This window comes from Carassius carassius, chromosome 4, assembly GCF_963082965.1.
Source record: "Carassius carassius chromosome 4, fCarCar2.1, whole genome shotgun sequence".
Taxonomy (NCBI): Eukaryota; Metazoa; Chordata; class Actinopteri; order Cypriniformes; family Cyprinidae; genus Carassius; species Carassius carassius.
The window spans coordinates 41,033,284-41,094,231 of NC_081758.1; the positions used below are offsets into that span (position 1 = coordinate 41,033,284).

At 38.4% G+C, this 60,948-nt stretch overlaps 1 pseudogene; it reads left to right on the top strand.

The window, feature by feature from the left end:
• The first annotated feature begins 6,994 nt into the window (after positions 1–6,994).
• Positions 6,995–58,782, top strand: LOC132140050 (tenascin-like; annotated as a pseudogene).
• The last annotated feature ends 2,166 nt before the right edge of the window (positions 58,783–60,948 follow it).

The window sequence follows — 60,948 nt, forward strand, 5'->3', positions numbered from 1 at the left end:
TTAAAAAGTAGTTGCCTGATTTTGGAAAGAAGCCTTTCTTATTGATAAAACACATGCTTTTATATGAAGAAAATGTGCAGTATTTTTGGCAAGTGGAAAGTAAAGAATTTGTTGATGACACATAAATGACAGCACATGGTGTTTTGACTTCTGCTGCACTATTAAAAGCAAGTGTGGCCTTTTTGTGGTTTAGAAATCATCACTTGAATCAACAAACAGAACTAACAATTATTGCTACATGTGTGACTGCATCCTATAATTACTATTAATTAATAATATTGATAGTTCATCATCTAGCTGACTACGTCTTGTATTATTATTATTTTTATTTTTCTAAAATCCTATCAAACGTGCACAAACTACTAGCTACTACTAAATATTGTAGAAACATAATTTTCTGTAAAGTTGCTTTGTAACGATTTGTATTGTAAAAAGCGCTATACAAATAAACTTGAATTGAATTGAATTGAAACTCTGTATGACAATGCAGAATGTATTACGTATGGATTATTGTAATTCATCTGGATGTTCTAAAGCTCATGCTAAAAACCAGATGGTCTTTTTTCACCCTGACAGTTTTATCTGCAGCTTTATGGAAGTGCATCAGGTGAGCACAGTTAGGCGTTTGAGGTGAGCGTTTGAGGTTTAAGACCTGAGGAAAGAGTCAAGCCCCCTTCTCCATCCAGCTGAAATGAAAGGGCCTAAATTGTCAGAGGTCAGCGGCAAACGGGGGTTTATGATACCTCTGCTATGTGCGGTTCCTCCTGTGATGCTGTGGAAGGAATTATGGGAATGGAGAGAAAGAGAGAGTGGAAGGTGTCTGAAGTGTATAAAGGGGGAAGTCTACATTAAAAACATTACATTTTGATTTAACTATTGTTTTATATAGAATTGTTCTATTTAATGTAATTACCTCAGAAGTAGCTAATTACAGAAAATGTAAGATAAATTCCTTCCTTTACTTTCCGTGGGAAAGCTAATTAAATTACAGTAATTAATTGCATAGTCATGCAGTGTAAGTGTAAGTTTTTCATCTATTGTTTATATTTTATTTCAATTACTGAAAATGTTTTTACTAGTTTTAGTTATATAACAAAACTGTGATATGCTCATGGCAGCGTTTTTTATAATTAATTAAAACAAAAATGAAAACATAAAATATACATATATTTTGTTGCTTAAAATGTTAACTGCATTTTTTTTTCACTAGTGGTCAAGGCAACATTTCTCTTTTTCATTTAGTTTAACTTCATGTACTAAAATAACAAACTAAAACTGAGATGAAAATAAATAAATAAAAAACTGTATACATTTAAAAAAAATTACAAACTTTAACTAAAATGAAAATGGAAAATATAAAATACAAATTATTCTAAATATGAATAAAAAAATATTTCAGTGATGCTAAAATAACACTGGTTCATGGCAAAAAAAATTTAATTCTGTAAGAAAACTGAATCTTAAAGATCAATACTACAGGATGTTCAGAATTCATACTGAATGTATTAACAGTTTGATCAAATAATGAGTCAAGATAGAAGCATTAAAAAATTTTCTGGTTCATCAGTTAAACATTGCATTTAGCTATACAGTATTCTGCACAGTGTGCTCTGGGCATATATTGCACATTTTACTCTATATCATACATTAGGGTTATTCAAATCTTGCCCTGGAGTGCCAGAGCACTGCAGAGTTTAGCTCCAACCCTGATCAAACCCACCTGTGATTTTCTAATGATCCCAAAGACATTGATTAACAGACTCAGGTGTGTTGGATCAGGGTTGGAGCAGTGCTCTGGCCCTCCAGAGGACACTTTCCACAGTACATGTGCTGCATACTGCTCAAACAATGTGAGAAGCAAACTGTTCTGAACATTTAAGATGTCGTCAAGTCTCTCTGTTTGATGCTAGCATGAAAACTAAAGAAATCTAAAGCATGTCCAAGTTCAGCTGTACAGTACATTCAGGTGTTCAGGTGCTGAATAAAATGGATGTCAACAGTGATGCGGACAGAACAGCTGCACTGCAAACCAGTTATACGCCGTGTCCTAGAGTCTGTGTTCCCATGAGTAAGCATTGATATAAGCGCCTACTTCCCATAGATCTCTGTGAGTCTAGACATACAGGTCTGGGTTGAATATGGACCAGTAGTGCAGATGGCCTGCTGCTGATGGATCACTTCCAGGCTCTTTTTTATTATTATTATTATTATTATGAGAATCACTCTTTCACTTTGGTAAGCGGCGACTGAAGATGAGAGAATCCATGTCTGGTGTATCCGTTTTACTACTTTTAAGGGCAAGTGTGACAATACTTGCAACAATATCACAGTTTCAGTTCTTTATCAAGCTATATTATTATTAGTATTATTGATTTTAAATTATTGGTTTAGAATGAAGTGCTTTTTCATTGATGAAATGCATTTGCCGTTTGGGATTATGGCTTCGAACAGCTTTTCTGTGTGCAAAATGCAATAAAGTGTAACTGTATTTTGTCATGCATTTCATCTCACATAATTCATTCAGTTCATGAAATTGGTTACACTTGGTGGCCCATACAGAACAGCTCTAACCTCTCACTCCCATGGATCAATGCAAATGCCCTATTATATATACGATTATATATACAACTTATATAGTTATATATGTCTAAACTTTAATATTTTGCCTGTACATTTAATTAGTGACTACAAGAAATTATTAATTTTGGTTGTGGTTTATGGCTTAGAATCATCCATCCATCCCCGAGTTCATTACTGAAATCTGCTTATGGAACTAAAGAAGGTCAGTAAATATATTAAGAAATAGGCTGTCTTTCTAATGCACTATTCGGAAACTGATATTATCTCATGAATATTCAGAAGCTACCAGATGGATCTGGTTGCACAATCCTCTACTCTAATGATTTAAATATATTTATTAAGATTTTAAGATGTTTTATTGCCGCTATAATAAAACCATGATCCTTTTTCTAGAGAAAGTTTTTATTACCCAGAAAAATACAAAATCTATTTCCCCTCAGCAAGGAAAACAGCACATGGCGGTGTGCTCGTTGTAGACATCAATCAAAGTATTGTAATCGCCCACTGGCAGTGGACTAAACATGTTAGAGTGTTCACATATACAGCATACCGTTTGCTCTATACATCATCTGGAGTGTAGATTGATACTTCCTGCCATTGGCTTGCAGTGGATAGTTTATCTTTAAGGTATAGATTTTGTATGCCATTTAATTTGATATTTGTTAGCATTGGAATCTGCTGAACGTTAAACGTTTGATGGCTAGAGCTCTTCTAGTCTGAACGCGTAAGACACACACATGCACACACACACACACATGAGTCTTTGCTATGGACCAAGCAAAACAGATGGTCGAAAACAGAGGCCAACATTCCTAGTTCCTGCTTCCAGGTGGGAAAGATTCCTTTCTGTTGCCAGTAAAGGGAAAACTAATCAAGATACAGTAATTCTGGACTATAACTTAAAGAAAGTACAGATTTATATCCCAGGAGGAGGATTTCCCTTTATAATATTCTTAAATACATATCTTATTTATTCCTCAATCTTTTTACAAATAAATAAGATTGTACTATAATAATCCTTATCCGTCATTTTGACTGAATGGGCTGTACATTTCTATTCATGTTTCTATTCAAGTCAGGAGAGTAACATGTATTTTGTATAAAATCACTATTTTCAGATAAGTCATAATTATAAGTTAAAAGTAAAAAAATTATGACATTCAAAATTCTGATATAGACATAATTATGAGATAAAAGTCTAAATAATCACACAAGTCTAAATAATGTGATAGAAATGCATAATTGACAAGTCTAAATATGATTATGAATAAATTGAGATAAAATTCATAATGATCTGTCAACATTGAGATAGTAAGTAATAATTATGATATATTATTCCATAATTATGACACTGAATTTGACTTCATTCATGGTATTGCAGATCATCTATAGCTTAACAGGTTTTCGTTTTGCGGTGTTCACAAATAACAAGGCAAATGTGTTGCGAATTGTAGCCAGATTAGCATTAGCCACCCAAAGTATTCTCCAGAAACTTTCTCCAGGTGTAGGAGGGAAGCCTGTGAAATTCGATCTGAGGTTTATATGTTCACATCCTGGTGTTTTAAAAGAACATTGGAGGAACTGTAATAGATCTACACTGAATTCATACCTTTTACTCTTAAAAAAGAAAGGTGCTTTAAAGGTTATTCACAGAGATGCCATAGAAAAGCGATTCTGAACTGCAGTCCTCGCGCCCCCAGCTCTTCATTTTTAGCCTGTCTCTCTTTGTTAACACAACTGATTCAGATAACCAGCTTTTTAGAAGGGACCTCCGTGCATGAACTGTGTTCCCATTGACATGATCCCTACACAGTGTTCATTGCTCCCTACTTCCTAAACAGGGGAAATCTGTTGATGTTTACCTCACTTCGGAACATTTTTTTGTGCTGTGCAACGTCTTCACACACGGATAAGTGTCACATCATATACCTGAACTGTAAATAAATACAATTTAAATTCACATCTCGCACCTTTTGTGAAACAGAAAGGCTCTTCAGATGTTAAAGGTTCTTTATGGAACCATTTAGACAGAAAAAGGTTCTTCTATGGCATCGTGAAGCACCTTTATTTTTAGGAGTGTTGTTCCTGAACCTGCCGGCCTGTATTTCAACTTTATTGTGTACATGCTGAGAATACGATCACATGAACTTATCTGTTGAGGTGTAGATGCTTTGCCTTAGTCTCAGGCGTCAATTTAACTGACCTTTAAGGGCTGTAGGATGACAGGGTCGACCCTTGTTAGGGTTTGAAGGAATGGAAAAAACCTGGGAGTGCAGAGTAGACACTTAAAAGTGTGAGGATGAGATGTTGTGGTTAAAGGTCTTGACAGGGAACCGAAAGGTCAGAAGACCCATAAACTGGACAGTTCCCATGTCAGCATAGTAACCTGATTCAAAGCACTTAACACCAGGCCGCTGACCATGCAGTTAGTAGTTTATAATCTTTTTTTAAAGAAAAGAAAAGAAAAGAAAATCCCAAACTGTTCCATTTTTCATTGCACATTTTACAGCTACTGCTTGTGCTCATTTAACCAGCAGCCGTGTAAATGAGAATATCATGCACAATGGACGTGTGACAACACAACAAGATCCCATGGAGATCTGCTAGGTGCGATTTAGTCCACTGCCTTGTTAACTAGTGATATGTTGCCTTCGTTACTGACTGCGTTCAATATAATCTCAAAGGGAAATGTATTTCGAGGAATAAAAGTGAAAAAATAGACCATTGGGCTGAATTCCTAGTCTGACTCACTTAACAATTAGACGTAATCATTGCAGGGTTTTAATAAACCATCCAACCAGCAGTTTTCAAAATATATGTCTTTTACAAGAAGCATTTACATGGACACCTATAAAATAGAGATTTGTCCTTTAATATGAACCTTTGGCCATTACAGGGTGATATAGCTAATTAATATCTAAATATATTATTGGATAATGGGATATTCTATATCTCTAATAAGTTTTTTTAGTATCTTTCATTCAGAAGTTTGCTGTCAGTAAGATTTTTATTTGTTTATTTTTAAAGAAATGAATAGATTGTAATATATTTATTTCTATTTAAAAATACTTTAACACTTTTGAGAGATGGCACAAACAAATCAATGTTTTAAATTCTTTGAAACAGATTGTTTGATCTGATTCTCAGAAATAAATCAAACTTATTAACTCCAGTCAAACACCTGTAGTATTTCACTGATATCTGACAGGTGGTATGTGTGCTATTCCAAAACATGTCACTTGCACCACATTCCTGTTCTATTCTATTCTATTCTATTCTATTCTATTCTATTCTATTCTATTCTATTCTATTCTGTTATGTTCTTGTGAATTTTCAATATTTTAGCAACAGGAAAGTGTGTCCATCATTGAAATGAGCAGGTCTTGTCTGGTTACTCTTATTAACATAATTACAGTCCCTTGACGACCTGTGACTGTCACTAACCTATCGGTATAGTTTTTAGCGGTTATTTTTTTTCTGCACAATGCAGTTCATGTTTTCAAGCCCCAATTTGTGGCATAAAGCTTATAATTGAATGGCTGGGTGAAAATAAATGGCCTTTGCAATCAGTTTCTTCCGTGTTTACAAGTGCCGCTCATGCACACAGCAGAGACAGGAAGTCCTTGTGGTCGAGTAGGTGGTGAAATCTCTTTTGAATCGCTCTGAGGTCCTGCAGTCGAGTTTTCCTCTTCAGCATCGCACACGCTCAGACATCTGAGACATGTGGAGGCTGCACGGACATCCAGAACGAGTTTCAGATGAGCGTTCCCATGCTGTGGAGGAGACAGAGACTCTGGCCCCCATCCACCATCCACAAATTATACAGCTCCATGTCCAGATATGAAGACATCCCAGCTCAAGTGTGCAGACGGGAAAGGCAGATTTTATTAATATATGCTCAAAGACAAAAACTGACTATATATTTAGGAATCTGGCAGAGTGTCTCGTAAAGAATAGAATAACTTGATGATTCAACAATACGGATAATGATAGAGATTTGCGATGGTCCTCATAGTCCTATGAGATATAGTGGTAATAGATTTAGTTCAATAACTGGTGCAGACTTTAATCTGGTTTATGTTCAGTGCATGCATTGAATATATTTCCTATCAATATTTTTTGATGGATAGATCACTTTACCCACTTTACCCTACACTTTACCCCTTGCATAATCAATTTGTTAAAAAACAGATGAAAATCCATCCATGGATGTCATGATCATATATATATATATATATATATATATATATATATATACCTTTGGTCTGTACTGTATATCAAAAGTGAAATTAATCTAGAATATTACTAATGAACAAAATTGTTTCTGAAATTATGGTGCTTTGAAAGGGTTTACCTTATATATGTATATTATATTAAATTTTGTGTTTGCTTTTTCAGAGACGACAGCACTTTTTCCAGACCCACCAGGCAGGCCTTCTTGCCAAGATAAGCATCCATTAGTGCAGAAACATGGGTTCAGGAGGCCTGACAATCAGCTGTTTGGTTTTGGCAACCCTGATGACTCTAAATCACGCCGGCCTGGTAAAGAAGATGATCAGACACCGGTGGGAAGCTCTGACGATTCCCGGCATACACAACGTAACTCTTCCAAGCTCTTTTCAACCGGTCGTTTTTAACCATGTCTACAACATCAAAGTTCCCAGTAGCTCCCTGTGCTCGGTGGATCTGGACTCTTCTGTCGGTTCGGATCTTGAGCAGAAGGATGCGCCATCTGGCTCAGAAGAAACAGACCACACGTTAGATGGTGGTAATCAGATCATCTTTACCCATCGCATCAACGTCCCCAAGCAGGCGTGTGGCTGTACGGAGGGACTGTCGCACCTGAAAGAGCTCCTGAATCGGCTGGAGATGTTGGAGGGCGAGGTGTTGACACTCAGAGAGCAATGCGCCACCTGCTGCAGCATTCAGGCCACAGGTACACGTTCAGATACATTTCCAGACACTCCGAGATTCTCTTATTGAGGGGTGAAGTTCACAGTATTCATCAAATACTTTCTCCTATTCAGGTTTAATATGCATAAACAAAGATATATACAAGATATTCATATGTTGATTCCTTCACAAAGTGCAAACGCTGTTCTTTTTGAGCATTATGATTACAATATAGCCCAACCAGTGGTGTAAATTTAAGGACGGGCTGACCAGTGTAAAAGATGGGAATATATTTAATATATTTTGGTAATGATAATAGAGCAGAAATTACACTCTTCAATCATTAACCTTTTGATTCCCCGCCCTCTTTTTGGGCAAATGTCTACAAATGAATTGCTCGAAATAAAATGATTGCAGCTCATGAACCTTCAGTAGGTCTACTATTGACATAATACTAGTCACACTTATTCATTTGTTTTATTTAACCTAAGTAACAGAATTTAAATCATAAAGAAAAAAACTTTTGTTTGTTTGTTAAATTTCAGAGACAGAATTTAATTGTTTGTTTGTTTATCCTCAGAGTCATTAATTCAAATCATAAATAAAAATATGTGTTTGTTTGTGTAACATCAGAGACAGAATTAAAATCATGAAGAGAATGCTTTTTTTATTATTATTATTTGTTTAACCTCAAAGACAGAAGTACCATAAAGATATTTATTTATTGAATTTTTTGTCCTTCCATCCTTAGAGAAACATTATTTATTGTGTGTTATTTATTTACTTATTCATTCATTCAAATTTAGAGACATAATTAATAAATCATAAATAAAAGTGTTTTATTTGATTTATTTTAATTTTTTTCAGAAATATAATTTATTTAAACGATGAATAAAAATAAGAAGTGCTTAAACTCGATACTGTATGTCTAATATTAATGCGACTTTACATTATGTAATCGTGTAACACCTTGTACAGCTGGGAGGTCATGACCCTTTTAAAGTCTAATAATGTTTTCATCCCTCTTCATTGGCAAATGCAATTCATCTAGCTTGGTAACTGTGACTTTTCAATTATTTTAAATTGCACCTTTTCAGGAAAGAGCATGTTAAACTTCTTACATGTCCTGATTCTGTAGGTGCTTTAGGAACGAAGCCCTACTGCAGCGGCCGTGGAAACTACAGCACGGAGACCTGCGGCTGTATATGTGAGCCCGGATGGAAGGGCCCCAACTGCACCATTCCCGACTGTCCCAGAGATTGCAATGACCAGGGCCGCTGCATTAACGGAAAGTGTGAGTGTTTCGCTGGCTTCGCGGGTGAGGACTGTAGCGAGGAGACCTGTCTGGTTGACTGCGGTGAGAACGGACGTTGCATTAATGGAGCATGTGTTTGCAATGAAGGCTTCTCTGGGGACGATTGCACGGAGACGGATTGTCTCAACAACTGTTTGGGACGCGGCCGCTGTGTTGAAAGCGAGTGTGTTTGTGACGAGCCCTGGACTGGATTCGATTGCTCTGAGCTAATCTGTCCGCATGACTGCTACGACCGTGGACGATGTGACAACGGGACTTGTTATTGTGATAAAGGCTACACCAGAGAGGACTGCGGGGCACTCACTTGTTCAAACGACTGCTCGGGACGAGGTTTTTGTATTGACGGCCGCTGTGTATGCGACGCCGGCTACTCCGGCGAGGATTGTTCCAGCTTGACCTGTCCAAATGACTGCAACCAAAGAGGGCGATGTTTCAACGGCGTGTGCATTTGTGAAACAGGTTATTTTGGAGAGGACTGCGGGAAGCTCTCCTGCCCGGATAGCTGCAACGGTAGAGGGCGCTGCATTGATGGTCGTTGCGAATGTGACGTCGGATTCCAAGGTCATGATTGTTCAGAGTTTAGCTGCCCCAATGATTGTAACAAACGAGGGCGCTGCGTTAACGGCCAGTGCGTTTGTGAAGAGGGATTTGGTGGCGAGGACTGCAGCGTCAAAACTTGCCCATCAGACTGCTATGGCCAAGGCCAGTGTGTGGATGGGAAATGCATTTGCTTTGCGAACTTTGCCGGCGAAGACTGCAGTGAATTGAGCTGCCCGAGCAACTGCCTGAACCGTGGACGTTGCGTCACAGGGCAATGCGTTTGCGACGAAGGCTTCACCGGAGAGCACTGCGGTCAGAGGAAGTGTCCAAACGACTGTCTCAGCCGCGGACGATGCGTGGAGGGACAGTGCATTTGCCAGGATGGTTTTGAGGGCCTGGATTGCTCCGTTCCCACCTGTCCTGGAAACTGCAATAACCGTGGGCGCTGTTTCAATGGGAAATGTTTGTGTGATGAGGGATTTGTTGGTGATGTCTGTGGAGAGAGAAGCTGTCCAAATGATTGCAATGGTGTGGGGCAATATTTGGACGGCCGCTGTGTATGCAATGAAGGCTACATTGGCAAGGATTGCTCAGAAGGTAAGTGTCAAAAGCAGAGTCAATTATATTCTATATACAAAACTATATAAACTATCATTTATATACTTGTAACAATATACAAACTTCATAATCACGGGAAGAAGGAGGAGGGAACCGGCGGACATTTAAATCAAAACTTTAATGATAAAATAGACACACAACAGCACGACAGCCCCTCACGGGCTACTGCCGCGCACAAACAAAAACTAAACACAAACTAAAACCCAGGCCTGGTTCTCTCTCATCCTTCACTGTCGTCGCTCCTCTTTTGTATCCTTCCGATCTCCTGCGTGGGACTCGAGACCGGTGAGTGGAGCAGGTGCCACGCTCTTTTCCCACGGCTCTCGGCCCCGCCCCACTCGTCACAATACTATATGTTAATATTTTGAACTTGTTTAAATTTTAATTTTTTCCATTTCATTTTAGTTAAAGTTTAAGTAATTTGTGTTTTTTTGGGGGGTTTTTTGGCATGACTTTTTATGATTTTTTATTCATTTTTAAGTAATAGTTGTTATTTTCTCAGATTTTAAAGTGCTTTTTTTTTAACTTGTTGTGAGGTAAAATAGATGTTCATTGAAATAAAGTAACAAAGTTGTTGTTTTTTTGATTTACAGATAATATTTATTTTATTTAAGGTAACATTATTTTTATTGATTGAGTTAACAGTAATAACCCTGCAAAGCTTTTATGCAGAATGTTTACATACTTTACTTTACAACTCAGTGTTTTTGAATATCAAAAGAGACAGATAATCACCATAAATGCAGCCCATATATAAGACTCAAAAATAACTTACTGATGATATACACTACCACTCAAAAAGCTTGAAATGTAATGAAATGAATGAAATGAATATGTTTACTCAGCAAAAGTGACAGTGATGTCACAAAAGATTTCTATTTCAAACAAATAGTGTTCTTTTGAACTTTCTATTCATCAAAATTTGTCATGGTTTTCACAAAAACATGAAGCAGCACAACTGTTTTCAACACTGATAATAATAATACATGTTTCTTTAGCACCAAATCAGCATATCAGAATGATTTCTGAAGATCATGTGACACTGAAGACTGGAGGAATGATTTTCCTACTATTTGCCACAAAAGATCATTCACTCTCTCAACATCTGAGATGTAAATGACCCTTAATATTTTTCCCAGTCTCACCACCGGAGGACCTGACCATTACAGATGTGACCACAGAGAAGGTGAACCTCTCCTGGAAGAATGAGATGCTGGTGACGGAGTATTTGGTTACACACGTCCCAACGTCACCAGGCGGCCTGCAGTTGGACTTCCATGTGCCAGGAGATCGTACGTCTGCTATCATCTCTGAGCTGGAGCCGGGAATCGAGTATCTCATCAGCGTTTATGCCATCCTCAACAACAAGAAGAGCATTGCTGTCAGCGCCAGAGTGGCCACCTGTATGTTCACACGCCCTGATAAACATTACACAAATGCAACCACTATACAAAAATGTCAAGCGTATATTTATATACATATATGGAACTTATTTTTTTGTCTAACACTGGAGATGTGGTCTTTTGCAGTTGTGCCGTTCTCGTAATTAGAAAAAACTATCATCAAGCCAATAATACTATTATTTGCATTACAAAAATCTAATTCTTAATGTGTTTTTCAATAAAATAAAAAAAAACTAAATCCCTAAAACAAAATAAATTCACCTGAGAGGCAAAATTGCATAAAATAAAAAAAATCATAAGAAAAAGTGTATCTCATATTTTGTTTTTGTTAGATTTTTCATGTTTTTCATGTATTTAAGGGAAACTCTTATGAATCATTATAAGAAAATGGTCCAGTCATAATTCACTCTAAAATTAAAAGAGAAAAAAAATGTATATTGAGGAAATTAGCCATTTTTATTTTTTATTAAATTCATTATTTTTTATTAATTTTGTAATTTTATATATATATATATATATATATATGACAGTTCCCAACCAGTTCCCATCACAATAATATCAAAATAGTCTCATTCTTATATTGTCATTACTATGTAATTATTCATTTTTAGATCATACATTATACATCATGATAGTATTGATTGTAGTTTGTATTTTCTGTACCCTTAACATCACCAAGCAGGTTTCCTAAACACACCTTGCTCTCATCATAAGTTTAGAACAATCTTGCTTGAACTACTTCCATATGCAAAACTGTCCAAACAGCATTAGGAAATAATCCACTGAGCCACTACACATTTGCTCAAGTAGAGTTTAAATATTCAGCTACTGAATAGTGCTAATAAACTTGAATGAATACCATGATATACTGCTAAGAAACCAGTGCTCTTTTCCTTCAGATCTAAAGCAGCCCGAGGGCCTGAAGTTCAAATCTGTCAGTGATACGTCTGTGGAGGTTTTGTGGGACCAGCTGGACTTTCCATTTGACGCCTGGGAGCTCATCTTTCGTAACAAGGTTAGTTTCATGGGATATATATATATATAAAGAGAGAGAGAGAGAGAGAGAGAATACAGTAATCACATTCTCAATGTTTTTCCTTCGTGTTCATTTGTTAAATGTGTGAAGTGTTTAAATATGAACTTTATTGAAGAAAACATTTAATAAATAAACATTTGAAATTCTGAAAATTTTGAAAATTATGTTTCCATATATAAAAAAAAACAATTTTTTAGACAGTTAATTTATTATAATTGTTATTATTAATATTATTAATAGGTTGTTGTAATTCTATTTAAAAAATGTCTATTTTTTATTAATTATTTTAATAATTACGTATGTATTTAGTTATTTAGCTCTTCAGACTGCCAAGAATTTGAGACCGCAAATACGACAAAAATCTATTTTTTGATGCCTCACTAGGCAAAGGAATTTATGTCAGTTTCATTACAAAAACATCTTCCCAGGACATGGAAGCAATTCAGAGCCATATTTATGAAGTGCTATAAAGCAAAGTGCAAGAAAAGTGATGAAATACCCTAGATGATACTTCCTTGAAACACTCTCATCAGTTTAATAACTGACAGTAAAACTAAGAGTAAAAATTTATCAGCTGCTCAACCTTTAGGTCGACAGGTTTACTGCGGTAAAATGTTCAAACGGTGGTTTATTCCTAAAGCATGTCCTAGGTACCTGGTTTATACAGTCATGCTGCTTGTTTCATATAGTTTCTCTCTCATATTTAAAACAGAGCAATGGATAATTTCATCACTGTTCATAATGATATGAGGGGGCATTTTCTCCATTTGAGTCAGAGCTGCAGGCGGCCATGAGCTCATACACTCATTTAAGGAGCCATTAAAAAGAACCATCCTTGAACCATAGAGTCTCCATTAAGACTCACTTTAATGGTCCTCCAGAAATCCCAGATGTTTGAACTTATTGCTCACTTTCAGTGCTGCTGTTGTTTCATGCCAGCAGCATTTAGGAAACTAATAACATTTAAATGGATGACACGTTTTCCCTGTCATATCATGACTCTTAGTAAAGGGGATATAAATATAGACACTGAGAAATATATATATATATATATATATATATATATATATATATATATTATTAACTTGGCATAAAAAAGCGCATTCATTATAAGTGTCCCCATGTTTTTGTTTTTGTTTATATATATATATAGATTTTATAGATTTTTCATCAATATTAGTATTATTATTTTTATTTCATTCAAGTTTATTTATTTATTTGTTTATGATGATGCCTTTAGGTCAGTTTAATTAACTTATAAAGTGTCTATTAGTTAGCTTTGAGGTCATCTCAGTGGTTCTCAACTTTTTTGAAAATAACAGTTTGATAATATTTTAGATATATTGATATATGAATATTTTAGAACTTGGCATAATTACACAAATGTATACTCATTTTAAAAATGCCCATGCAGTTTAAAAAATTTTTTTCAATTTGTATGCCTTTAAATGTCTAAAAATCATGTTTTTAAAATTAGACTACCTCTTATATCCAGTTTGAATTAAAACAAGACATATCTAGATTTATAGTTGTTTTGTCTTATTTTAAATCATCTTAAGTTTCCAAGTAACCAAGGCTAAATCAAGGTAAATGCATTTTTTTTGGTCTCCCTAATAACAGAAAGAAGAAAACGGGAAGATTGTGAACAATCTGACACCTTCCCAGACCAACTTTGAGCAGCTGGGACTCGGCCCCGGCCAGGAATATGAAGTCACTTTGTCCGTCATTAAGAACAACACCAGAGGACCCGAAACCAGCTCCACTGTAGTAACAAGTAATGCACCTTCTCTAAAGTAAACCTTCCCTCTTATTAATTGTTTGTGTCATGAGATCATTAAAATGTCTCGGTAAATGTTGAAGGATTAATCTACATCTGCTTAACTGCTCTAAAGTGTCGGAGGTTGAAGGTAAAACCAGCTTAGCAGTAAAGAATGTTAAGGCTTGCTGTTTGGAAAGGCCAAGAAAAATAGGGGCCATCTTTAACCTCATGAAATCCAGTATCCAGCGTGGGCTGGCCAACAGGGCTTTAAAATCCCAATTCAGTGTTTAACCGTGAGAAATTTAGACGATCACTGTGTCTGGCTTGACATTTATAGCCTTTGCACCAATGACATCCATGATAACAACCAATAAGGCATTTTTAGTTTCAAAAGGCCCTTGATTTCTGACAGGGTTTTTCCCTATTTTGCTGCCTGTAAATGTGCTCAGATGTCTAGATTTGGAAACATCCCTCACAAATTTGTGCTTCCTGGTGCATTAAATCGTATTTACTGCATGAAAGAATTTTGTAGACATTGACTGACTTTAAAAGACCTAATCAAGTTCAGAAGTGGTGTTTGCCAAGTCAAGCATCACTGTGATTTTTGCTCAGACTGAGAGTTATTAATTTAAATAAACCCTTAACTAGGGGTGGCCGGATCGATCTAAATATCGATAGTATCGATGCCAACACTGGTATTGGTATCGGATCGATACAATTGTAATTTAATCGATATTTTAATTTAAATATCTCTCATCTACATTCATTATACTTTGCTCGTGTCTTCTACCTCTACAATCCTGACTGTGCTGTGCTGCTTCATATTTATGTGGAAACCATGATGCATGTGTTGTTCAGGATTCTCTGGTGAATAAAAAAGTTCAAAAGAGCAGCATTTATTTGAAATAGAAATCTTTTGCTACATTATCTTTAGTCTCACTTTTGATCAGTTTAATGCATCCTTGCTGAATAAACGTATTACCCCCCCCCCCTCCAAAAAAAAAAACATTTGAATGATAGTGTATCACAGTTTCCACAAAAATATTAAGCAGCAAGAAACATTTACATCATTGATAATAAGAAATTTGTCTTGAGCAGCAAATCTCAATATTAAGCCCGATTCGGATGGTAATTGTTTCTCATGCGGACGTCTGTAAAAATTAATTTACATATTACCTCAGTGATAAAACTCATGGATTCGAGTGAGTTCTGTGATCCTACGAACCCGAGAATGCGCTGCTCACGTGACCAGTCACATAATTGTCTGGTGTAGCTACATAAAATTAATTATATTTACAAAATGTATTCTTATTGTGTAAACTGCATTTAAAAATACCTATTATGTAAAATGTATTCTTATTATTCCAAACATATTTTATAAAATATAATCCTATTTATTATTTGATTTTTTAAATCTCCTGTTTAAAAAGACACATTATAGTTATAATTATACATATAGTTATGTAGCTTGTATATCCATTTATAATACACTTTTTAAAACTGTATTGCATACCTGCTGCTGCCATAATAAAGACTATTCTAATGTTTAAGTGCTTTTCTTCTCTTTCTGCTCCCAGTCGCTGTGAGCAATTATGAAGTCTTGTTCTTTAAAATACTTTCCAGCATTTCAGAAATAAATATGTATGCAAATTACACCGAAGTACAAAGTTACGTAACATTACCTTACGGTGTTAAGTTACCTTACTTGTGCTCAAAAAGGGGTTAAGCACTGAATTTTGAAAAAATTTAGAGATGTGGATTCGGACCAGGGGCGTGTCTAGGGAGAGATGTTTTTTTGAAAGTCAGAGAATTCTGCCAATTGCGACTGCGACTTTGAGGTCCAACGCTAAAGTGCCCTCGCGGTCCGGTCTGCCCCGTCCTCGATTTCTGCCGAGGGTAGTAGCTATATCAGTATTTTTGGTTGTGGACGATAAAAATGTCTCCACGATCTGCTTTTGAAGAAATATTGTTGTATTGTGCTGTAGTTCACATTGTATCAGCTGCAGTTCTGACGCCACGGAATTAATATACTGTGACATACATTAACATCAGTGTTAACTCGGCAGTAGGTTACTCTCAAGGGACACTGCACTTATTCTCAAAATATGTATTTTTTTGCATCTGTTTTAAATCCTTACTGGCTATTTAAACCAGTTTCATTCGTGTGCTTTTCTGACGTGCCGTTTGTTCTGAGCACAGTCAAAGCACAGCACGAAAACGAAAAAGCCCTTCAAACTGTACCTGATTACTAAGTTATGTTTTGTGCTAATACTGTCAAAGCACACAAGGTTTATGTATAGACTCAGTTGGATATGTCTGTAACGAATTAAACCTTCATAATCATCGGGAAGAAGGAGGCGGGAACCGGTGGTGAATTAAATAAAAACTTTTATAACAAAATAAACACAAAACAGCGCAACAGTCCCTCGCGGACGACTGTCGCGTACAAATAAAAAGCAAACACAAACTAAAACCCAGGCCTGGTTCTCTCTCGTCCTTCACTGTCGTCGCTCCTGTTTTATATCCTTCCATCTCCTCCGTGGGACTCGAGACTGTTGGGGCGAGCAGGTGTCGCTCATTTCCAATCACTCCACCGGCCTCGCTCCTGTTCCCACGTCTGTCTGCCCCGCCCCACTCGTCACAATGTCTAAGTAAACAACTGAAAGAGGATGCATGTCTGTATATTAGATGCGCCTAGGTCTTAAAGTGACAGTAGGCTACATGCTGCCGTATGAATTAAAGGGATAGTTCACCCTAAAATTAAATTTCTGTCAGTTTATACACTAACATGTTGTCCAAAATAACTTCTTTCTTGTACTGAACACAAAAGAAGATATTTTGAAGAATCTGTGTAACCAAACAGTTGCTGGTCCACACTGACTTTGGTTCTAGCATAACATACTATGAAACTTTGGCCTAAATATCCGCCATACTTTTTTATATTTTGTTACCTTAAAAGGCTTTATAATAGGGAAATTAGTTTGGCTGTGAAGATCAAACAGCTTGCAAAATAGAAAAACCAACATGACAAAGAATCAGGATAAAATCATGATTTCTAAAAAAAAAAAAAAAAAAAAAAGATTTGTTAGATTCTTATCATATCGCCCACCCCTAGCTGAGGCAGAACAAACCGATACAGAATCCAAATCCCAGTAAAATAATAATAATATTTGCCTATGACAAGCACCACAAAAAAAAAAACTTTTTTTTAAATACAACTATATTTAAAAAAAAAGTTATGTTGCCTTATGTTGCTAATGATTTCATAAATTCAATTATAGTTATAGTTTCACAAAAATAGCTTTTATTTTAACTCTCTAAGTCTCCTGACCCCCTGTAGCCTTATATGTTTCCTTTTAATCTAGGCCTACGTGTTTTCATTTACATTTATTCATTTAGCAGACACTTTTATCCAAAACCACTTACAACCAGAGAAACCATTCAAATACTGTTCTCATACTGTTCAAATGAGCATATCATTTTTTTTTTACCTAGGGCCACATTCACAAAGAATCTTATAAGAGAGTAGCTACTAACTGGTGAATTTAAGAGAAACTGCTTAAAATAATGGGCGTGTTACTCATATCTTTAGACTCCTAATCAGTTTTACTAAGAGTAATTCATGAAGCATTTTAGCCCTAAAAGTAGCAGCTACGTCTGGAACAGTTTAGAAGAAGAAACAAATTAATTTACCTCTTGTCTATACAAACATGACTTCAGATTAATTTAAAAAACTCTCTCGTCCTACTTGTGTAGCACATCTTCTCACAAGCAAACACCTGTATACATCACTCATCATCAGGCAATCACCATGATCTGTTATATATATGAATCTGTCAATAATAATAATAATATCATCATCATATCATTAATGTTGACCTGGTTTAACTAACTTTAATGTGATAGCCCTATAGTCTAATAGGGGCCCTGTGCCTATGTCTGGGTTCCAGGCTTAGAAAAAGATATGCACTAAAACAGATTGTGTGTAGTATAGCTTAATTTTGCGCCGATTTTTTCAGTTGTTTATGTTGCCCCCCCAAACATGACATCCTGGTAACACCATGGGGGTGGTGAGAGAAAAACACCGACATCCTGGATTCGGACGGCAATTAAATCACTGACTACTCCCAGTAAATGGTGAAAATCACTTACGTCCCCTTGAGAAACAATTACCGTCCAAATAGGGCTTTAGAATGGTATGTGTGTTTATGTGTGTGTGTGTGTGTATATTATAACACAAAAAAATATTTAAGATTTTTTAACCGACATATATATATATATATATATATATATATATATATATATATATATATATATAGTTCATGACAGTTTGTCCTTTAAAAGCTCTTTTTCTCTTGTAGGTTTTTACATTATTTTCAATGATCAGATTTTAGTTTCAGACACTTTCACATGCAATGGATATACAGTATTACAGACGGCTTGTGCTCAGGTGCAGTTTCAGTCTGCAACTTAACTTGGCTTGCTTAAGGAAAAGAAAGTGGTAACTCATTTTTGCATCAGCCTGAGCACATGTTGTCTAATTAGATGAACACAGATGGATGATAAGATTGGTTCCTTGCAGGTTTTTGTCATTGCTTATGCATGCACTTGTATTGCACCCTCTAAGTGCTCTATTATTTTACATGGAGAAACCAAGAATAGAAAGCTCATACAATCATAGCTTAATACTGACAAATTTAAAAGCATCATTTGACAAATAACAAGCTATTTTACCTTGGACCTCACCCTGTGTTGTCCCCTTCTATAACAATGCAAATATGGGACCTAAATGAAACCTGTATATACTAAGACAACATTATTTGAACTGACTGTGATCACAAGTATTATCATGTATCCGTCCTCTTGCTGTAGGAATCGATTCTCCGGGGCAGATTGATGTTGGCGATGTGACAGACCGGTCTGCAGTGATCTCCTGGTCCAGGCCCGTGGCTCAGGTGAACGGGTTCAGGGTGTCGTACGGGCCAAGCACTGACCCATTAGTCCATCGAGATGTCGACCTCCTGGCCACAGACACGCAGTACAGCCTGGAAGACCTGGAACCAGACACTGAATACAGAGTGTCTCTCAGTTCAAAGAGGGGATACGTGACCAGCGAGCCCATCTTTGAGAACTTCACCACGGGTACGAACGCTCTACTGACTTCTCACAAAGATGAACTCAAACCAGTGTTTTAATGAGGTGTGATGGTTTTCTGTATGTCCCAGGTCTGGATGCCCCCACTGACCTCAAAGCTGTTAATCAGACTGACAACAGCATCACACTGAAATGGAAAAACAGCCGTTCATCCATCGACGGATACCGTATCAAGTACGGTCCGATCAAAGGAGGTGCTCATGGTGAAGACATGTTCTCTAAAAGAGCAGGAGACACAACATGGGCTACAATTACAGGTAAAGTGATGCTCCTGTAATGAGACATTTTTTAAGAATTGCACGCTATTTGCTATTTGCACTGCAAAAAATGATTTCTTCCTCAGTATTTTTGTTTTGTTTTCCAGTACAAATACCTAAACATTCTTAAATTAAGGTACATTTACTTGAAGCTAAATGACTTGAGACATCAAGTCTTGTTTTCTAATAAATAAAATTATGTGACTTTATGCTTGACAAAAAAAAAATCTGTCAGTGAGATCAGAAAAATAATCTTAATTCAAAGGGGGGGAAGATCACATCGCTTACTCCATCAAATACAGATTTTTTTTCTGGACAAAAATATTTGTGTAATTGAAAACATATTTAGCTTTCAACCTTTATACACGAAAATATATTTCAAAATGTATTTCAGGGGCAAGAAATATAACGATCTTAATTTAGTGTTATATTTAATACATCAAAAATAATAGAACATTTTTATATATATTGTATTATTGTATTTGTCAACATGGTAAAGTACAGTATGATCCTTTCTGATTTGTATTTAATATGTATTCATTTTTATGTTCACATGTTTTTTATGTAAACAAGTTTTTTTTCAAATGTGATTCTTGGACTGATATATGGAGGACAAATATATTTGCTTTTTAAAAATATATTCACATATATATATGTTTATCTTGTTTTAAGCACTTTTGAGATCAATCAATCAAATTGTGGTCAATCTTTTCAGACTTAAGTAATTTTCCTTTTCAAATAAATGAATCTTAATACTACTTAATGGAAAACAAGACACAAATACTAAATAAGAAAATTATTTTTAGCACTGTGTTGGTTGTGATTTAATTTAGACTGAAAATGCATGATATGAAAGTATCACCACAAGTCAATATGTGACTACTGTAGTATATCCCTATAAAAGGATAATTGCACATTTCTGTTGTCGTCAGAAATCCATGTAGATATGCATTATAGGTCCATTAGTGTAAACATGATTTTTGTTTGCCACTGATAAAGGAGTAAAAGTATTCACATAGAGATGTCATAATACAGAAATGTTCCCCTCATTCTCTGCTTGAAAATGCATCAGTATAGTGTTTCATCTGCTGGATTAATGGATTTGGTGTGCCGTAGGCCTGAAGCCTGGAACGGAGTACGGTATTGGAGTCACAGCCGTTCAGAACGAAAGAGAGAGTGAGCCAGCGACCACCAACACACTGACCGGTGAGACCAGCTCTCTTTATATCAGCTACAGACATCACTGTGCAAAAGCTTGGGATTACTATGGTCTTTGTTTTGTTTTGTTTGTTTTGAATAAATTAAGAATTTTATTCAGCAAGGATGCATTAAATTGATCAAAAATGACAGGAAATGTATTTATAATATTACAAAAGATTTCAAAGAAATGTTGTTCTTTTGAATTTTCTATAAATACAACTGTTTTCATGACAATATCAGAAATGTTTCTTGAGCAGCAAATCAGAATATTATTCTGACCATGATTTCTGAGGGGTGGCGTTGGCGCAGTGCATAAGACACATGTCTTTGGTGTGAGAGACCCAGGTCCGAATCCACTGTGAGACACCAATGTGTTCCTGAGCAAGACACTTAACCCCTAGTTGCTCCAGAGGTGTGTGACCTCTGACATATATAGCAATTGTAAGTCGCTTTGGATAAAAGCGTCAGCTAAATGAATAAATGTAAATGACCATTCTGACCAAATTATATTTTACAGTATATTCAAATAGTAATAAAATTTCACAAATATTGACTATATTTTTGATCAGTAAATGCATCCTTGGTGAAGACACTGCTATATATATATATATATATATATATAGGGGCTGGGCAAGTTAACGCATTATTAACTCGTTAACGCATTAATTGATTAACGCATTATTAACTCGTTAATGCATTAATTGATTAATGCTGATAATTAATATTGCGCATTAACACATTTTTTTTATTATTATGAAAGTCCGTTGCTCACTGGCTCTCGATCAAATTATTTAGGCTAAGCATCAGCATATTCAAACCACTGTTCACTGTTATTTTTAACAGTAAAGAATGCGACGAGCTCATGATCACGACTTCATAAATGGGAAATAGGAAGTTTCCGATAGCACATGAAGACAGCAGAGAAGCCCTTGCTCAGCACAGTGGAGTCCATTGTTTTGTCAACTTTGTGGTTTATTATTTTGAGTCGTATGGGATACGGTTACACACGGCCCTCTCACTATATATTGCTTTACACATCTATCATTTTTGCCACTCAGAAATATTCACGTAATCATGCAGCAGGTATCAGAAGATCTGTGCTCCGCAGTTAGCGCTCACACTCACTGATCTATATTTAACTGAACCCATCGAGTGTGGTCCTGCGCCACACTCTGCTGCGATGGGTCCCGCGATCATGCAGTCTCTAATAGGAAGATATAATGCCTGATATAATGTTATGATCGAGGCTCTCGACTCTGAGCATAACTGGTTTTTCTATAACAAACTGTAAAATATTTTCTATAAAAACGTTAATGTCCTGGCAGTGACTAATAGCTTGTTTTATATTTAATTGAATTACATTAATGTTATAAGTTAAGATTTACAATAAATATTTTAGCTGCTATTATGTAAAATGAATACTGCTGTAAAAAAAACACCTTTTTTAACATTTGCAAAGCAAATGTTATTGCACTTTTGTTCATATAGCAGTACTTTTAAAGGCGCAATATGTAATTTTTCTGCTTTAAAAAAATAGCAGATATCACTATATCTATGTTATATATATTTTTTAGTTGTGTACTTACATTATCCCGAAAGTTTCCACGAACTTTCAAATCCAGAGAAAATTATAGTTTAATTAGAAGACACGGCACGTTTCTTTATTTCCGTTTTGTCGCCCGTCTATGGCATCATATAAACTTTGACCCCTCTAGTTTATCTAACTTCCTGCGGAACCGCCAAATACAAAGGTGAACAGAAGCAAAGACGAGACGAAGAAGAAAAAGTAGTAGCTAGCCTTGATCGAGACTATTATATTTTTTATTTATATTGTTTATATTCGTATTTATACCTCAATCAATAACTTAGTTATGGATCATGATTATGCTTTGCCTGCACGTTCTGTGAAGCGCAGTCAAACGTACGGGTGAAATAAATGACCTGAGAAGGAACAAGATACGGGTAAATATTGGAGTTGCATTTCCAAGATAGAGAGAGCTTCGTGACAAGCTGAAACTACAGAGAGATGCGTGCATTCTAATAAACAGGTATGCATCCATTCAGCTAACTGTATCTATCCGTATATTTTGTGAAACGATGATGTCTTGTGTAAAACGCAGACGGACTAGCTCTCATGTAGAGTATAATAATGTAAATCTACATGCGTTCTATATCTAGCTAGATAAAGTAGCTTCAAATGCAGTTCACTATCTTGTTCGATATCATAGTATAAACGTAATTATAATTATTAACGAAAGGCAACCGTGTTTTTTTAACATATATTACTACTAGCTAGATGGAATATTGATTTGATAGGGGTCTGATAATTCATATATCTCTCCGTTCGAAAAGACGTGATTGTCAAAATACTAGGCTGGTGCTGCTGTAGGTTAAGGGAGACCGCTGACAGACCAGGCTCTTGTCTTCATGACAACAATATCTATACTTCATGTTGAACATAAATATAAAGCCTACTGATAAAGGACACCGTCAACAGTATTGACGGCAAAATAGACTATGTTTGACAGGTGCAATATTTGAAAATCGATAATTATTTATTTATTTTTTTAATTACATTTATATCTGAATTTATGTCAACCTATAGACTTTCAAACATCAAAATGTCATGAATTAATATGTATTTGTGTACAAAATTACATATAAACATATTTTCCTATTATATTTTGCCTGGAAACGCTTCCAACACGCGCGCGTCACGTGAAAAATAGGCGTCGGTTCTATTTCTAGCATGCACGCGGGCAGTCTGCAAGCTCTAACCTATTAACATGGGAGCCGAATTAAAAACTGACACGCCACGCAGCTGAGACGCTTGCGCCACGCATCCAGTGTGTCGCCGGCCTCAGTTAAAATGAGTGAGGAATGTGGGGAGCGACAGAGCGCGTGTTCCAATGAACAACAACTCCCATGAGCCTACGCTCTTTCCCGACGTCATCAAAGTACGTCTTATGTTACTATTTCGATTGAGTGTCCCCTGGTGGCCAAAAATTCCATAGTGTACGTTTAAATGAAAAAAGTGCACAATACACTACTTTTGAATGTATTATTAGTTTTGTGCATAACAATGCGATTAATTGCGATTAAGAAGTTACACTAAGAACAATAACATGAAAAGAACTCTTAAACCATTTGAAGAGATTTTAAAGAGAATTTACCCAGATATTTGAATTCTGTCCTCATTTATCCACTCTCATGTCTTCTTGAATTTCTTCAATTGCTCATGTTCATGCTGCTCTTTTTTGAAGTGAACGCAGTGACCAAAAGTACCATCAAAACATCATCCAAGCCGACTTATTTTATGGTGTTTTCTGACTCACATTCATTATATGAAGCACCACAAAAATTATCCTAAATCCTCCTAAAAAAGACACATAGGTTTGGAACAACATAAAAGTGAATAGATGATAACAAATTAGTCTGTATCTCTTCAGTCTTTTTCTTGGCATGAATGTGTCACAAGGTGACGATCTTTAGGGGCGGAACCAAAATTCGGGAAGTTTGGTTCCGCCCGGAAGTGTTTCCGCCCGGACCGGAAAAACAGAACACCGGAACTTCCGGTAGCGCCGTAAGAAGGAAAATCAGGGAATTCGATGCACCTGTGCCTAGTTAGGGACAGCGGTTGGTGATTGGAGGATACGCTGGACAAGGCAGTACTTAAGGCCAAGTTATTTCACAGTCTAGGAAGCTCTCTTTGGTGTGTGTGAAGCACTGGGTTGTGCCCGTCTTGGTACGCTGCTGGTAGCTGTCTAACTCTCTCTCTCCCTCAGGCTGGAATTGTATGATTGTGAAGACATCGCGAACCTTAAAGGTTGAGAAGTGAACAGATTATACGGCGAACTGAGACGACGTGAAAAAGGGGATTGGAAGTGGCATTGATGTGAGTACTAAGAGCCAGTCGAAAGTGCCCTGTATATTGACCTGGCGTTGTGTAGATCTCTCCAGGAGGAGGAGGGTGGCCCTACCCCTAATATAGTGTGGTGGGAGAGCCGAAGGAATACTTATTGAAGTAGTCGCAACGACGACATCACTAGCTAGGCCGCATATTCCATCGCCAGATCCGAACCAAGCGAAGTGAAGGAAGACGGGTGTCCTTTCCGTACACTGAGTGTGGTGGGTGAGTCTTCGTGCTGTGAAAACCTATAATTTTGACGTGGTGTTGTATATTGCTGTGGGCTGCTGTGTATTGCCGTGTGTCCTGTCAGATAAACCCCCGCCTTCACGCACTTCGGCGTGGGAGGACAAGGAGATTGCTGGTCCTGGCCTAGTTCAGTACAGTATATGTTGGGAGCGTGCTTCAGATCTCCGGAGATAGCACGGTACGCTGTGTCCAGCCCAGAGGTGAAAGCCATCCAAAGCAGAGTAACTGTGTTTTGTGTCTAAGTTGATACCTGTGGAGAGGAAAGGAAAGAGAGTGAGTAACACAAGGAGAAACAGAGGAAACCTGTACTTACAGTGCGCTGTGTTCAGCCCAGAGGTGAGAGCCATTCAAAGCAAACTAACGGTGCTATTGTGCCCAAGTTGATATCTGTGGAGAGAAAAGGAGAGAGAGGGAATAACACGAGGAGGAATAGAGCGAACCCTGTACTTACAGTACGCTGTGTCCAGCCCAGAGGTGAGAGCCATTCCAAGCAAACTAACTGTGCTATTGTGCCCAAGTTGATACCTGTGGAGAGAAAAGGAGAGAGAGTGAATAACACGAGGAGGAATAGAGCGAACCCTGTACTTACAGTACGCTGTGTCCAGCCCAGAGGTGAGAGCCATTCAAAGCAAACTAACTGTGCTATTGTGCCCAAGTTGATACCTGTGGAGAGGAAAGGAGAGAGAGAGTGAATAACACGAGGAGGAATAGAGCGAACCCTGTACTTACAGTACGCTGTGTCCAGCCCAGAGGTGAGAGCCATTCAAAGCAAACTAACTGTGCTATTGTGCCCAAGTTGATACCTGTGGAGAGAAAAGGAGAGAGAGTGGGTAACACGAGGAGAGACTGAGGGAACCTGTACTTACGCCGCTGCCTGTGGAGAAAGAGAAAGCGAGTGAGCACCCAAGGAACGAACTGTGTGAACCAGTACTTACTGTGAGCTGTAATCAGCGAAGAGGTGAGAGCAAAACCAAGCTGAACTAACTGTGCCTGTGTGTCCCAGCCGCTGCCTGTGGAGAAAGAGAAAGCGAGTGAGCACCCAAGGAACGAACTGTGTGAACCAGTACTTACTGTGAGCTGTAATCAGCGAAGAGGTGAGAGCAAAACCAAGCTGAACTAACTGTGCCTGTGTGTCCCAGCCGTTGCCTGTGGAGAAAGAGAAAGAGCGTGAGCACCCAAGGAACGAACTGGGTGAATCAGTACTTACTGTGAGCTGTAATCAGCGAAGAGCTGTTGCCTGTGGAGGAAGAGAAAGAGAGTGGGCACCTCGAGAACGAACTGAGTGAACCAGTACTTACCGTGAGCTGTATTCAGCGAAGAGGAGGAAGAAGGAGGGCGCTACGGATACCTAAGACTCAGGCCGGGGCCCGAGCCCCACGCCCCGGATCCCCGTGGCCCCCTTGCTCCCTGACCTCTTCCCGGCCATAGCCCATCTGGAGGGCCGAGTCAGAGTTTAGTTTTAATTGCCCTTTCCCTATTCCCTAAGCTATTTTTAAATATTTAAATAAAGATTGTTTTATCACTTACTTGTTCTCGTGTTGCTTGGCCATTGGGTCGGGTTTGGGGACCTCCTCGAGGTGGAAGTTGAGAAGGGGTGTGGCTTAGTTAAAGCATAGCCAGCCCCTGGGTGTGACAGATTTGGCGTAGTCGGCAGGGTTTCCACCTCGAGTTGAGTAACCAAGGTCGTCCAATGACCGACAACGCGGGGCTTTCAGCCCAACCCCGTGCCATGCCCGTTTTTATGGGGAGCCCCTGGATTCAAAAATATGGGGGGACAGAATCCGAGGTACGATTGTCTGAATGGAAGGCTCAACTAGAGTACTTGGCCGACCTACAGGGCCTTAGTGCAGCCCAGCGGCTTCAATTTGTGTTAAACTCCCTGGATGGAGAAGCGCGGCGAGAGGTGCATGCCGCCCCCGAAGCCGTTAGAGCCAACGCCCAAACCGTGTTCCAGTTCCTCACTGAACAGTATGGTGACCACACCCCCGTAGCTGTCCTTCGCTCCCAGTTCTTCAATTGTAAGCAGGGCCCCCGCCAACCGATTAGAGCTTTCGCCCTGAGGTTGCGAGAGCAATTCGCCCGACTACAGACCCGTCGGGACCACGGGTTGGGAGATGGAGAGACTCTATTGCGGGACCAGTTTCTTCTGGGGTTGAAGGAGGGTCCGGTGAGACAGAGCCTACGTATCCAGTTTCGAAGGGACCCGGGTCTTGCGTTCGAAGATCTGAAGAAAGAGGCACTGGCCCTGGAAGGTGATGAGACTGAGGTGAGTGGTTCCCCAGTGTGTGCGGTTGTCAGTGAAGTAGCACCAGCACAACCCGGAGGCCCTGACTGGAAGCAAGCACTGAAGGCTGAACTTTTGAAAGATGTCCGCGATCAGATGTCTGAACTGTCTAAAGCCCTCGTAGGAGAATTGCGCCAAGGACGGGCGCGGGAGGAACCACGGCCGGCGCCCCGAGACCGAGTGTACTCAGAGGGAGGCCGAGAGCCGTTCAGGCGCCCGAACCACTTTAACCGGCCCCGTTTCGAATGGGACGAGCAAGGGCGACCCATCTGCAACCGCTGTGGCAAACCAGGTCACTATAGCCGCCAGTGTGGGCCCCGCAGGGCGTCAGAAGGGGGTTTTTAGGTCGGCCGGCCACTGTGGGTCGTGTGGCCGGGACCCCTCGAGAAGACCCTGGAAGAGGATATGGCTCTAGGAGCCAGATGATTGGGCGTAGCCCCGTGGCGAAGGTGAGAGTGTGCGGCAAGGAGATTCAATGCCTGGTAGACACAGGCTCCCAAGTGACGTTGTTTGCTGAGAGTTTATCCGAAGAAGTGTTTGGGAAACAAGGGGCACCAGGGGCGGAGGCCCCCTGGCTTACTCTGAAGGGCGCAAACGGCCTCGACATCCCATATATTGGCTACCGATTGACGGACCTAGAGGTTCACGGAGTGATGGTCCCCCAGAAAGGTGTGATTATCGTGCAAGACCATTGTCTGGGTGCACATCGAGCCCTGTTGGGCATGAATGTCCTCGCTGATTGCTGGGAAGAGCTATTTCGGGCTAGGCCCGTATCGAAGATACCACCTGCAGAGAGGCCCAAGTGGGAGTGTGTGGTAGCTGACTGTCGAAGGGTGCAAATGAGCCAAGTCCGCAGGGAACAGGAAGAGGTAGGAAGAGTGATGTGTCGTTTTGCTTTGTCTGTCCCCGCAAAAAGTGAGGCTGTTGTGTGGGCGCGAGTACCGCCCCGAAGAGCGGGCCCAGAAGAGTGGGTGCTGGTGGAGCCCCATGTGGATTGTCCACAAGTGGAAGTGGCACGAGGACTATCGACGGTCCGGCGGGGGAGAGTCCCCGTGAGGATACGGAATGTACATCCATACGCGGTGCAACTACATCGGCACCAACGATTAGCCCGTCTGACAACGGTTACATCCCACCAAGTAAGGGAAGAGAGGGATATTAGTTTTCGTCAGGTGTGCCCCACTGTCATCGAGGTGGCCCTGACACAAGTAGACACCCCATGGGGTGGTATGGAGAGGAGTGTGCCGAGCCACCTGGCGGGTGAGTCGTTACAAGGGGAGGATTTAGAGCAGGCACAGACACAGAAGTTACAGGCCCTCCTTCGGAGATGGCAGCATGTGTTCGCCACCCACGATGAAGACTACGGATGCACCCAGGTGGTACAACATCATATACCTACCGGGGATGCAGGGCCCAGCCGGGAGAGGTATCGCCCAATTCCGCCCACTTTGTATACCGAGGTACGTACACTCCTGCAAGGCATGCTGAAGCAAGGAGTTGTTAGGGAAAGCAGCAGCCCGTGGGCGGCCCCCATAGTGCTGGTGCAAAAGAAGACGGGGGCTTGGAGATTCTGCGTGGACTACCGTAAGCTGAACCTCGTGACTAAGAAAGACGCTTTCCCTTTGCCACGGATCGAAGATTCGCTTGCCAGCCTCACGCAGTCGGCATGGTACTCTACCCTAGATTTGGCCAGTGGCTACTGGCAGGTGCAGGTGGCCGAAGCAGACCGGGAGAAGACTGCCTTTACAACCCCGTTTGGACTATTTGAATGGGACCGGATGCCTTTCGGGCTCTGTAACGCTCCGGCCACCTTCCAGCGGCTGATGCAGCGGTGCTTGGGAGGTCAGTTAATGGAGTCAGTATTAGTTTACCTGGATGATGTGATTGTCTACTCCCCAGATTTTGATTCACACCTGAGGCACCTCGAGGAAGTCTTTCGGGCCATGGAGAAGTACGGATTGAAACTACAGCCCAATAAGTGTCACTTACTACGGAGAGAAGTCAACTTTCTGGGCCACGTGGTCAGTGCGGCTGGAGTGTCCGTAGATCCTGGAAAGGTATCGGCCGTGAAGGACTGGAAGGCCCCGAGGACAGTGAGGCAAGTGCGATCCTTTTTAGGATTTGTGGGATACTATAGGCGTTTCATAAAGGACTTTTCAAAAATTGCTAAACCCCTTAATCAGTTGCTGGTTGGCACAGGTCGTAACCGGGGCCGGGGGTCGCCCAACGTAGACTGGGATGCAAATTGTGAGTCGGCGTTCCAGACATTGAAGCAGGAGCTGCTACAGGCCCCTATCTTGGCATACGCAGATTTCACAAAACCATTCCTTTTGTATACAGATGCCAGCAATCTCGGGCTGGGAGCGGTGTTGGCTCAACGGCAGGACGGAGTTGAGAGGGTCATCGCGTACGCCAGCCGGAGCCTCCACCCAGCCGAGAGGAACGATGCGAACTATAGTTCTTTCAAATTGGAGCTGCTGGCGTTGAAGTGGGCCCTAAGTGAGAAATTTAAAGACTACCTCTGGGGTGCCAAGGTGACGATCATTACAGACAATAACCCATTAGTACACTTACAGACGGCGAAGCTGGGAGCCGTGGAGCAGCGGTGGGTGGCCCAACTGGCCAACTTTGACTATCAACTACAGTACCGACCAGGGCGTGAACACATGAACGCGGACGTCCTCTCAAGGCTGCCCGAAGCGGAAAGCCCCGGAGGGGCCAGCCCGGAGGAGGGCTATATGGTAGGAGCAGTAGAGGCACCAGGCAGCAGACAAGAGGCCGTGCCTGAGAACTGGGGATGGGATCCCCGTCGGTGGAGGGAGAGACAGGCCAGGGATCAAGATGTGCGGCTGGTAAGAGAATGGCTGGAACAGGGCCGACGGCTGACGCCAGCGGAGAGGTTAGCCCAGACGGATACTGGGAGGAGGCTGCTGGGGCAATGGGACAGGCTGGAGCTGAGAGATGGCGTTTTGTGCAGAAGGGTCAGTGACCCGAAGTTGGGCGAAGAAGTACGCCAGATCGTGGTACCCGCAGATGAGGTAACGGCTTTAGTTTCGGCGTACCACAACCAGTTGGGGCATCAGGGACAGGAGAGGACCGTGTCCCTGCTTAGGAGATTCTTCTTTTGGCCCGGGCTAGAGGCATCGGTGCACGCCCTAATTCAAGCTTGCCCGAGATGCATATTGTTTAAGTCCAGACGGGAGGTCCGAGCGCCAATGGTACCCATCCATGCGAAGGCCCCCCTTCATATCATGGCTATGGACTTCTTGACACTGGGCCGACCACGAGATCGCTACCAGAACATCTTGGTAATAACGGATTTGTTCACAAAGTACGCTTGGGCTATCCCCACCCTCGACCAGACTGCAACCACCACCGCTACAGTTTTATGGCGGGCCGTCTTCCAGACGTTCGGATGCCCGGAGTTTCTGCACTCCGATCAAGGAGCCAACTTTGAGTCCAGGGTAATTAGAGAACTATGCCAGTTGTACGGTTGCACGAAAACTCACACCACTTCGTATCATCCTCAGGGGAACGGCGGCTGTGAGAGATTCAATCAGACCCTATTGGGGCTGCTGGGGACCTTGGACCAACAACGGCAGGACGATTGGGTGAGTGCCTTGCCAAACCTCCTACAGGCCTATAACAACAGTATACATAGTACTACGGGTTACGCTCCCACTTACCTGATGTTTGGCAGACACATACGAATGCCTACTGACCTGGTCCTAGGAGTGATAGCCGACCAAGAGGAAGCAAGTGTAACGGAGTGGGTGGGGCGCCATCACCAGCGCTTGCATTTCGCCTACGAGCAGGTGTCGAAAAGGATACAGACGGCAGGAGAGAAAAGTAAGCGGTTGTATGATCGGACTGCTAGAGAAGCCCCTCTACTGCCAGGAGAGAGGGTGTTGGTGAGAGATAATCGGCGGCAGGGGAAGGGGAAACTGAGTGACCGTTGGGAGGCCACCCCTTATGTAGTCTGCCGGCAGCAGAGGCCGGGGCAGCCGGTCTATACCATCCGGCCAGAAGGGAAGTCAGGCCCCGACCGTGTGGTGCACCGGAACATGATTCGCCCATGCCCTAACTACCCTGAAGCCGTGGAAGAAGTCCCCACGGAACCTGTACCAGCGGCCCCCTGGATTGAAGGTTGGGCTGTGGTACCAGGGAGACCCGTGGTGGCACCACCCCCGATCGCCCCGAGAGAACCAGAAGCAGCCCCTGAACAAGCTGAGCCCGATTCACCAGTGAGACGATCCCAGCGAGAGAACCGAGGCCGACCCCCTGCCCGCTATGGGGAGTGGACAGCCCGAGGACGTTCTAGGGACTAGAACGGATTGGCGGGGGAGGATGTCACAAGGTGACGATCTTTAGGGGCGGAACCAAAATTCGGGAAGTTTGGTTCCGCCCGGAAGTGTTTCCGCCCGGACCGGAAAAACAGAACACCGGAACTTCCGGTAGCGCCGTAAGAAGGAAAATCAGGGAATTCGATGCACCTGTGCCTAGTTAGGGACAGCGGTTGGTGATTGGAGGATACGCTGGACAAGGCAGTACTTAAGGCCAAGTTATTTCACAGTCTAGGAAGCTCTCTTTGGTGTGTGTGAAGCACTGGGTTGTGCCCGTCTTGGTACGCTGCTGGTAGCTGTCTAACTCTCTCTCTCCCTCAGGCTGGAATTGTATGATTGTGAAGACATCGCGAACCTTAAAGGTTGAGAAGTGAACAGATTATACGGCGAACTGAGACGACGTGAAAAAGGGGATTGGAAGTGGCATTGATGTGAGTACTAAGAGCCAGTCGAAAGTGCCCTGTATATTGACCTGGCGTTGTGTAGATCTCTCCAGGAGGAGGAGGGTGGCCCTACCCCTAATATAGTGTGGTGGGAGAGCCGAAGGAATACTTATTGAAGTAGTCGCAACGACGACATCACTAGCTAGGCCGCATATTCCATCGCCAGATCCGAACCAAGCGAAGTGAAGGAAGACGGGTGTCCTTTCCGTACACTGAGTGTGGTGGGTGAGTCTTCGTGCTGTGAAAACCTATAATTTTGACGTGGTGTTGTATATTGCTGTGGGCTGCTGTGTATTGCCGTGTGTCCTGTCAGATAAACCCCCGCCTTCACGCACTTCGGCGTGGGAGGACAAGGAGATTGCTGGTCCTGGCCTAGTTCAGTACAGTATATGTTGGGAGCGTGCTTCAGATCTCCGGAGATAGCACGGTACGCTGTGTCCAGCCCAGAGGTGAAAGCCATCCAAAGCAGAGTAACTGTGTTTTGTGTCTAAGTTGATACCTGTGGAGAGGAAAGGAAAGAGAGTGAGTAACACAAGGAGAAACAGAGGAAACCTGTACTTACAGTGCGCTGTGTTCAGCCCAGAGGTGAGAGCCATTCAAAGCAAACTAACGGTGCTATTGTGCCCAAGTTGATATCTGTGGAGAGAAAAGGAGAGAGAGGGAATAACACGAGGAGGAATAGAGCGAACCCTGTACTTACAGTACGCTGTGTCCAGCCCAGAGGTGAGAGCCATTCCAAGCAAACTAACTGTGCTATTGTGCCCAAGTTGATACCTGTGGAGAGAAAAGGAGAGAGAGTGAATAACACGAGGAGGAATAGAGCGAACCCTGTACTTACAGTACGCTGTGTCCAGCCCAGAGGTGAGAGCCATTCAAAGCAAACTAACTGTGCTATTGTGCCCAAGTTGATACCTGTGGAGAGGAAAGGAGAGAGAGAGTGAATAACACGAGGAGGAATAGAGCGAACCCTGTACTTACAGTACGCTGTGTCCAGCCCAGAGGTGAGAGCCATTCAAAGCAAACTAACTGTGCTATTGTGCCCAAGTTGATACCTGTGGAGAGAAAAGGAGAGAGAGTGGGTAACACGAGGAGAGACTGAGGGAACCTGTACTTACGCCGCTGCCTGTGGAGAAAGAGAAAGCGAGTGAGCACCCAAGGAACGAACTGTGTGAACCAGTACTTACTGTGAGCTGTAATCAGCGAAGAGGTGAGAGCAAAACCAAGCTGAACTAACTGTGCCTGTGTGTCCCAGCCGCTGCCTGTGGAGAAAGAGAAAGCGAGTGAGCACCCAAGGAACGAACTGTGTGAACCAGTACTTACTGTGAGCTGTAATCAGCGAAGAGGTGAGAGCAAAACCAAGCTGAACTAACTGTGCCTGTGTGTCCCAGCCGTTGCCTGTGGAGAAAGAGAAAGAGCGTGAGCACCCAAGGAACGAACTGGGTGAATCAGTACTTACTGTGAGCTGTAATCAGCGAAGAGCTGTTGCCTGTGGAGGAAGAGAAAGAGAGTGGGCACCTCGAGAACGAACTGAGTGAACCAGTACTTACCGTGAGCTGTATTCAGCGAAGAGGAGGAAGAAGGAGGGCGCTACGGATACCTAAGACTCAGGCCGGGGCCCGAGCCCCACGCCCCGGATCCCCGTGGCCCCCTTGCTCCCTGACCTCTTCCCGGCCATAGCCCATCTGGAGGGCCGAGTCAGAGTTTAGTTTTAATTGCCCTTTCCCTATTCCCTAAGCTATTTTTAAATATTTAAATAAAGATTGTTTTATCACTTACTTGTTCTCGTGTTGCTTGGCCATTGGGTCGGGTTTGGGGACCTCCTCGAGGTGGAAGTTGAGAAGGGGTGTGGCTTAGTTAAAGCATAGCCAGCCCCTGGGTGTGACAAATGTGTCTTTAGTTCTGTCATTTTGAACCTCCACCCACACAGATCTGGATCGTCCACGAGACTTGGAAGTGCGAGACTCCACCGAAACCACCCTGGAATTGGTCTGGAAGAGGCCCAGGGCCAAGATCTCCACCTACAGGCTAGCGTTTGTCTCTGCCGATGGCCGACAAGAAGTCGTCGAGCTGCCTGCTACCACAATCGCCTACACCCTGAGCAGCTTGAGCCCTGGCATGCACTACACCATCACCCTCGTGGCAGAACGCGGACGGAGGAGAAGTGCTCCTGCCACCATCACCGCATCCACGGGTGAGCGATTCCTATTGAAAAAGTGGATTTTGTTTGCTGTAGTCTTACATGATAATGTCATTGTTCTGTTTTCAGGTGTGAACAACAAAGACTGTGTCGTGAAAATGATCGTGACTAACTTTTATATTCATTGGCTAACTTTTATATGCATTTTTCCCAAATATTTATTGAAAATAATCAGTTTTGGATCTGAAACATACTCTATGCAGGAATGTGAATACAAACACTTCTAGCTGCGTTTGATTTGTATGGCGTTATATTTGTAAATGTGTCAGAATGCAATTCATATTGCACTGTAATGCTTGAATGAATTGCACATTGCAAAAAAAATAATAATAATAATTTGTCAGTTTTCTCTAATTGGTGAGCAAATTGTCTTAAGTCAGCATGTTTATCCATCTTATTTTTAATGTAAGAGTGCAAGGCTTTCAGGGTTTCAGCTACTTCCAGTTATTTTGGCTGTGCAGAAAACAGTCCATTCACTGGAAAATGCTTGTAGCATTGAAAATAAGGTGGATAAAATTATAAAACACAAGGAAACTTTATTATCTTTGCCAGTACAATGCAACAGTGCATGTTAAATGAAAATGTACTCCCATCCCAAATTTAGATGAGCCCAAGCATTACATCTCTTGCTCACTAATGGATCCTCAGCAGTGAATGGGTGCCGTCAGAATGAGAGTCCAAACAGCTGATAAAAACATCCCAATAATCCACACCACTCCAGTCCATCATGTCTTGTGACGCGTAAGCAGCATGTTTATAATAAACAGATGCATCGTTAAGACATTTATAACTTCAAACCATTGTTTCTAAAAAAAAAAAAAGAGTCCTCTAGCATTGATTTATCCCAAAAAAGTCATCTCATCTGAATCAGGAGAGAAATAAGCACAGATCAAGCACTGTTTGCCAGCAGAAACAGTGGAGATTGTGGAGGTGACATTTAATTTTACTTCTTAATACTGTTTCTTAGAAACACGCAGCTTTTCACTTCTCAAGACATTAACTGATAGACTGGAGTGGTGTGGATTACTTGCGGATTATTGTGATGTTTTTATTAGATGTTTGGACTCTCATTCTGACAGCACCCATTCACTGCAGAGGATCCATTGGTGAGCAAGTGTTGCAATGCTACATTTCTCCAAATCTCTTCTGATGAACAAATAAACTCATCTACATCTTTTGGGTGAACTATTAGTAGATTCTGCAGTTCTGCATACTTGTAGTGCATTGGCCAAGTATTTACGTCTGCCTTTGTGTACTTCAATAAAGTATGTTTCTGGTCATAATTTAAGACATTGTGTCCAAACCAGCTGCAACACCATAAAACCAACAAAAAAAGAGTTTCCGGAAAGCCTCGCCCACAATGCAATCTCATTGGTCAAAATTGACAAAATTGCATATTAAACATCAGATATGTTCCAATTAATGGTGTGGATTTACACTTTTAGGAAACGTATTTTGTTGCACCTGGTAAAGAAACAGTGTGAGGAATTTTGCTGATAAACCAAGCAAGGTATATCATGCCGTGTCATCTGTTGTTCCCAAGTGTCATGTGTTTTTGTCTTTTTCTTGTAGCATCTTTCACCTTTTATCTAGTGAACACACTTCCTGAGCTCAGTTCAGCCAAAGGTGCTGACGACAATGTCATTAGCTTTGTGTCTCTCGACAACTCAGAGATCCCGTTCTCTGGGAGCGGATACAAGGATCCCACTGGCACCTTGACCGTGTCTAATGTCACATCCGAAGGATTTGATCTTGCTTGGGAGTCAAATAAGCATATTGGCTATGATAGTTACACTGTAGAACTTAAAGATTCCTCAGGGAAATGGAAGGAGGAGGTTCATCTCCATGGGGAGGTGAATGACACTACAATCCGTGGCCTAAAGGCTTCCACAGAGTACCAAGTAAGGCTTTATGGAATATCCAATAACCAAAGATCTTCAGTACTTGAAGCAGTTGCAGTTACAGGAATAAATCATTTTTGGGTTTCAAATCATCTGTTTCATTTAATGCCATTGCAACTTTACATTTTTAAAACATTTTTATTTCATAGGTTAAAGTAAGGAATGACACACATTTTGCATGACATAAGATATGCAACTTCTCCCATATGTCATGGTAGAGCACAAACATGCATGATAATACATAAGTGTATGGATGTGTATTTGGGCTGGGTGATTATAAGTATAGATATATCTGACTTTTTACGCTATTCAGTATTTATCTTGATTTTTTCAGTTAGAGGAACCGTCATTTTAACAATCATTTGTCAAGTAATCTTTTAACGGTCATTTAAAGCAAGATATGCAAGTCAATTTTTTATTATTATTAATTAATTTAATTTAAAATAATTTATATTGAAATAATATTTATTAAAATATACATTTTTAAACAATTACATTAACACATAAAAATGACATAAATAGATTTAATGCAGCAACTTCCATGAATTCGACTCTAATGCTGTTTTTGCTACTGAGATATTTTATAGTTTTTGTTTCATTTTTAAAATATACTGTACGTTTTTGTTCAATTCACCTGAAGAATCATGAAAAATATATTGTGAATATTCAGTATTCATCCATCCCTTTTCTGTATATGGCTACTTATTGGCTCAGAAAAGAAGATCCACAATATTTTTACAGGAGAAAATTTTTAATTTGCTTGATTTTATAATATTTATTATTTTAAATTTTTTTATTATATATATTTTTTATATATATATTTAGTATATCACCCAGCCCTACTGTGCATATGGCTGCTCGTTGGCTCAGACAAGGAAATCCACAAAGGTTTTTGCAGTGGAAATTATTAACCCTCATAACAAACTAAACTATGTGGTGAAAATGCCTGAAAGGCAGATGAAAACAGAATACTGTTTGTGGATGGTTAAATCTCTCAGAATCGTCTTCATCCATGTCCTTTCCTCAGAACATCGTGAGGTCTGCATGGATTATCCATCAGCCTGAAGCATCCCATGTACTTCCACTCTAGTGGACTACTTGGAAACTTCAGCAATTAATGGCTCATGGTCATTAATGTCAGATGTTTTCAGATACATGCATGTAGACTGAAATGATTCAAGAAGAATGGTAACATCATATGCATGTGAATTGACTTATTGCATGCATTGTAACTCAAACCTCAGCTTACATTGAGAAACTGAGGGGTGAATTTACTAAGAAATTATATGTAGCATTGTTTCTGTAAATACTCACATCACAGTGCTATTTCTATGCATTTTGTATGTGCCTTAAAATCATAAAATATCACAATGCATAAAATATTTGTGGTCCTGAAATTGGCTTAGTTTTTTTTTTTTTTTTTTTTTTTTTTTATATGACATATGCCAGTGTTATTTTAATATCAGTTAGAGACTATAAGCCTGGCTTTTACTTTATATTTCGAGGTAGTTTACTGTTGAATGTTCCATTTTCGTTAAAGTTAGAAATTCTGTTGTATGTGTTTGTCATTTTTATTAGTTTTATATATATATATATATATATATATATATATATATATATATATATATATATATGATAGGTAAAATTTGATAGCCTGAATGCACTGTTAGTCTGCTAAATGCATAAATTTCATTTAATTCCATTGAATATATATATATATATATATATATATATATATATATATATATACTGTATATATATATATATATATATATATATATTGTATATATATATATATATACTGTATATATATATATATATATATATATATATATATATATATATATATATATATATATATATATATACTGTATATAGTTTTAGTAATAATCCTGACAGACACGATGAAATACAATCCTGCAGTTGATGTTTAGTCAATTAGTCCCTCGAGGTACTTAAGTCAAAATATTATTAATTTAAAATTAATTTGCAGGTATTTATTGTGCAAATCAGAAAGCCACTTCCCAGGATAAGCAGGAGATTAATAGTAGATTCAAATGTATATATTCATATTTTAATTGTGCATTTTTTTACTTCTTGTTTTTACAGGTAAAGCATCTCAAATTCTGTCGTCTTTAATCTCTGACCTTAAACCCACTGAATGTACTTTCCTCAATAGCACCAAAGTCTACCTCTCCTGATGTTGTTGCATGGACCTTCAAAAGTGTTTCAACAACGCTACCAAGCCTCCATAAGGAGGTTCAGCCATCAGTCTCTACCTACGACATGAGCTTCAGAAACCTCAGTCATCTGTCATCCACCATAACTATAACATTCATAATACTACAAAATATCATTCATTTGTTCATTCATTTAAAGTAATTCTTAAAATGTAAAAGTAAGTCCATCATCTTGAGAGCAATTCTGCAGGCGCAATACGGTTTGTGGGAAAATTGTGTTTTTACACTACAGTGTTTAATGCAAACCCAAGACCTTTTGATGTCAGAGTTTGGTTTATTTGGTTAGTTTAAAAGATTTTTGGGTCAACACCAATAAACCACACCTAGTTTGCTTGAACAATGGCTGTGGGCTTTGGTTTATGTAGACTTCCATGACTATAATGAAAGCAGTCCAGTGTAATTAAAACTCTTTTGTTAATTCTAGCTTGTCAGTTGTTGCATCGTTAAGCAATATTTTGTGCATGTTGAGTATTTAGTTTATACACTACAGTTAATTTATATATATATGTATATATATATATATATATATATATATATATATATATGCACTCACCGGCCACTTTATTAGGTACACCTGTTCAATTGTTTGGTAATACAAATTGCTAATCAGCCAATCACATGACAGCAACTCATTGCATTTAGGCATTTAGACATGGAGAAGATGACTTTCTGTAGTTCAAACTGAGTGGGCAATGGGGAAGAAAGGGTGAAGAGTGACTTTGAAGAAGTGGAATGGTTGTTGGTGCCAGACGGGCTGGTCTTTCAAAAACTGCTGATCTACTGGGATTTTCACACACTGCCATTTTACATACTGGGTTTACAGAGGATGGTCCGTAAAAGGATAAAACATCCAGTGAGCGGCAGTTGTGTGGATGAAAATTCCTTGTTGATGTCAGAGGTCAGAGGAGAATGGGCAGACTGGTTAGAGATGATAGAAAGGCAACATTAACTCAAATAACCACTAATTACAATCAAGGGATGAAGAATACCATCTCTGAACCCACGCTTCGAACCCTGAAACAGATGAGGTACAGAAGCAGAAGACCACACCAGGTGCAGCTCCTTTCAGCTAAGAACAGGAAACGGAGGCTAACATTTGTACAGGCTCACCAAAATTGTACAAAAAAAGATTGTGAAAACGTTGCTTGGTCTGATGAGTCTCGATTTCTGCTGCAACATTCAGATGCTAGGGTCAGAATTTGGTGTAAAGAACATGAAAGCATGGATCCATCCTGCCTTGTCTCAACGGTTCAGGCTGGTGGTGGTGGTGTATCTGTGTGGGAGATATATCTTGGCACACTTTGGGCCCCTTAGTACCAATTGAGCATCATTTAAACGCCACAGCCTACCTGAGTATTGTTTCTGACAATGTCCATCCCTTTATGACTACAGTGTATCCATCTTCTGATGGCTACTTCCAGCAGGATAATGCACCATGTCACAAAGCTCAAATCATCTCAGAATGATTTCTTGAACTTTAATCAAATGGTCTCCACAGTCACCAGATCTTAATCCAATAGATCAGCTTTGGGATGTGGTGGAACGGGAAATTCACATCATGGATGTGCATCTGACAAATCTGCAGCAACTGTGTGATGCTATCATGTCAATATGGACCAAAATCTCAGAGGAATGTTTCCAACACCTTGTTGAATCTAAGCCACGAAGAATTAAAGCAGTCCTGAAGGCAAAGGGGGGTCCATCCCAACACTAGCAAGGTGTACCTAATAAAGTGGCCAGTAACTGTGTGTGTGTGTGTGTGTGTGTATATATATATATACTGTACTTAAACATCAAATATCATTCAGAATTTGCTTCTCCAATCAAGCTCATATTCACATAACATTTTAACTATTACCCAAGATGTAATCTCAGTACCTCTAATGCCATGAAAACTAGCAGAATTGTTTCATGAGAAACCTCCACTTTAATGTTTTTTTTGATCACTCTGACCATTGTTTCTCAACATCAATGAACACCATCTCTCTGTGCCTCATGTCTTTATCCATATCATTTCATTATATCTATTAACTGTTTCTTCTGTATCTGTCATTATGTTAAGCCAGTGGCACTTCCAAGTTCAGCTCATTTTATTATGCAAATGTAATTAATTTCAGTGACAATAACTCATGTCTGATTTCTTTGACCGTCAGAGGAGCAGAGACCCCAGACTGGCAGTCTGAGTGTGTCTGATGTATCTTGGGATATCTTCAATGTGTCCTGGACCATTGAGGATGGCTTTGTCTTTTAGAGTTTTGTGATTGAAGTGGCAAATTCAGCAGGTCAAGAAAGACAGAACCTTTCAGTATCTGGCGATGCACATAGTTTATGGATGTCTGGGCTCAGTCCTGACACATCCTATATAATTACGTTATACGGAGTGCATCAAGGCTCGATCCTGGGGTCGATCTACACTCAAACAGCTACAGGTACACATGCTTACCTGGATGTCCTTGCTGAAAAAGAAGTGCACTTTAGCAGACCTTTAAAAACAGTGCTTATTATGAAAATAATATACTTAAGATTTAATGTTTTCGGAGCCCTAATTGCATTTACAATTAAATGAAAATATATTATAGTTTAAATTTTATTAAATTCAATTAGTTGAACTTAAGAGTGCTTTTTTAACGACTTCATTTGACACACTGAAGTGTCCCTTTATTATTAATATTTCATGTGATATATTAATATTTCAGAATATATATTTCATTAATGTAATACATCAATATTAACCATATATTTTGTATTATTTTACATATTAAATATACTCTTACACATATTCTATGTATATTTCATTAATTTAATACCTCATACACACACACATAAAAAAATAATAATAATAATAATATATATCAAGCTTTCAAGTTTTGAAACACAATTCAGCACACTTCTTTTTCACAAGGGCTGGGACATCTTTAATCTATTACGCCTCTTTCTCTTTTTTGTACATTTTTATTTCTAGTTGGGAGCTGTGGTGTCAAGCAGGTGCTTCTGCTTTAACATTTCCTTTTATTTTTTCATGAAACCTAAACGTCTTTGTTGCATGGGGTCATTGAGAATGATGAGCAAACACTTAATGGTGTCCATTATAATTAGTTGATTGTTAAATTACTTTGTTTAAGCTAACTGATTGTCCCCTCTACTGTTCCAGCCACTGTGTCGGTCTTGCCTCACAATTGATTGCGCTGGGGCACAGAAAATTCTGTGTTTCCATTCAATTCCTTCCACTGAAATCAAAGCTTTGTGTTCAACAGTGTCGACCATTACACTATCATCTGCCATTTCATCCATCTGCCCACATGCATGCCACTAGTACCCATCTCACACATTTACCGCATTGTGGTGAGTTTTGAGGAGCTGCAGTGATTGCAACATATTTCATCCTCTTAATTTTATTCACTTTATTGTGATCTCATCACCTACTTGAATTGATAAGCAATGTGCACTGAATAAGTAAGGTCGATATTTATTTATTTTTATTTTATTTTATTTTTTTTGAGGACTTTCTATGTCAGCTGTTCCAAAATATGTTTTGTCAGTCAAACCTTTTACTAAATATATTTTATAAAAAGTTCACATTTCAACAATTTAGCCTCACATTTGCTGGTTGTCGGTTCTCTGATGCTGGTTAATCATCATATTTTTTAAATAATTTCATTTAAGTCAAAAACGTTTCTTTTTTTTAAGAAAACAAAATTTAAACGAAGATTGTTTTAATGTAAAAACCTTATTTAAAAATATTCAGCTATTATTAGCTGTTTTATTTTCAAGTAGAAATAATTAGAAAATGTAAAAAAATATATATTAATTGGCTTTTAATTCTGTTGATAGCTATTTTTTATATTATAACATTATAAATATTTTTTTAAAAATGTTTTAATTATCAATGTTTTGATGTAATAAAAGTAACAATATCATTTAGCGAACAATGTTAAAATAAAAAATAGAAATTCAATATAATAATATTTTGAATAATAGATCAAATAATAACTTACAATTAATTATAATAATTCAATTTAATAATTATTTTAAAATGTAATTAAATATTCAGACACTGCTTTCTGGGCATCACCAACCATCATACTGCACTGAGCAAAGAGTATAACCGTATGGTATTGTTTGAATGGCAATAATAAAACCTAGGCATCTTGATGCATCTTTTGTGTGGATTGCTTCTTATGCACTAACGCAATATTCTTGTTAACCTGTTTTGACACTACAATGAACAAAAACAATAAAATAGCCTTTATTAAATTTGTGTTTTCCTATCCTTTTTAAAATTTGTTATGCTTTTTTGTCTGTTTGCAGCCAACTGTCTATATACAGAAAATTAAATGATTTCTGTGTTACTAAACTGAGTATTTCTTTAATATTAAACTAATTATAATTAATTGCCTTATTTATTTTTTATTATCATTATTACAAACATCATCATCATGAAACCTAATTTACATGAAAAAGCATAATATGCATGCATGCACAAATAAATATGCATTGTGCATGCTCCAGCTGTTGGCTGTGGAAAACAGGCCAAATCCAGCAAGCACACTTGATGCGCATTTTAAAACTTAAACCATAATACTTGTCAGTATTCATAGCAATTCTTACAAAAGAAAAGCAAATCTTTCCTAGAATTAATCTGTCAGACGTTTCTCAGTTAAACAAAGTATGCATATTGTACAGTAAGTGCAACTGCGCTATTCCAATAATCGTTTCTCCTTTTAGATAGCGCTCCAGTGGTTGGCAATGTGTATGTTTCTAATATTACATCAGAGAGCTTCTCCATTTCATGGAATGACACGAGAGGAGATATTGAGAGGTTTATTCTGGAGATTATAGACTCTACCTGGTGGCGAGAGCCAGTTGAATATAATCTGTCACAAAGCACACAGTCGTATGAAATCACTGGGCTACGGCCGACTACTGACTATATAGCTTACCTCACTGGAGTCGTGAAGGGAAGGAGAACAGACTCTGTCAGTGCTGTCGCCTCCACAGGTAACTGCAATTCTCTCATTTCCTTGCTGTTTTCCCCCATTTGTTTAAATTTGAAATCATAAATCAGGCCTTAAAGGAGTAGTTCAACTAAAAAGATCACATTTACTCATGTCATGTCAATGTCAAGCTTAAATGTTGTTTTTCTTCTTCTTGTTTATATGTTAAAAATCTCTCTAAAATGGGTCCATGTAACTCGAGCAATATATGTCTTCTGAAGTCATATTGTAGCTTTTTGTGAGGAACATGCAAAAGTGAAGATGTAAATCACTGAAAACCCTCTGCTATGCATATTGAAATCTGGTGCCTCAAGATGAGTTGCATCAGACTTAAATTTAAAACTGTATGCAAGCACATAAGAGGCTAAATTAAGCCTATTACTCAAAGAAAGACCCAGCTAACAGCGATCATTCTGAGAACTAAAGTAACTTTCAAAATCTTAGCAAAAAAGCATTATTTATAAATAATTTACGTTGTTTTTTTCTTTTTTTTTTTGTATTTAAGTTGAACAATTATCTAGCCAATTTTTTAAATGCTGCTTCTTGTTTAAGAACTTTTTGCAGAAACATTCAGACGTTCTCATAATCTTCGCAAAATTATAAAAAAAAATAATGTTCCCTTAACATTTGCATTACCAAGAAAAATGTTTTTAAACATTATTAAAATCATAACTTAATGGGAACATTTGCATATGTTTACTTTGTTAGCGAGGGACATGGAATACATGAAGTATGTTTATAGTACTCTTTTGTCAGTAATGTTAATAGAACATTCAATGAAAGTGTCTGGTCTTCAATAATGTTTTCAAAATGTTAGCATTAAAACATTATTTATAAATCTTTTTTTATATATATTTTAGTTGAATATTCATCTAACGTTTTTTAAACGTTCAGAGAACATTCAACAGAAATGCTCCCATTATGTTTGAAAAATGATCAAATGGAATTTTTCGTTGATGTTTAAAATTCCAAGAAAAACATTTTTAAAACGTAAAGAAATTTCAGATAACATTCAGAAATAATGTTAATAGAATGCTCATTCAATGTTTTATACTGTTTTTAAAATGTTAGCACAAACATTTTACATTTATTTAAAAAAATGTTATAGTTGGATGTTTGTCTAACATTTTTAAATGTTACTTTTTTCTGAGAACATTCAAAAGTAATGTTCCCATAAGGCAAAATGAGAAAATGGAACGTTCACATAACCAAGAAACATTTCTAAAACTTTAAGACGGAACGTTTTGAATGTTCAGAGAACATTCCGAAATAACATTTTCAAAACTCAATTGGAATGTTAGCAAAACGTTCTTACAACATATTTTTGTTAGGTGGGGACGTATAATGCACGGAATTTTTGTTTCAGTTTCAGCAAGCAAAGTTTCACCAGGTAACGTTGAACATACGTTTTACTTATATAACTGAAAGAGCATTTGTTCATAACTTTGAGAGAACCTGACCAGAACATTAGCTTAAGTTAGAGAGTGTTCTCTGAGAATGTTCCCTGTTAGCTGGGTTAGGTGAGTAAATTATTTTTGGGTGAGCTATTCCTTTAACCAAGGCTTTTTTGTCAGTAAGGCATCAAGTAAGCATGGACATATCTCTAAACGAAAGAGAAAGAGACACTAAACGAATCGTCATGGCTGGCTTTTTTCCCCCCCTGTAGTGGCCGAGCCTGACTTGTCTGGGCTAGTTGTTTCAAACATTACCTCAGACACAGTGTCGCTCTCCTGGCGGACAGGAGAGAAGGCGTTTGATCATTTTATAGTCGAGGTGAGAGAGTCTGCTTCGCCCACGCAGGCGACGGGGCGCACCTTGCCCGCAGGTGTTCACTCCACAGTGCTGACCGGCCTCAGAGGGGACACACAATATCAGATCAAGCTGTATGCCTCCTTTGGTGGCTCAAACACAGCTGCCCTGACCACTGTAGTAACCACAGGTACAGCAGCGCATGCTTTTGACTACTGGAAACAGAACTGCTCAGATTTGCTTCCTAACAATGTGTTTGCGCAAAATTAGCTTGCTATCTGTTAGTCTCTTGGATATAACCAGTGTTTAATGTTATTAATATGTTATTTATATTATTTATTAATATTTTGTATTCGATTTTATTTGTAGCCTATATTTTCAGTTTTCATTCTAATTTCAGATTGTTTTAATAATTTTTTTTGGATGGTTTTTATCATTTTTACTTGTTTAATATATATGTGTACATACAGATTTATTTAAAATTTAATTAAAAGCTTAATATTATAACTTTTATTTTTCTTTCTTTTTAAGTTTATTTTAGTAATTTAGTAGCCTACTTTATTTTTCATCTAATATTTATATTTTATTTTCTTTCAGCTAATAAAAATAATAATATATTTTTAATAGTTAGTTTAAGTAAACAACAAAGATTTTGACTATATGGTCCATACTCAACATTTATAAATATAAACTGATATAATTTTTTTTTTTTATTATTACTCCAATATGGCTTAGAGTTTTTTTACAGTATATATATATATATATATATATATATATATATATATATATATAATAAACACACCGATATATGTCTGTGTATGTGTATTATTAGAATTAAACATCTTATTATATAATTAAATGTATAATTTATTTTATTTTAAAGTATTATGTAAATGCTTCTTTTTTTTCTTTTCTTTTCTTTTTTTTTTTTTTTTTTACAAACCTGAGTCCTGATTTTAAATTATTTTCTGATGCAACTGACTGCAAACCACAGATGCTTTCCTAGACGTTAAAGCAATTAACCCAGAATATTCTTACTGTATTAAACCTCCAGTGTTCATTTGTTTCAGCTGGCATTAAATTTCGTAACAATACCTAGTACTTTCTTTCATTCATCCAGAGCCTAAGCCTAAACTGGGCCCCATTGTGGTGTCTGAAACATGGCCGAATAGCTTGACGCTGTCCTGGAGCACACTGTCAGGCCACTTTGATGGCTTTGCTGCACGTGTCACTGACCGTGAGCAGCTGTATGATGTTGTAGAGCTCAGGCTGTCAGGTGCAGAGAGGAACGTTACCGTCACAGGTCTTATGGACTCTGCGGTCTATGACATAGTGTTTTATGGTCTGTCCCGTGGCCGTCAAACTTCAGCAGTTTCCTTCAATACCAGTACAGGTACTGTGCAAGCTTTTCATGCCTCTATCACAACAAATCAGAACTTTGACAGAACTAACAATTTTGCATCCAGTTGGAAGATGTTGCAACCAAATTACTGAAACTGCCTGTGGCTTTTTATTGTGTAGTATTTATTTATTTATTTGTTTTGCACACTTGCATGCATGTAGTAATTTACAATACTCTAATTAAATGACTCTGAAGGCCATTTTACACCAAGTAAAACATCAGTTTTTGACAATTTGTGTATGTGTTTGTATATATAATATACAATATATATATTTATATTATACGCACACACACATGCATACAGTATACATAAAATGATACTTTTTTGTAAATTCTTTTTACAATTTGTCACATTAAATACTGATATGAAAATATTTATATGTATTTTTCTTTCTTACTGGTTTGTGACAATTTCTCATGTTGGTCTTGGTGTAAAGCACTTTTTTCTTTCTTGCAGTTTTGCGTTATATTCAGTGGTCTGAGATGTGCAGTTTCAGTTTGCAACTTGCCTTGCTTAAGAAAAATAAAGTGGTATTTGCAGGTTGGAAACTCATTCTTGCATCGGCCTGAACTCATGTTGTCTAATGACATTAACACAGACTAATGATTTCAGGTTTTTTTACTATTGCGTATGCATGCAGTTCTATTGCACCATTGAATACTCTTTTATTTTGCATGGGGAAGCCAAGAATAGAAAGCTCATACAATAAAAATTGATAAGCATCCTTTGACAAATAACAGGCTATTTTGACCTTGCAATCATTGCAGAATCAATTATACATCCTCACCCTGTATTGTCCCCTCCTTTAACACTGCAACTCACGGGACCCAAATGAATGCTGTACCACGTAACCCAGCATCATTGCCTAGAGTGGAAAACCTCACGGTTTCGGATATTACCCCGTACGGATTTCGGGTGTCCTGGGTGGCCGATTCCTCCGAGGGCTTCAGCTATTTTCAGGTAAAGGTGTCGGACTCTGGTCAGCTGCTGGAGCCGCAAGAGTTCATAGTGCCGGGGAACCAGACCGTACTGGATGTTTTGGGCCTGATCACTGGCATTGGCCATGAGGTCAGTGTGACCGGGGTGTCAGGGAATGGGTTACAGTCTCATCCAGTCACCACAGTGGTTGTTACAGGTACCGCTCTCTGCTTTTCAACTGCACGTCACTCCATCATATCAAAGGTTTCACTGCCCAAGCTTGGTAGTTTAAACTTTTTGTTGAGTAGTAAAAAGTTTTTCATATCTTATAAATGAATTGCAATTTTTTTCAGGGGTTGTATAGATGATGCGTGTAAGTTGCTTACCATGTGTCCAGGGTTTAACTAACACAGGAAGTCATATTTGATGCATGTCGAATGGGTGGAGACCGGGAGGTAGTTGTCTCAGACTTGTTAAAACAAGAAAAAGCCACATTTCTCCTTGTCAATCAGAGGCAGAGCCAGAGATCCAGCAGCTTTTCGTGTCGGACGTCACCCCTGAGAGTTTCCGGCTGGCCTGGACGGCAGAAGACGATCTCTTTAATCGATTCGTGCTCAAAGTTAGAGATTCAAGCAAGCTCTCCCACCCTCGAGAGTTTGTTGTTCCGGGCGATAAAAGAACCAAAGTTTTAACGCAGCTTTTTGGGGAAACTGAGTATGAAATTGAGCTTTACGGTGTCACGCTGGAACATCGCTCCCAACCCATTACTGCTGTTGCCAGAACAGGTATTGTATTTGTCAAACATGTTCATTTCTGGATTCAAGGGGCTTTCTTGGCTGCAATGTGATGGAAGTAGGATCTGAATAACACTCTTCAACCTAAACAGGCACTGATCTTGATGCATTGTGATTTGAAATGTATCTGTCATGATATACAGTATATTACAATCCAAGGTTAAAGTCTGCAGCAAATACTGTTTGCATGCAATGCATTTAAACTGGATATCAACAAGAAAAAGACTTTTTGGTGCTTGACTTCATCTATTGGGTGAAAAGTGGGTTTTTAGACACTATAATCAGAAGTTTTGACAAAACAGATGGTTGGTTTTCAGGTGACGTTGACTTTAACCTTGCATGCTCTTATGAAGGAACGTAATGTGTGTACATGCATCCAGAGGAAAGTCTCCCGATGTTCATTTCTCCACTAAACCATCACGTCTCATCGTTGCTGGGAAACGTGATGTTAATTTGTCTGCATGCACTAAGAACTAATGTCTGTTCATGATCAAAATAACATGCCTTCTTTTTGTCATCGTCTCGCTCCAGGTTAAATTTGTGGAATGCAATTGGAATGATTTTGGCATGATTGATCATGTTAAAAATGGTTTCTTGCACTATTATGACTAATGAATCTATCTTTTAGGCCTTTTTTCATTCCACCAGGGAAAGGCCTGTTTCTCCTGCAGTTCAGTGGCCTTCTCCATTTTCCATTTTCCAGTGGCTGTTTGAGTTAACTTCATAACTTAACATAAGGACACTGGGTGGATCATTTTCCCAATTTCTTCAACATTTTCTCCTGCTATTGCTAAATATGTATGTGCATTGCTGTCTGGCAGGCCTTGGAGCTCTACGGGACCTTCGTTTCTCCGACATCACGGACACAACGGCTGTACTTTCCTGGACTCGACCTCGATCCCAACCGGACTCCTACAGAATCACTTACATCTCCATCCAAGGAGGCGAGTGCCGGAGCTGAAAATAATTGAAAACATGTATTAGATATATGCAAACAACACATTTTACATTTACATTTACATTTATTCATTTAGCAGACGCTTTTATCCAAAGCGACTTACAGATGAGGACAGTGGAAGCAATCAAAAACAACAAAAAGAGCAATGATATATAAGTGCTATAACAAGTCTCAGTTAGGTTAACACAGTACACCTAGCATGGGATTTTAAATAATATAATATAAAGAAAACAGATAGAATAAAAATAGAATAGAGAGGTCATTCCACCAGGAGGGAACATTTAAATTAAAAGTCCGTAAAAGTGACTTTGTGCTTCTTTGGGATGAACAATCAAGCGACGTTCACTTGCAGAACGCAAGCTTCTAGAGGGCACATAAGTCTGAAGTAACAAATTTAGGTAAATGGGAGCAGAGCCAGTGGTGATTTTTTGTAGGCAAACATCAATGCCTTGAATTTTATACGAGCAGCTATTGGAAGCCAGTGCAAATTGATAAACAGCGGTGTGACATGTATTCTTTTTGGCTCATTAAAAATTAATCTTGCTGCCACGTTCTGAATTAATTGTAAAGGTTTGATAGAAATGGCTGGAAGACCTGCCAAGAAGGCATTGCAATAGTCCAGCCTGGACAGAACAAGAGCTTGAACAAGGAGTTGTGCAGCATGTTCCGAAAGAAAGGGCTTGATCTTCTTAATGTTGAATAAAGCAAATCTGCAGGATCGGACAGTTTTAGCAATATGGTCTAAGAAAGTCAGCTGATCATCAATCATAACTCCAAGGTTTCTGGCTGTTTTTGAAGGAGTTATGGTTGATGTGCCTAACTTGATGGTGAAATTGTGATGAAACAATGGGTTTGCTGGAACCACAAGCAGTTCTGTCTCGGCAAGGTTGAGTTGAAAGTGATGGTCCTTCATCCAGCAAGAAATGTCTGTTAGACAAGCTGAGATGCGAATAGCTACTGTCGGATCTTCAGGATGGAATGAGAGGTAGAGTTGAGTGTCATCAGCATAGCAGTGGTATGAAAAGCCATGTTTCTGAATGACAGAACCTAATGATGCCATGTAGACAGAGAAGAGAAGTGGTCCAAGAACTGAGCCCTGAGGCACCCCAGTAGTAAGATGTTGTGACTTGGACACCTCACCTCTCCAAGATACTTTGAAGGACCTATCTGATAGGTAAGACTCAAACCATTGAAGTGTGGTTCCTGAGAACACAGTTGAAGATGAAGACTATAAAAACTCAGTTGGTTTCAAGGCATTGAGCAACTTTTGAGACACTCTGATGAAGTTCATGCATTAAGTCTGGCTTCTCTTCTGTGTTTTATCAGGTACTCCTATGATGTTGACGGGTCACAGTCTCAGGTTTTGCTGATTAATCTGATTCCTGGAAAGACATATCAGGTGTCAGTTGTTGCAGTGAAAGTTCTGCAGGAGAGCGAACCAGTGTCCAACACTTTCACTACAGGTCGGTTAAGTCACTTGTTTTTTAAGATAAGCATCCCTCTCAGTATTGCTCAAACTATGTGTAAATTATCTAAAAATATAATATAATATAATATAATATAATATAATATAATATAATATAATATAATATAATATAATATAATATAATATAATATAATATAATATAAAAATATTTATAATATGAAAGATCAGTAATTCATGTATATTAAAATGTAAAGACGTGAAAATGTTAAGTGCATTAAAAATAAATTATATAAATATATTATTGAATAAATTATATAAATTTTTATATACAGTATTACAAAATAAATACATTTTATTTATTTTGATTTTATATGGAATGTTTGTTTGTTTGTTTTGCATATAACCAATTGATATAATAAAATACATATTTTTTTTCTATTTTATTTTGTATAAGTCTGTATTTTAACAAGTAATTTATTATAATATTGTTTACTTTAAAAGATCAGTAATTATGTACATTCAAATGTAAAGACATGAAAATATCTCAAATGTAGTAATATAAATGATATAAATGTTATATTATTGTATAAATTTATGTTTTATATAAATATATATATATATGTGTGTGTGTGTGTGTGTGTGTGTGTGTGTGTGTGTGTGTTTTGTTATGATATTAATTTGTTAGATGTAAAACAAACAAACAAAAATAAATATTACATATGAAATAAAATAAAATAAAAACTATTATTTTACATTATTTATATATAAATATATAAAACATAAATGTATACTAGTTTAAGTTTAATAATGCAATAATGTAAAATTTAATAATGTAAAATAATATAATAATATATTTTATGTGTGTGTGTGTTTTATGATAGTAATTTGTTTAAATATTTTTATTATTTATATAATATATATTTAAACAAATTATAATATAATATACTATACAACAGATCAGTATTTCATGTACATTTAAATGTAAAACCATAAAAAATTAAATATATAATATAAATTAAATAATTACTATATTAACATAGACATATATATTTAATTTATTTTATATGACATTTATAAATAACCAATAATATAATTATATAATAACAGATAATAACAGATCAGTAATGCATATATATTATACATAAATAGGTGTGTGTGTGTGTGTGTGTGTGTGTATGTATATATATATATATATATATATATATATATATATATATATATATATATATATATATATATATATTCAGATAACACAATACCAAAATAATGTTTTTATTGACCTTCAGCCCTGGATGCACCACGCAGCCTGATTGCTGTAAATGTCACCGACACAAAGGCACTGTTGCTGTGGCAACCTGCCGTGGCGACCGTGGATGGATATGTGATCACATACAGCGCAGACACTGGTGAGGAAACTCCTGCTCTCTCTGTTGTGCTCTGTTTTGGGTTTCTTTAATTCATGCTTGACTTGTTTGCATCGTCTCTGCTGCTGCATGCCCTGCTCCAGTAGAACAAAAATCGTTTGAGATTTGTGAATATCACGAGTCTCAATGCAGGACACCGAAATTAACCCACAGCTGTTATTAAGTTATTGTATTTTCATTTCTCGGGCTGTTTTTTTTTTTTTCAGTTTTATAGAATAATTTCTGTTTCATGTGTTTTCTGCACAGTGCCACAGATATCAGAGCAGGTTTCTGGGAATACGGTGGAGTTTGAGATGAGTTCACTGGCTCCAGCAACTCAGTACACTGTCAATGTGTATGCCATCAGAAACAGAGAGAAAAGTGCTCCAGCGACCACAGACTTCACCACAGGTGTGTGAGCTCCAGCATTACTAGTACTCTAGCGCCCCCTATAGACCTGCTCCAATACAGCAGCACTTCTCCATTGAGCAGTTCGTGTGGGAAACGGAGGAATTTGATTTAAAATTATTGTGAAATTCTGTAATGCATTTACATTTTTTTGAATATGATTTAATATTTAAATTTATTAACATTAATAAAAATATATTTATTTTGTGTATTGTTTTACGTCCACTTCATTTTAATTATATTATTATTAAATAATTTTCTATTTCATTACACTCATTATATTCTATTCATTCTATTCATTTTCATAATTATTTTAATTATTATTTTATGTCATATTATTTCATATGTCGTTACTGAAAATTAAAACCATTTAATTTATCACAAAAAAATATATATTTTCAAAATAAAAATAATTAGCAGTAGTATTAGGAATAAAAAAAGCATTTCATTCTTAAATAAAACAAAACATTAAAAGTGGTGTTAAATGTCCTATTATTCTATCATATGTGCCCTAACTGAGAAAAAAAATTAATGAATCAATAGTTATAATAATAATAATAATAATAATAACAACAACAAATGTGCAATATTAAAATCAGCATTTACACAGATTTACATTTTTGTATTTTATTAAAGCTAATTACTGTTAGCTAGTTAGTTTCTCATGTGTCCTGGTTGAAAAAGAAACATTTAATGTGCCAAAAATTACTTATAATAATAATAATAATAATAATAATAATAATAATAATAATAATAATAATAATAATAATAATAATAATAATTAAAATATATTATTATAATAACAATAATACTATTATTATTATTATTTATTTTAATACAATTTCAAAAGTATTTCAAATATTGTATGCCCTGCATCTGATAATTAATTAAAAAAAATAAATTTTTCCAAATGTAACTACCTGCATAATAATTAAAAACTGCTGTTAAAAATAATAATAATAATAATTAAAAATATATTCTCCCATAATGCATCAGTGAGAGAACCTGAGTTTAGGATTCTTTTTAAGTTTCTTCTCCTGACTCTTAAAATAATGGACTGTCATTAACACAACTAATGCTGAATTTATGAAACTTCAACGATCAATTCTAACAAATGAATGCATTTTTTAATCTGGTTGTCTGAATAAATGTCAGTGTAATCTGGTTTGTCTGGTGTAATGTAGATGTGGACGCTCCGCGTGATCTGGTTGCCAGTAATATTCAGACAGACAGCGCCGTTCTCAGCTGGACGCCGCCGCGGGCCGCCATCACCGCATACATCCTGACCTTTGAACCATCTGACGGGGATGTCAGGGTCAGACATCTCTCACATACTCATTTTTTATTTCATTTTAAGAATTTTAACCTTTTAGTGTAATTATAGGCTATATAAAAGGGATCGTTCAACAAAAAAATCACCTTGTGTTGTTTACAAACTTTCGTACAAACTTTCGTTCTTCTGTGGAACACAAAAGCTGTTTTTGAGGTTGAAATATCTATTTAAAAACTATACTGTATACAATTAATGCAGATTTAAATTGTGTTAGTCGTCATATATAACTAATATGACCTATATGCATTAGTGGTTTATATGGCTCAAGGCACAGTTTGAGCATTTGGAGAATATTGTATAAATATATTATATCATAAAGTTTATAATGCATATTATTTCATGCATAAAAATACTATAACAAAATGTATTTATTTATTAATTTATTAATTTAAACAGTTTAATGTTGTATTTTATTGAATTAATTAATTTTAGGCAATTTGAACATCTAAAGAGTTTTGTTAATTTTGCAAATTCTAGAATTATGATTTTTGGATACGAATAGACCACAACAACAGTAATCATTCTCATAATAATAATCAGAATAATAATATAGTTTCACTTCACTTTATTTATAGATAACAATATATGATGCATAACAAAAATGATTAAATAAATGGAATTTGTTTTTTTTTTTTACTGATGTTCAGATCAGAATTGACGTATGTTCACACAGGAGCTGAATCTGGAGCCGTCTGTGACCTCACACGGTCTGTCTGATCTGAGGAGCAGCACTGAACACACAGTCCGACTGCAGGCCGTCGCTGAGGACAAGAGGAGCACACAGATCAGCTCCGTCTTCACCACAGGTCTGTCTGTTCACTACACACAACTACAGCTATATTACTCTTCATCAAACTTCCAATCGATGTTGGGGGGTAACGCATTACAAGAAATGCAAGTTGCGTAATCAGATTTTTTTTTCTTTCAAGTAACTAAAGTAACACATTACTTTTTTTAATTCTGAAGAGTGTTGAACTTTCTTCTTCTGTGTTCTACTGTACAGACATGGATTTACATTTCCTTCAGCCCGAGGCTTTTGGTGTGAAGGGCTTGTACATTTGCCAAAAATATAACTTTTTATATTAAAAGCAAACAAGCAAACCCAGCTCACATTTGAAAAGTAAGGCAAATGTAACCTAATGCATTGCTTTCAATAAAAAAGTAATTAACGTAATAAGTTCCTTTTTCAGGAAGTAACGCAATATTGTAATGCATTACTTTTAAAAGTAACGTTCCCAAATGCTGCTTCCAAACACCCTTAAAGTCACCATGAAATCAAAACTGACAATTCCATAAAAAACTAATAAAAAAAATAAAGTTTCCAAGGAAGCGTTTTTAATTTTTGCTCATTTTAAGCTGAATTATTAAAATAACTAAAACTAAATAAACTAAAAATAAAAATTTGAAGTAAATAAGAATTATTTATACATATTTAAAAACGAAAAAGATAAAAATGTATTTAAAATTTATAAAAACTAGAAGTAAACAAAAACTATTTGTACTTAAAAAGAAAAACTGATAAAAATGTATTAAAAACATAACAACATTATTAAAACTTTAAAAATTTAAATGAAAACCTAAAATATAACAATAAAATCTAAATCGAGACAATAGCAAAAACTACACAGTATATAAATTATTCTGTAATAACACATTCTTTGTACATCATTAATCAATAACTTTAATGCTTCTCAAAAAGGAAAATATATATACCATGTATATACCATTTAATTTATTTATTTATTTATCTACAGAATATATTTTTTAACTTTCATTTATGTAGTTTAGTTTTTTTCTTAAACTAAATAAAACCAATAAAAGTTACCTTGACAATTAGTTAAAATATAACAAGTTTTCTTTTTTGTTAAGTTACTCTTTACTTTATTTCAAATAATGAAAGAAAATATGGTTTTAGTTAACACAATATAACCCTGCATTTAATTGTGCAGACAGATTTATTTATTTGATTATTTTTATTTGATTTATGCATTAAGGTCTTTAAAAACAGATCCACTTTTTGGCTGTGAGGGAAAATGCACTCACTGCTCGTGTGATCTGTGTGTCTTATTCACTGTCTGATTGCTGAATCAAACCTTGTTTTGTTCCTCATATTGTGTGCAGCTGGCATGCGCTATAGCAACACCAAGGACTGCTCAGAAACTCTGCTGAACGGAGAGACTTCCTCCGGTCCGTACACCATTTACATCAGGGGAGACGAGAAGCAGCCCGTCCGAGTTTACTGTGACATGATCACCGACGGCGGTGGCTGGATGGTGAGGCTCACACACTACTAAACATGTTTGCATTGCACCATTAATCTCAGTTGAGACTAACTTCTATGTATGACTGAATGTTATAAAATAGATTGAATAAACTGAATGGAAAAGTGTTGACTTTAAGGATGATTCGAAACAAACTCTAACTTTGAGCAGTAATATAGTTAGTTTTAAATGTGTTTCTGAATTTTATTTAAATATAAGAATAGCTGTTATGCTATCCATGATTAAGTTGTATTGTATTTCAATGGAAACATTTGTAGCAAGTATGGAAGCTTGGCTTTGCCACAAATAAAAAAAAAATACAGTTAAAAAGGTAACTGGGGCTTTTTATTGCAGAGTTCTATATAAAAAAGAAAAGAAAAGAAAAAAAGCCAAGGTCATGGCTTCAGTTTTCAGAGATTGCATGGACTAATTTCCCCCGTAAACAAATATGTTTGTCTCCACAGGTGTTCCTTCGGCGTCAGAGCGGAAAGCTGGATTTCTACAGGAACTGGAGGAACTACTCTGCAGGATTCGGTGACACGAGCGATGAGTTCTGGCTCGGTGCGACTCAATTTCAGCAGGCCATTACAGCACTGAAATCTACTCAGTCTGGCTTTACTGACACAGACGGTGCGTCTTTGTCTTTCAGGACTTTCAAATCTTCACAAAATCACCTCAGCTTGTCAGTACGATCTGCGCGTGGACCTGCGTGACGGACAGGAGAGTGTGTTTGCAGTCTACGATAAATTTTACATTGCAGATCCTCGTTCCCGCTACAAGATCCAGATTGGTGCATACAGTGGCACCGCAGGTGAACTCCATATACATTATGCATTCGTTATACACCGTTATCCAATACATATTACACTCTTTAAAACAAAGGTTCCAAAAAGAGGTGATGTCATAGAAGAATCATTTTTGGTTTTGGTTCCAAAAAGAACTTTTCAGTCAACAGTTCTTAAAAGAAGCATTTTTCTTAGTGTGAAGAACACTTTAATAATCTAAATATTGTTTTTTCACTATAAAAACCTTTTGTACATGTCTTCATGGAACAATCAAAGCCAATAAAGAACCGTATCTCATGCAAATATGATGATCATAAGATCATTTCACCCTAGAATACATGCAAACAATGCATCGTTTTAAACTTTGTTCATATATCTCATGCCCAATGATGGAAAAGGTTTTGTAATATTTCTCTTATAATATTCTGTCTCTCTTTAGGTGATTCATTGTCATATCACCAGAACAGACCCTTCTCCACCTATGACAATGACAATGACATTGCGGTCACCAACTGTGCCCTGTCCTACAAGGGAGCGTTCTGGTATAAAAACTGCCATCGAGTGAACCTGATGGGGAAATATGGAGACAGCAGTCACAGCAAAGTAAGCCGTTCTCCAATATTTTGGCCAATTCAATGTTAAGTCAAAATTATTTTTACTGGCTGTTTTGTTTTGTTTACATAAAAGTTGACCTGACTTTTATCAGTAAAATAGACAAAAATATACATACTTAACAATAAGGAACCATTAGTTCATGTCAGTTAATGCATTAACTAACAATGCGCAGCACATTTGACCTGGTTTATTCTATTTGTTTATTTTTTAATAAGCATACAATTTATTATTTTTTAAATAAGCATACAACTTTTCATTGTTAGTTCATGTTGGCGCCATTAAATAATACGAACAGATACGACTTTTGATTTGAATAATGTATTAGAAAATTTTAAATAAACATTGACTAAGATTGATCAATGCTTTTGAAGGATTTCTTTTTCAATTGTTAGTTTAGAACAATCTAAAACTATCTAAAACTAAAACATCATTTTTAATTAAAATAAAGCTGAAATAAGATAAAATAAATATTAGATGAATGACTTAACTTGTTTCAGTTTCTAATTTTTGTTTATTTGAAGTTAGTAAAATAAAAAATAAAAATCTAATTGAACTAAAACTGAAATGAAAATAAATGAAACCGAAAAAAAGCACGTAACAAAATTACAATTTTTTTTAACTACATTTAAATTAAAAGTATAAAAATAAAAGCTAATTCAAAATATTAATAAAAACTATTATAATAATATATACTTAATACTAAATTATCATTGGTTAATTCATGTTAACTAATGTAGTTAATAAAAGTTAAAAAATGAAACCTTATTGTAAAGTGTTACCAGCATATAAAGAGGATAGATTTTGCATGATAATAACCATAGGTCTAAATGAAAGTGTAATAATAAAAATATATATAAAATAATAAAACAAATCCATGAAATGTCGTCCAAGTCCTCAAGTTCAGGTTCAATAATGCTTGAGTAGATAAAAGTACAAATTCCCCAAAATAATATTCAATTACAATAATTAAGTACTTTATACCCTTTCATATACAACACTGAAATGTTTTGTAAGATATTGAAATTAAATTAAACAATTTTAATTCACAGGGGATCAACTGGTTCCACTGGAAAGGCCATGAGCATTCGATTCCATTCGCGGAGATGAAGATCCGGCCAGTCAATTTCAGAAACTTGGAAGGCAGACGGAAAAGAACATAGACTTTAAATGTCCCTCTTTCTATTTTCTCCAAAGTCCCACACATCTCTCATCAACAGCCCGTCTCTCGTCGCAGACAGATACGATTAAAACTCCTGAGTGGAACATTTTTCGCCATTCGAACTCTGCCTTTCAAGTCAACTTTATTAGACCAGTGATCGCCAGCGAATACTGTTTCTGTAGACCTTTGATATGTTAGAAACAGTCGTGATTGGTGGAGGGTTTTACTGACACTTGGTAAAAACATGCATGTGAAATGTGATTCATATGGCTGCGGATGCCATATGCCAGTATTGCAGCGATGGGGAGTTGTGTCGGACGGCCCAGAAGGCATATGGCATCCGCAGCCGCAGTCACGCCGCTCGGGTTGCTCCATATGAGGCCACTTCAGCACTGGTTGCACTCCCGAGTCACATCGTGTCACCATCACACCGATGTGTCGCCACCGATTCAGCCCCTGGTCGGACCTTGCCTTTCTACATTTACATTACATTTACATTTATTCATTTAGCTGACGCTTTTATCCAAAGCGACTTACAATTGCTATATATGTCAGAGGTCGCACGCCTCTGGAGCAACTAGGGGTTAAGTGTCTTGCTCAGGGACACACTGGCGGTTCACAGTGGATTCGAACCCGGGTCTCCCACACCACAGGCATGCGTCTTATCCACTGCGCTTACACCACCCCCTGGTTTTCTACGGGCCGGCGTGCCCTTAGAACAAGTGTCCCGGCATGTTGTTGTCACAATAGATGCCTCCAACACGGGCTGGGGCGCGACATGCAATGGGCAGGCAGCTTCAGGGTCCTGGACAGGACCTCGACTGCTTTGGCACATCAACTGTCTGGAGTTGCTGGCAGTGCATCTAGCCTTACTGCGGTTTCGCCTCTGTTGCTAGACAGGCACGTGTTGGTCCACACGGACAACACTGCGGCTGTTTCGTACATCAACCGACAGGGCGGTCTACGATCACGTCGCATGTCTCAACTCGCCCGCCATCTCCTCCTCTGGAGTCAGACAGGGCTCAAGTCGCTGTGCGCTATCCAAATCCCGGGGGAGCTCAATCGTGCAGCCAACGCGCTCTCACGACAGCTCACCTTTCCTGGGGAATGGCGACTCCATCCCCAGATGGTCCAGCTGATCTGGAGTCGATTTGGGGAAGCCCAGGTAGACCTGTTTGCTTCCCACGAGTACTCCCACTGCCCGCAAGTATGCGTTTCCCCCAGTGAGCCTGCTCGCACAGATGCTGTGCAAGGTCAGGGAGGATGAGGAACAGGTCCTGTTGGTTGGGCCTTACTGGCCCACCCAGACCTGGTTTTCGGAACTCATGCTCCTCGTGACAGCCCCTACCTGGCGCATCCCCCTGAGGAGGGACCTCCTCTCTCAGGGGCTTGGCACCATTTGGCACCCGAGTCCAGATCTTTGGAACCTCCATGTGTGGCTTCTGGACGGGACGCGGCAGACCTAAGAGATCTGCCCCCAGCGGTGGTAGACACTATCACTCAGGCTAGAACCCCCTCTACGAGGCAGGCCTATGCTCTGAAGTGGAGTCTGTTCACGAATTGGTGTTCTTCTCACCGAGAAGACCCCCGGAGATGCCCGGTCACAGTTGTGCTTTCTTTCCTGCAAGAAAGGTTGGAGCATGGGCTGTCACCCTCCACCCTGAAAGTGTATATCCATCACGATGCAGTGGACGGCCGGTCCCTTTGGAGGCATGACCTGATCGTTAGGTTCCTGAGGGGTGCCAGAAGGTTACATCCTCCTAGGACACCCCTGATTCCCTCCTGGGACCTCTCTATTGTCCTGGCGGGACTTCAGAGGGGTCCCTTTGAGCCGCTGGATTCAGTCGAGCTTAAGTTCCTGTCTCTTAAGTTAAGCGCTTTAATTCAGCGCTCCTGGTCGCGCTCACTTCCATCAAAAGGGTTGGGGACCTCCAAGCATTTTCGGTAAGTGAAGAGTGCCTTGTGTTCAGGCCGGCCTACTCTCACGTTGTCCTGAGACCCCGGCCAGGATACATGCCCAAGGTTCCCACCACTCCCTTCCGAGACCCGGTGGTGAACCTGCAAGCGCTGTCCCTGGAGGAGGCAGATCCAGCCTTGGCGTTGTTGTGTCCCGTAAGAGCGCTTCGCATATACATGGACCGCACCCAGAGCTTCAGAAGCTCTGAGCAGCTCCTGGTCTGCTTTGGAGGTCAGCAGAAGGGGAAGGGTGTCTCCAAGCAGAGGTTGGCCCACTGGATAGTGGATGCCATCGCCTTGGCATACCATTCCCAAGGCAACCCGGCCCCCTTGGGGTGAGGGCCCACTCCAAATGGAGTGTGGCCTCCTCCTATGCGTGGACGCACCTGTCGCCCTATTTATACCCATTGGCACGGGGAGTGGCTCAGGTATGTTAAATCCACTAGCCAATTTTCATTGGCGTTTTC